Source organism: Sorex araneus, chromosome 5, assembly GCF_027595985.1.
Source record: "Sorex araneus isolate mSorAra2 chromosome 5, mSorAra2.pri, whole genome shotgun sequence".
Lineage (NCBI taxonomy): Eukaryota > Metazoa > Chordata > Mammalia > Eulipotyphla > Soricidae > Sorex > Sorex araneus.
The window spans coordinates 128,296,280-128,365,474 of record NC_073306.1 but is presented as its reverse complement, the minus strand read 5'-3'; the positions used below and the strand labels follow the sequence as shown (position 1 = coordinate 128,365,474).

The window sequence follows — 69,195 nt, the reverse complement described above, 5'->3', positions numbered from 1 at the left end:
TCACCACCTTGGTTTTCATTTTTTATTTATTTTTTATTTATTTTTTTTTTGTATTTTGGGCTACTACTTGCTCCGTGTGCAAGGGCCCCTCCCAGCAGTGTTTGGGGAACCAGGTGATGCCGGGGACTGAACCCAGTTCTCCAGCGTGCCCAGTCAGCGCTCTGCCCACTGAGCCACCTCTCTGGCTTCTCACCTTTATTGTTTTAACTTTATTTTTCCGTTTTTTTGGTCCGGGGGAGGTACACATGATAGCCAGCAGTGCTCGGGGCCTGTTCTAGCTCTGGGCTCAGGGAGGAGGACTCCAGATGGTGTTCAGGAGTTTGAACCAGGGTCACGGTTGACCCGGCCACATGCCAGGCAGATGCCTTGCTTCCGGTACTTTCTCTCCAGCCTACACCTTTATGATTAATGAGCCCAGAAGGGGATGGAGAGCGATCTCGGGAGGATGGGGGAGCCAGAATGTCAGCCCCAAGTCCCGTCCCTTCCAGCACCTTCCTGCATGCTCCCTTTGCTCTTTGGGGACTCCGGGGGACCGCTGATGGATGGATGTGTGTCCGTTTCTCATCCTAGATCCGAGAGACCGAGGTCATCAACCCGAAAGACCTAGAAGAACAGTACTTTTCTGGAGATCTCCCGGATGATGAGGACGTGGGGCTGCCCGGGCAGGGATCGGACGACTTTGAACTGTCTGGCTCCGGAGATCTGGGTACGGGGAGGGTGGCGGGAAGGAATGCGGCCTCTCGGAGGAGGGCCATCTTGGCTGGAGCCCTGGGTTTTTGTGGGGATTTTCCTCCTCTCGCGAAGGCAAAGTAACCAGATCCCTTTCATCCCCCGTTGTTTGCTGCTCGAGTTTGTTTGTAGCACTGCTTTCCCAGCACCCGCCTGAACCTGCCCACCTTTGGCGCAGGGCCCCCGGGGGTGGGGAGGAATGAGGGAAGCACCAGCCTGGGGCCCTGCGTGGGCAGAGGCGTGGGTGGGAGAGCAAGAACCAACCCCTGTTTCCCAGGGGTGGGAGTAGGTGAAGGGGCCTTCTGGGGCTCGCCCGCACCTGGCTGGCCCAACAGGAGCCCCCCCCCCGACATATCCGTCCCGAGTACCCAGGGAGGAACTGTTTCAATTGGACCCCGGGAGTCATCTATCCTGTCCGAGTTCTGACAGCTGCCGCTGGAGCGCTGAGCCTCGGTTTCCTCATCTGTACGATGGGGCGCAGCTCTGGTGTTAGGGGGTGGGGCTGAGTCGCCTTGGTGGGCACCTCCCGAGATCTCAGCCCGTCCGCGCCCCATTCTAATGGAATGTTATAATCTGACGGCCGGTCTCAGAAAGAATCCTCCGGGGTGCTCCTAACAGCAGACTCGGATGGGGGTGGGGCTGACTGATATTCTGCTTTATCCTGGGTATTGCCCATCACCCCTGGGGCCATGCCCCATTCAGAGCGAGGGTTTTGCAGCTCCCAGCTTCACGTTCCTCTCTCTGAAGAGCCAGGAGGCGGGTGCTGGGAGGCCCCCTTCAGAGAGGAGGTGATGGAGGCGGGGCTGGGGACGGGCACTTGTGCCCGGGGAGCGTTTGCGGGCTGGCTTTGAACTGGCATTCACTCCAGGCTTGGCTAGAGAGGGCCTGGGACGCCGCCACGATCGGGCTTTCACTCAGCCTTTCTGATCTCACAGATGACTCAGAGGACCCCCAGTACGTCCCGGAAATACTCCAGCCCTTGGTGAGTAGCGCTGAGCTCTGGCCTCTCCCCTGAGCCGGGGCCAACAAAAGATGTGTCTCCTCCACGTGCAGGTGCACGCCACGCTCTGCACAGAGGAGCATTTCCCAGCACAATCGCCAAACGATACACAGTTGCAGAGACTGCTTCTCTGGTTTCATTTTGTTTCTGTGTGGGAGCCACACCTGGCAGTGAGTGCTCAAGGCGTCCTCCGGGCTCTGTGCTCAGGGATCACGCCTGTCGAGGTGCCAGGGACAGAACCTCATGCAGGGCAACGCAAGCTCTGCCCGCTGCTCTCTCTCTATCTCGAGATAATCCAAGAGACTGTGTTGTTCTTGTCAAATGATTGTCTTTCCCCACCTGGTGAAATGCTTCCTCTTATATTTTTCGGTTTGTTGGTTTCTCAGGCTGCTCCTGGCTCTGCCTGGGGTGGGATCACCCTGGAACGCAGGTTCCTTTCATGTTCATCTGATGGCCCATATTGATGGAGACTCCCCTTTCTGAGTGCTTGCTTCAGAGCCGAGTCTCTTAACTCCACTTCCTCTCTCCGCTCACCTGAGAAGCACAGCTGGGGCCAGCCATGCAGAAACACCCTGATTCTTTTTTTTTTGGGGGGGGGGTTGCTTTTTAAGTCACACCTGGTGATGCACAGGGGTTACTCCTGGCTCTGCACTCAGGAATTACTCCTGGTGGTGCTCGGGGGACCATATGGGATGCTGGGAATCGAACCCGGATCGGTCACGTGCAGGGCAAATGCCCTACCCACTGTGCTATTGCTCCAGCCCCAACACCCTGATTCTTGACTCCATTGATTTAGAATGAGTTTTGGGTCATTAGTCTTGGGTCACTCAAAAACCTTTACCCTTGATAAATTTTTTTGTGACACCTTCCCCCCCACTCCCTCCCCCCAATGTGGCTATAACCCAGCAGTTTAGGAAACTTGGTCCAGGGGCCAGAATGGTAGTTACAGCCGGTAGGATGCTTGCTTCGCACACCCAGGTTCGATCCCCGGCCCTCCCCCCCAGTGACGCTCCCCCACAACCAAGCCCATCAGGAGTGAGCCCTGAGCATAGCACAAGAGACCGGGAGACCGAGGTCATCAGTCCCTGAGCACTGTTGGGTATGGCCCCCCCAAAGTTAAAAATTAGAAGGAAACTCGGCTGTGAAGGGCCCGTCCGCTTTCCTGGACCCTGGCCGTGGGCCTCCGTCCTGTCTGGGACAGATCGCTGGGTGGGAGGACTTGACGGGCTGGTTGTGGAGCGGCTGTGGGTGGCTGTGGGGCCCTCGGGGCTCAGCCTGGAGGATGCCCCTTCCCCGCTGAGGCCCGGCTCTTCTCCCTCACGCCCACCCAGATCCCGCTGGATAACCACATTCCCGAGAGGACGGACCCCGGGAGCCGGGCCCCCACCGAGCATGACCTGCTGAAGGAGAACGAGGTCGTCCCCAAGAGGATGGCCCCCTTCGACAACAACGACGACCTGAGCAACAGGGTGTCCATGGTCCAGGGCAGCAGCATCTTTGAGAGGACAGAGGTCCTGGCAGGTAGGACGCGGTCTGGAGTGGGGCAGGGCTGGGGAGGGGCACGCTGCGGACAGGAGCCGCCTAGACTGTTTCCCCAAAGCAAGCAGGGGTACGGGGGCAGGGGTACCCTCAGGGGCCATGGGGGGCACTTCCTGTGCGTGGGCCCAAAGAAGGTAGGTTCCTGGGGGCCGGGAAGCTTGGTGGTTTGGGTTGTTGTTGTTGTTTGTTTTCTTTCTGAAAAGGGGGGCTGTAGGCCAAAGGAGTTTGGAGGCTACTGGGGAGCCCAGTAAGCTTCTCTGGGGCTCCTGGGCAGTGAAGGGCTGGCCCCCCTGGGAGCAGGGCCACATGTGTGTGTATGTGAGTGAGCAAGTGTGTGTACAAGTGTTTGAGTGTGCTTATGTGTATGTATGAATGTGTGAGCGTGCGTATGAGTGAGTGTGCTTGTGTATGAGTGTGTGTATGTGAAAGTATGTGTGCATATGTGTGAATGTGTATATGTGTGCATGTGTGTATGTATGTGTGAGTGATGTGTATGAATGTGTGAGTGTGTGTATGGATGTGGATGTATGAGTGAGTGTGTATGAGTGTGTTTGTGCGTATGGTGCATGTAATGAATGTGTGAGTATGTGTATATGAGTCAGTTGTGTTTGTGTATATGAGTGAGGGGGTATGAATATGTGTGTGAGTCAGTGTGTTTGTGTATGTGTTGAATGAGTGTGTATGTGAGTATGTATGAATGTGTGAGTGTGTCTTGTGAGTTAGTGTGTGTCTACATGAGTCTGCGTGTATGTAATGAATGTGTGTGAGTCTGTACGTATGAGTGTGTGAGTGTATATTTGTGTGTATGAATGTGTGTATGTGACTGTGTGAGTGAGTGTGTGAATGTGTGTATAAATATGAGTGTGTGTGCTATGAGTCAGTGTGTGTATGTGAGTGTGTATGTATGAATGAGTGTGTGTATAAGTCACTGTGTGTATGTATGAGTGTATAAGTATGTGTATGTGAGTGTGTGTATGAGTGTGTATGAATGTGTATGTGAATGTGTGTATGAGTGTGTATGAATGTGTATGTGAGTGTGTTTATATGAATGTATGAGTGTGTGTATGTGAGTGTATGTATGAGTGTGTTTGTGTGCATGAATGAGTGTGTGTATATGTGTGTGTGTATGTGTGTGTGTGTGTGTGTGTGTGTGTGTGTGTGTGTGTGTACCAGGGTCAGGGCAGTCCTTCTCTTCTGTTTTCCTGCGTTGGGGTCACACCTGGTGGTGCTGGGGTGGGGGTGGGCTGCTCCCAGGCTCTGGGGGGATTCATAGTGCCAGGGTAGAACTAGGCCCCCTGCACGGCCCGGCCCTTTGGTTCTTCTCAAAACCCATTTCCAGCCCGTTTTGGCCCCAGGAGTTATTTGTGAGAGTTTTGCCAGACCCAAAGGCTCCCGGGGGTTGGCAGCTTCCCCTGCCCCAACTCCCATGCCCGCATGACCGTGGCTAAGAAGTTTCCAGCGTTAGCTGAGCCTCAGTTTCCTCCTGCCCGTGGATATGGCGCTGCGCCACGTGATGTGGTAGCTGTGACCGGGCAGGGCTGTTCTGGCTGCTCCTGCCACCTCCCCTTGACTCTCCAGGACAGCCACGCGGGGAACCGACCTGTGGCCGAAGGGGCGCTGAGCTGAGAGTCACACAGGGTGAGACGGCAGCTGTCGTGGGACAGTCCTGTCCCCCTGGGGGCTTTCTGGTGGCTCTGTGGAGCCAGACTCCGCTGCCGGGGTGATGCCTGGTCCTCTGTCCCATGCCCTGGCAGCTGTGGGCTGTGGGTGGGCTCCAGAGCGGGGCCTTGTCGGGCTGAGTCCCCGCCGGCAGGAATGTCAGGCTGTGGCTCGTCCAGGATCTCTGTCCAGCAGCCAGCCCGGGGCGGGTGGGGAGGGGGTTGGGGGGGGACCCTGGGCACAGCCAGGGTCAGTTCTGTCTGCAGGGTGCAGCAGGGCCAACAGCTCCTACAGGTGCAAGGAGAAAGCTCAGGTGTCCCCCCTGCACCCCTGTGGGTGAAGGGCTGGCCTCACCTGCACGAAACGTGGGGTCCAGTCCAGCGACTTGGGGTCCTCCTGAGCCCAGACCCAGAGCTTCCTGACTCCGAGTCAGGAGACTTGGTGCTTCTTTGGTTTCCAGGTGGTGTGGGATTTAGAGGGCCCTTAGAGACCCCTGAGCCTTTATTTTATTTATTTATTTATTTTTGCTTTTGGGGTCACACCCAGCAATGCACAGGGGTCACTCCTGGCCCTGCACTCAGGAATTACCCCTGGCGGTGCTCAGGGGACCCTATAGGATGCTGGGAATCGAACCCGGGTTGGCCGCATGCAAGGCAAACGCCCTCCCCGCTGTGCTCTCGCTCCAGCCCCTTTAATTTTTGATTTTTTTTTTAACATAGGAGTACCGCTATTTATTCAGCCATTGATTGGGACCCCCGAGTCTTTAGGCTTAGCCTTCCCACCATCTTTCTCCAACCACAGAGTTGCACGACTAGCTTTTACCAGTGAAGGGTTCCACTGCTCTCCAAGAAAAGCTGAAAGCTTCCGGCGCCAGCAGCTGTCTCTGGAGCAGTGTCTGCCCCAGACCGCCCTGTGCGGGGGCGTTTATGAAGCACTCTTATGCCAGGCCCGACTCAGGGTGCCTCGAATGCAGACTGCAGTGACAAAGGCTTCCATTAATGAGTGTGGAGCTCCCGCTCTCAGCGGGTCTAAGGGGATGCATTTACTCAGTCCTTGGGCCGAGCAGAGCAGAACGATGCTGTTCTTTTCATTCTGCAAGGAGAGAGAGAAAGGAGCTCGCTAAGGACCATACAGCCTTTCAGTGTGTCTCGAGAGAGGGCCAGAGAGAGCAGGGCTTGTCCTCGGAGCTCTGTAGCGTTGTGCCCAAGTTTCAGATCCCCAGTTGCGGAGAGACCCAGTCCACACAGGATAATGCAAAAGCAAAGGAACTTTATTACTAGCCCGAGCTAAGGGTCCAAGTCTCATCCAACACAGTGAGTGGAGTCTTTTTTTTTTTTTTTTTTGCTTTTTGGGTCACACCCAGCAATGAATAAGGGTTACTCCTGGCTCTACACTCAGGAACTACCCCTGGCGGTGCTCAGGGGACCATATGGGATGCTGGGAATCGAACCCGGTTCAGCAGCATGCAAGGCAAACGCCCTACCTGCTGTGCTATCGCTCCAGCCCCCCAACACAGTGGAGTCTTGACAAGGACCCCGACTCCAAGTCACAAGCAGTTTATGTAGGGTTCAGAGTTAAGAAGCAATTTATAGACTCATCTATTTTTAGCATCAGCCCTGTTACAGTGGTGGTCAGCAATTAGGCAACGGTTAGCAACAGTTTCTTTTCTTTTTTTTTTTTTTTTGCTTTTTTTGGGTCACACCTGGCGATGCACAGGAGTCACTCCTGGCTCTGCACTCAAGAATCACTACTGGCGGTGCTCAGGGGACCACATGGGATGCTGGGAATCGAACCCGGGTCTGCCTCGTGCAAAGCAAACGTCCCACCCGCTGTGCTATTGCTCCAGCCCCTGGTTAGCAACCGTTTCTAAGGAGGGTGCAGTGACCCCTGATGACCTGCCAGACCCAACTGCTCCATTCCTTATCTTGGCAAGTTACTCAACTGGGAGTCTACCAGAAACTGCAAGTTCTGCTCCGGGGAAAGAGAAACTAAGGCCTAGTTGAGACTTGATCTTAGCTACAGCTTGTCACGGCTGCCGAGGAGCCTGCTTTTGGGCCTCACGTCCCTCCCCTTTTCTTTTAACTACAAGAGTAATCGTACTCTTGCATACTTACCTGTTCTATGGACTGTGGATTCCTGGCCAACCCAGTGCATGGTTGCCTTAAAACCATAGGGTGTACTGTATTTAGTAGGAGCAGAACATGTGGCCTGTCCCCCCAGGTGTGGCTCTGTTTAGCCTGTGCTCACCTGCTGTGTATGCACCTGTCTCGAGGTGCCGGCATGGGGGCCAGTGAGATGGCTCAGTGGTTAGAGACCATGCGTGGGCAGGGACCCGAGTTGGATCTCCAGTACCACGTGGCCCTCTGCGCGCTACCCAGCACGGCCCTGGTGGTTATGTATTGGAGGGTGTGGCTCAACCACGTCCTTTCGGAGCTGGAGAAAGCCAGCTGGGGGCTTCACTGGGCTTAAAGCCGAGGCCAGGGAGAAGGCGATTCCCAGCACCACTGGGCCCCCGGAGCCTCGTGCTGTCAGGCCCTTTGGTCGAGGGTCTGCAGGAGCGACCCCAGGACCCGGAGCTCTGGGAAGCGTCACGGGAGATGCTTTCTATTCCAGGCAGGCCTGAGCACTTGGCATGGTGGGGCTTAGCTGCGACGCCGCCTGGGGTTTGCAGAGAGCCCAGCTCTGGTGGCAGACAAAGGCGGGTGGGCACGTGGCCTGGCCTTTGCAGGCACGTGACCACCAGGCCCCTTTCTCGTGCATGGGGGTGTGAGTGTGACCTCGGGAGTGCCCTCACACCCGCAGCCGCCCTCACACCCGGCCCTTCCCCCCGCAGCTCTTATCGTGGGTGGTGTGGTGGGCACGCTCTTCGCCGTGTTCCTGGTGCTGCTGCTGGTCTACCGCATGAAGAAGAAGGACGAAGGCAGCTACGACCTGGGCAAGAAGCCCATCTACAAGAAAGCCCCCACCCACGAGTTCTACGCCTGAAGCTTCCAGGACCAGCAGCTCGGACTTCCGGGGGGAGGGAAGTAGAGGATTTTGCAGGGTGGAATGGGGGTGGGAGAGGGCAGCCCAGGACTGACCTGTGGGCACCTCCAGCCCCGGCCCTGGTGCCTCGGTCAGAAGAGAGAACTTCTGTCTTGCCTGCCTCTGTCTTCCTTCTCTGGGCCTCGATTTTCCTGGCAGAAAAATGGGGGGAACCTGGGCCTCGCTGGAGCTGAGGGAGCATTTCTTAACCTTCCAGCCAAGACAGCAGGCTCAGTGGGAACCAGCCTCACCCAGGACCCCCTTCCTTGGGCTGTTGTGTGCCTGCCGCTGGAGGGGAGGGGGACCCACCCCACCCTCCATCCCCTGACCTTTCTCAGACCCTCTAGAAACAGGCGGGAAAGGAAGTGATCATCTGTGACTGAACAGGTGTCTGCAAACAGGGAGAGTCTCTGAGGCCTTCTGGGGCCTTCTGGATCTTTCCAGATCAACCTTTTTTTATGGGGGTGGGGGTGGCCAGTGGGGCAGGCAGAAAGGCGGTGGGGAGAGAGCTGCAAGTTCATGCTAGAATGAATTCATGGCCTCTCTGTAAATCTCTTTTTAGCGGGGTATTTTTTGTAATGGAATCAATTCTTCTCAGGGGGAGAGCACCAGCCCACCCCGGTCTCTTGCCCCCTTCCATGGAACTTGCTCTATTTGTATTTAATGGTGTTTTCTGGTTTTGTTTCTTGAGAAATGAGAAGAGAGCCGGAGAGATGATTTTTATTAATTTTTTTAAAAAAACTATTTATAGCTGCAGACAGGGTCTCTCATTCCCTCTTTTTTCTTTTTATTTCTTTTCATTCCTTCCCCCCTCTTTTTTTTTTTTTTTGGTTTATTTGTTTTTTTTTACACTTCACGTTCTCCTGCCCTTGACCTTGGTCCTTCCAGAAGCTGCTTCCTCTGAAAAATAGCTTTGGCTGAAACATAGTTTTCTAGCAGATTCCCCAAATGTCATGTAGAGGATGGTGAGCTAGTGGGATATCCATGTCTATTTTAATATATTATTATTATTCTTCCTTGGTTCTAGGCAAATAGATCAATATATATATATATATATATATTATTTTTTTTTCTTCGAGAAATAGTGTGGTATATCCCCAGCTGGAAGGTGGCTGGAGTGTTGAGCGAGTGAAATTTTGCATGGTTGAGTGGACGCCGACCTTTTTGTCTTGCCCTGTTCTTGGTGTCTGGTCCCCGCGGGGCCGTGAGCCCCTGGGGAAGTCCCAGCTGCCTTCTTCACTTGGCTTTGAGCCCAGTGAAGCACCCCCCCCCCACCCCCGATGGCTTTCTCCAGGTTTCGGGAGGAAGTGGCTGAGCCACGCCATCCAACACATAACCACTAGGCTTGTGACTCTCCAGACCCATTAAAAGGGCATCCCTTAAAGCGATGCATTTCTCTGCTCACTAACCCCTGCCTGCCCAGTGCCTGCGAGGGCCAGTGACCTTTGCCATCTAGTGGCCTGCACTGTTTGGAACTAAACTGGTTTGTTAAGTCCCACCCCCAGCCTGGCTGGGTGACCTTAGTCTTCTAGGGCAAAGGTGGAGGGTGGGGATGGGGAACACGGGCCAGGGGGCGGCCCATCAGGTCCCAGCACTGAGCCTGTTATCTGTCACCTCCCTCTCCAGAGGGGAGAGGCCCAACACGCCTCCTTCCCACTGGCTGGGTGGGGGTGCGGGATCACCCTTCACCGCCTCCCCCCGGGGGCCCAGCAGGCTGGGTCCTCTGCCTGCGACCTTAACTCCGGCTGTGTCGGCAGTGAGCGCCTTTTCTGTAGTAGCCACCTCACACTCTTGTCTGTTACTGATTTTTGATAAAAAGATAATAAACGGTACTTTCTAGATCACTGCCTCTGTTATGCTCTTTTTTTTTTTTTCGCTTCTTCTCTTTTGGGGAAACCCACAGCAGAGGAGGAGGAGGAAGGAAGGAGGAGAAAGGAGGAGGAGGAAGAAGAAGAGATCATGGGTCCTGGGTAGGGTTAGGAGGAGGAGGAGGAAGGAAGGAGGAGAAAGGAGGAGGAGGAGGGAGGAGGAAGAAGAAGAAGAGATCATGGGTCCTGGGTAGGGTTAGGAGGAGGAGGAGGAGGAAGGAGGAAGAGGAGGAAGGAGGAAGAAGAAGAGATCATGGGTCCTGGGTAGGGTTAGGAGGAGGAGGAGGAGGAGGAAGGAGGAAGAGGAGGAAGGAGGAAGAAGAAGAGATCATGGGTCCTGGGTAGGGTTAGGAGGAGGAGGAGGAGGAGGAGGAAGAAGAGATCATGGGTCCTGGGTAGGGTTAGGAGGAGGAGGAGGAGGAGGAAGGAGGAGGAGAAGGAGGAGGAAGGAGGAGGAGAAGGAGGAGGAAGGAGGAGGAGAAGGAGGAAGGAGGAAGAAGAAGAGATCATGGGTCCTGGGTAGGGTTCTGCATCTCCAGCGCGCCAGGGGATACCGCCATCTCCGGGGCAGAGTTGGCAGAAGCCAGGAAAGGGGCCCAGCGAGGCCCATGGCTGGCGTTGCACCTGCCTTGGTGTTTGAAAACACACAGGGAGCCGTGCCCTTGGGGACGGGCTCAGAGGTCAAGCGTGCGCGTGAGGCCCTGGTTTCTGCCAACAGGAAACAGCATCAGAAAACCCCCGAAGCCTCCAAGTTGTTGCTTGCTGTGGAAATTGCCGTTTCCCAGGAAACCCCAGATTCCCACGTCCCTGGGGGCTCGTCGCCAATGGGTTGAGGTCACCTAGGCGATGTGGCTCTTTTTTTGGAAAAAACCATTTTAGTGGCCTGGGGATCAAGCCCAGGGCCTTCCACACGAGAGGGGCAGGCCCTTCCCGGGCTTCGTCACCCTTGGCCCTGACTGGGGCGCAGACTCCGGTTGGCGCCCTGGTGCCGACCCAGCACCTAGGAAACGTGATGATTCTTCTCAGCCAGGGGCAACCTGCCCTGTGTCGGGTCCTTTCCTGGGGGTCTTCCCTGGGGCTGCATTGCCTATGCCCGGCTGGGTGTGGGGATGATGCAAAGGGGGCTTGGCCCGCGTGTGCCAGGGGCTCCTTGTACACCTGTCTCCCTGACGGGGAAGCTGCAGCCCAGACGGGCAGTTACTTGCCCAAAGCCCAACAGTTCACCACGGCAGGTTCATAACCAGCCCCCTCTGCGACAGGAGGCTGCTGCCCCCCTCCCTGCCCCCACCGCCGTGGGCACCGCTGGGGGCCAGGGATCCCTCCCAAGGCCCCGTCACTGGTTTTCCTGAGTTTCCCAAGGCTTCTGTTCATCTCTGCTCCTTGTAACGTGCAGAAGTCACAGCTGTCTGCAGTGCCCAAGATGGGTGTCACCAGGCCCTGTAGCCCATAGAATTCAGATGCATCCCAATGGATAAGACCCAGATTTGCCTCTTTAGTGGCACCAGGAAACTTTCAAGGGCTTAGTGGCCACATGGCTGGGGACCACCAGAGGGTGTGACAGGGAACGTATCCACAGCCAGAGAAATTTTCTGGTTTTGGGGCCACACCTGTCAATGCTCAGGGTTTACTCCTGGCTCGGCACTCAGGAATTACTACTGATGGGGTTTGGGGAACCATATGCGATGCTGGGGATGGAACCCAGGTTTGGCCTCATGCAAGACAAGTGCCCTATTTGCTGTGCTCTCGCTCTGGCCCCTGGAGAAATTTTGGAAGAGCTATACAGGATAGTCAGGCAGCCGGAGCCCCAGGGTGTGGGATTTGCCTTTTGTTAGCTTTGACCTGGTGCTCCAGCAGCCTCCAAGGACGGGGGACAGAGGCCAGTGTGCAGCAAGTATCCATCGGTGGCCCCTTTTCTAAGGGCCTGCCCTCTATGCTTTGGAATTCCTGCCTTGCAAGCATCAGGTCTCAAGTTCAATCCCCAGTGCCACCACATGTGGAGAGATGCTGACAGCTCTGCTCTGTGATGAGGCTCAGCACACTCAGGTGTGTGTGAACTCACAACTGGAAGGTATGAGCTGCTGAGCACCACAGCTGGAAGGCTCACCGGCCGCCCCCCAACCCCCGGCAGGAAGTGAGTTCTCTGGTGGGCAGGTGTGTGAGGGTCCTAGAACCAGAGGCACAAGAGCAGCACGATGGACGAGCACAACTCCAGGGGGCCGGGGCAGTGGCTCAGAGTGTAGGTGTATCCTGTTGGAGCCCCGGGTCCCATCCCCAGTCCCATGTGGGTTTTTTTTGTTTGTTTGTTTGTTTTTTTGCTTTTTGGGTCACACCCGACGATGCACAGGGGCTATTCCTGGCTTATGCACTCAGGAATCACTCCTGGCAGTGCTCAGGGGACCATATGGGATGCTGGGAATCGAACTGGGTCGGCTGCATGCAAGACAAACACCCTACCTACCTGCTGTGCTATCACTCCAGCCCCCTATTTTTTTTTTTTTTTTGCTTTTTTGGGGTCATAATCAGCAATACGCAAGGGTTACTCCTGGCTCCGAACTCAGGAATTACTCCTGGTGGTGCTCGGGGGACCACATGGGATGCTGGGAATCGAACCCGGGTCGGCAGCGTGCAAGGCAAACACTCTACCTGCATCGCTCCGTCCCCACTCCCATGTGGTTTGCCCAGCACCATCAGGTGCGACTCTGGGGGCACTGGACACCACAGAACCTGAGCCCGGAACTGAGCCCCCAAGTCTCACTGTCAGTGGCGATCCTTAATCTCCCAAGCCTTGAGGGGGAGACCCCCCAAAAAAAATAAAACCTCACCTGTGGATGTTTGGCTGCGTGTGGGAGGTTGGCAACCCTAACTTCCATATGGGGGTCTCCGAGGCAGTGCTCAGGAGGGCCCAGGGCTACTCCTGGCCGTCCTCAGCCTGGCTTGGGGCTGGCTTTGTACCCTGCTTGGGCCCATGGGGGTATTTATTTTGGGGGCCAACAGGCCCACCCCCGGCAATGGGCCATGCCAGGATCACAGCCGGGCCTCTCCCCTGCCCAGAAGTTGGTTCTCAGATTGGCAAAAAGAGCCAGACTCCATCAGTTCTGCCAAAGAGCCCCTGGGACCTTGATGATAAGAAAGAACCGTTCTCGGGGCTGGAGAAATAGCACAGCGGGGAGGGCGTTTGCCTTGTACGCGGCCGACCCGGGTTCGATTCCCAGCATCCCATATGGTCCCCTGAGCACCGCCAGGGGTAATTCCTGAGTGCAGAGCCAGGAGGAACCTCTGTGCATTGCCAGGTGTGACCCAAAAAGCAAAAAAAAAAAAAAAAAAAAAGAAAGAAAGAAAGAAAGAAAGAAAGAAAGAAAGAAAGAAAGAAAGAAAGAAAGAAAGAAAGAAAGAAAGAAAGAACCGTTCTCCTGCGGATGCTGAAGACACAGAGCAATTCAGCTCCTCGGGGCCGGGTCTCCTCAGGGCTGCAGCCCAGGCACCAGGGGACTTGGCCTGGAGAGCCGTGACTGACCCGGCGGGCACCCCATCCTTGCTACCACGCGACCCCGGGTGGGGCAGCGCCAACGGCTGGCAGCGCCCAGCAGAAAGTGGTGCCTGGGGGCCAGGCCCTGGGAAGGAGCTTTACATAGGTAACACCGTGGAAACATACATGGTTATTACCCCCGTGTGCAGGAGAGGAAACTGAGGCTCCAGAGGGTAAGGGCCCTCCCTCAGCCTGTCCAGTGTAACCGGCAGCACCGGCTGCTTGCTAACTTTGTTTCAGTTCAGTTCCTTTTCCCCGAGTGGAGCGGCTGGAGCCACACTCAGCGACTGCTCAGGCCTACGGGTCTAGTTGCTCTGGAGTCACTGGGGTCTCACTGGCGGTGCCTAGTGGGGCCACGTGGTGCCAGGGCCAAAACCCGGGGCCTTGCCATCCCTGGGCGCCATGCACGGCTTCCTATAAGGCGCCGTCTGCACGCACGGACGTTCCTTGAACTATGAGAAGGACGGGAGTGAAGAAGGGCGGGAGTGACGGGGCCTAATCCTCCCTGGAAGTCAGTTCGTGAGCACGGCTTAGAAGCCCCCGGGGGCTGCGGTCTCCTGGTGCGCATGCGCGGGACCGGTCCCCGCGGGGATGGTGCTGGAGGACCAGCCAGGATCCCGACTCGGCGAGGCGCTGCCCCATGCAACGCCTGGGAGCAGGATGCTCTGGAGGTGGGCACGGCAGAGGGGCCCCCACTGAATCTCCTCAAGCCAGGGTGAGTTCCATAAGGAACTTGGCCATAGCCAGGCTCAGGGGAGCCCTGAGTTTTTTTCTGCCTCTCCTGCACCCCCTCACCACCCCCACTCCCCACCTCCAGTGGCCGGCGGCCAGCAAGAGCAGGTGTTTATCGCTTCACCCATGAAAGCGTGACTCTACCCCACTACCCCACCCGCCCTTGTCTCTTGGAATCTGGAGCGGAGCCAGCCTGGACTGCGGGTTGGGGGAGGGGCGGGTGAGCAGGGTCAGGGCTGACCCTCGCGGAACTCAGAGGATATTGTTTGGTCAGTTTCTTTCCCGTGAAAAGACGTCTCTTCCTCTTTACCTTGCATCTTTGTGGTCTGTCCCCAACCTCAGGTCAAAACCTCCCCAGCATATCAGAGAACTGTACCCACACTGCGGTCGTGAGTTTCAGTTCCCTTCTGGCGAACCCACTTCAAAAGAAACCCAGTTTGGGGGCTGGAGGGATGATTCAGGTAGAGCGCCTTGCCTTGCCTGCAGCCAACCCCGAGTCCATCCCTGGCTTTATATAGGGTCCCCCAGGCCCAGCCAGGAGTAAGCCCTGAACATCGCTGTAGTGTGACCCCAAAACAAAAACAAAAAGAAAGAAACCCAGTTTGAGAGAATGAGACCCGGAGGTCAGTGCTGAGACCTGGAGCCAGCTCAGTCAAGTGGATATTCTGCAGCATGGGAACTGGTGCGTGGAGCGACTTTGGAAGGAGACTTTGACCTTGTTCTTTTGGGGGCATAGAACTCAGCATTTACTCCTGGTCCCTGCACCCGGGGACCACTCCTGAGGGGGCTTAGAGGACTGTATGGGATTCTGGGGATTGAACGGGTCAGGCGTGTGCAAGGGTGTAAGTGATACGTAGTATCACTCCGGCCTAAATATGCAATGCTTGCTTTGCTGCACCCAATAGAGCAGGGCAGGGCTACTGCTAGCTCTGCTTGGGAGAGATGGGTCACTCTGGACACTCAGGGACCATGCTAACAGCCCCCCACCTTGGAGCCCTTCCCCAATCCCCCCCAACACACACACACACACACACACACACACACACACACACACACACACACACACACACACACACACTCTCTCTCTCTCTCTCGCTCTCTCTTAACACACACTTAGGAGGGAAACACTGCCACCTGCTGGTTTCATTCTGTAACTGCACATTCCAAAACACCAATTCTATTTATTGAGCCCCAGTTTGCATGTTGGAGGCCCTGCAGCGTGCCCTCCAGGACATACAGCCTGAGCTCCTTCCCACGTGAAGTTTGTCTCCGAGAGGAGCAACTGACATTACATAAAGCTTCTTGGTTCAAAGTGGGTGGGGTGGGGATGTGGAGTACCATGAGTCTATGACAAGGGGAGGGGGTGCTAAACGGGCAGGACACCTACGAGACACGCACAGCCAGGCAGGGCCCTGGCTCTTGCCACTGCTTGGAACTCTCTCTCTCTCTCTCTCTCTCTCTCTCTCTCTCTCTCTCTCTCTCTCTCTCTCTCTCTCTCTCGTCCTCTTTCTTTCTCCCCACAAATGAGGTGAGAGGAAGTTCTCTGTGTGAAGGGGAGTTCCCCCACCCCCCACAGTCCTCTTGGGAGGTCTCTGGAGAGGGCTGGAGAGGAGCAGAGCAGAGGGTCCCTGAGCCCCTCCACTTGCAGGAGCGGAGACGTGTCTGTGGGGGGGTGTCACTCACAGGACCTCACCCCCCCAGCTCCTGCAGCTGCGGGTCAGACAGTGAGACTCGCTCCACTGAGGGCCCTCAGGGTAGATCCCAGACTCCAGGGGGGTCCCCAGGCTCTAAGAGTGGGATCCAGTGTCCAGGGGGCCCCCAGGGGGCCCAGTGGCACCCAGGGCTCCAGGATCCGTCTTGATCACCCAAAGGGCCGGGCACACACGTACAGGCTGGAGCCTAGGGCCGAACCCCGGCGCTGTATCACCACCAGGTGAGGCCCACAGACAGAAACAAAACCCAAACCAAAGCCAACAGACAGAACCAGCGAGTCCTAGCTCTGGGGACAGGACCCCGGGCCCAGGGCCTGCGGGCGGACGTGCCAGCCTGGGCTCCGAGCGCGGGGTGTGAATCTGTGTGTTTTCTCTTCAAGGGCCGATTTCTCTGTCTAGAGCTACAGGAAGGATCAAGGCAAACTCCAGCCCCCACCTCCAGGCTGGCTCTGCAGGGTGTGGGAGACAAGGGAACACCGTGTGTGTGTGTGTGTGTGTGTGTGTGTGTGTGTGTGTGTGTGTGTGTGGTGGGGAGACAGATAAAGGGGAGGCAGAGGCCTTGCCTGGGCTCAACCTGGATTCTTCTTCTTCTTCTATTTTTTTTTTTTTTTAGGTCACACTCAGTGATGCTCAGGGCTTACCCTTCCTTACTGCACTCAGGAAATCACTCCTGGCAGTGCTCAGGGAACCCTATTGGATACCAGGGATGGAACCCGGGTCCACAGCTTTCAGGGCAAACACCCTCCACACCGTACTATTGCGCGGGCCCATTGACCTGGCTTCTAACCGTGGCCCGGAATAGGGTCCCCTGAGCAACACGAGTGACCCTGGGCACTGCCAGGGGTGCCCCCAACCCCCACAGAAATGTGGAGGAAGAGCGCTCTAGGGGTGGGGGAGAGAGCCGAGACCCCAGCCACAGAGCACCGCTGGGCCTGGGGGTGACGCGCGCGCGCGGGGGGCCGCGGGGCGGGGCGCGCGCACTACGTCTGGATGAAGAGGTGGAAGTTGGTGCGCGTGAACTCATGGTGGATGGTCTCCAGCAGCGCGTCGGCGTCGGCGGCCGGCTCGGGGGCGCCCGCGGGGCGCGCGCTGTACTCGGGGGTGTAGGTGAAGGAGAAGGCGCTGGGGTAGAAGAGCCCGTCGCTGCGCACCAGGCTCACGGGCACGGTGATGGGGACGCGCTGCCAGCGCCAGTCGCTGCCAAAGGCCGCCACGTCGGGCACCACGCACACCAGCGAGCGCGGGCTCCTGCGGTGGGGCCCGGGTTAGGGCTGCGGAGACCCCCCGCACCAGCCCTCCTAGGTCCTGCTCCCCGCGCCCCGTACCTGTACATGGTTTCTGCCTCCACGTCCCCGAACCACACTTTGAGTCCCGCGTGGAAGTTTTCCCCGTGGAGCTCCAGCGTGGCCACGTCGCCCCCGCCACTCAGCTAGGTGGGCACAGCGGGTGTGAGAGAGGGAGGGCAGGGCATCCCCCCATCCTGCAGAGTACCCCGGTGGCCGGGTTCATTCACCTCCAGGGTGCTGATGAGAGGCACCGGAGTGACGGGCTCGCGGGTGCAGGCCAGGCTGGTACTGAAGGCGAACTCCACCGACTCGGTGCCGATGATGGTCCAGCATGAGCTGTCGTTGAGCAGCACCCGGTTTGCCTCCTTGGGGCAGGGGGAGGCCTGTGAGGACCCCCGAGGGGAGGGGACAGAATGGTCACGGGGGCTCGCGCCCATCTGGGGGACACTGACTCCCCCATTCCGGGTCCTAGGCTCTGCCTGCCCTGAGAACTAAGGTCAGACCCCCAAGGCTCTCCCAGAGTTAAATGGGCTCCTGGAAAATGCTTCCTCCCTCCCTCCCTCCCTCCCTCCCTCCCTCCTCCTTGCCTCTCCTTCCCTCCCTTCATCCTTCCTCCTTGCCTTCCTTTCTCCCCCTTCTTTGCTTCCTTCCTTCCTCCCCCTCCTTTTTCCTCCCTCCCTTCCTTCCTTCCTTCTTTCCTTCCTTCCTTCCTTCCTTCCTTCCTTCCTTCCTTCCTTCCTTCCTTCCTTCCTTCCTTCCTTTCTTCCTTCCTCTCTCCTTCCTCTCTCCCTCCTTCCCTCCTTTTTCCTTCCATTCTTTCTTACTCTCTCTCTCTTTTTCTTTCTTCCTCCACCAAGTGATGCTCAGGGCTTATTCCCAGCTCTTCCTCCCTCTTTCCTCTTTCTCTTTCCCTCTATCCCTCTTTTTCTCCTTCCTTCCTTCCTCCCTCCCTCCCTTCTTTTCTTCCTTCCCTCCTTCCTTCCTTCCTTCCTTCCTTCCTTCCTTCCTTCCTTCCTTCCTTCCTTCCTTCCTTCCTTCCTTCCTTCCTCCCTCTTTCTCTCTCTTTTTCTTTCTTACTTCCACCAAGCAATGCTCAGGGCTTATTCCCAGCTCTGACCTTGGATCACTCCTCCAAAGGAATTGGGTGACTCTGTGGGATGCTGGAGATGGAGCCAGGCCAGCCACATGAAAGGCAGATGCCTTCCCCACTGTCCTCTCTCTCTCTCTAGCCTGGAATAACCAGTTTTCCAACATCTATTTTTTCAAGATTCCAGAGTTTGATTTCTGAGCATTGTGCAATTCTGTGCCCCCAAATTCCACAATTGAAAATTCTTTGGGAGCATTGCTCAATAGTGTTATTTTCTACATTTTCTGATTCTTATCTCAACATTCTTTGATAATATTCTTGTAATTACTTAATAAGTTCCCCCATTCTACAATTATGACTTAGCATTCCAAGATCCCGGTAGTCTTAGCATGACTCCGTGAGAACACGCATTGATACAGTAAAGTAGAAACAGAATGCTGATTTCACTCACACTGTCCCGTGCTCTACCTCAACATCCTCTGAGTCTAATATTCCTTGGGACGAAGAGTCTTTTGCTCAGTATGGGCGGGAGAGATAGAGTTGCAGGCTGAGCACCCGCTTTGCACACAGGAGATCTGGGTGTGATCTTAGCGCTGCCAGGACCCCTGAACACTGGCAGGAGCAACACCCAAGCACAGAGCCAGGAGGAGCCCCTGGAGCACTGCTGTGTGTGGCCCCAAAGAAACAAACAAAAACACAACCAAGGGGCTGGAGCAATAGCAGAGCAGGTAGGGCATTTGCCTTGCACACGGCCGACCCGGGTTCGATTCCCAGCATCCCATATGGTCCCCTGAGCACTGCCAGGAGTAATTCCTGAGTGCAGAGCCAGGAGTAACCCCTGTGCACCGCCAGGTGTGACCCAAAAAGCAAAAAAAAACAACAAAACCACAACCAAAAGTGTCACCCAGGAATAGTCGGTACATACACTATTCTCAGATGCCATCCTGCATCTGTCCAGGGCTTGATACTGCCTTGGGAAGGAGCAGTTGTTTATTAGATATTTTTTGGCTTTAGGGCTACACCCTGTGATGCTCAGGGGTTATCCTGGCTCTGGGCTCAGGCATCACTCCTGGCAGTGCTCCAGAGACCGTCTGAGAGGCCAGGGATTGAACCTGGGTTGGTTGCGTGCAAGCCCTCCCTGCTGTCCTACCACTCTGGCCCTAGAAGCACGTGTTGAGTGGCCGATGCTTCCATCCTGGGCGCGCTGCAGCTCACCTGGAATTGCACCACCTTCTCTGTGGCCAGACACAAGTAAGTGCCACCTCCTCCCGGAGGCCCTCCAGGAAACTGGAAAGCGCACTTGTGCAGCTGGGAGATGGGCTCGTCCACGTCCAGGAGCGCGCACTGCTTGGCCACTTTCCGAATGATCTACAGGGGAAGATGATGGGGGGGGGGCGGTGGGAATGTGCACCCCAGCCACGGGGCCACCAGCCCCCACTCGGGCCGTGACTCCACCGGGCACCTCTCCTCCCCCGCGCCATCCTACCATCGGGGGCAGCGTGATGCCCGTGACCGTGCACACCAGCTGGACCAGGGAGCCATAGCGGACGTAACCCTCTCGAGGGGGGAAGTCCCCCTGGGAAGAGCGTTCATCAGCTGCGGGGGGTGGGGAGAGGAAGGAAGATGTGGGGGGAGCGCTCAGGAGGCTGCCCAGCTTCTGCCCCCGCCCTTCACGCCCCCGCCCAGGTTCTTGGGGGCTGGAGTCTGCGCAGGCAGCTGGGTGGGGTGGAGTCGGGACAGGCGCAGAACGGACAGTCTGGAGAAGAGCTCGGTTCTTCCATAGGCGAGGGGGCCTCCGACACGCCCTTCTGTACCTCTGGGCCTCCGTTTCCCCCGGCCCAGGGGCTTTCCTGGAAGGAGGGGGGCTGCTTACCCAGGTGCAGCGTGAACGCCGCCCACTGGCGCGCGCTGGCCACAAAGGCGCCGTCCTCCACCGACAGGTACCGCGTGGATACGGTCTGGGAGCGCAGCCGGTTGAAGAGCGACACCTTGGAACCGGAGGAGATGCACACTGCAAGAAAGGGGTGGGGTGGGGTGGGGTGGCAGGGGCGGTGTGGGCCTTTCCTGGCTTGGCCCTTCCACTTGCCCGACTATTTCCAGTTTCTTTTAGTTTTTGCGATTTGGGTCGCACTCGGTGATGTTCAGGGGATTACTCCTGTCTTGACACTCAGGAATTACTCCTGGCGGTGCTCTGGGGATCAGATGGGATGCCGAGGATTGAATCCAGGTCGGTTTCTTTCAAGGCAAACGCCCTACCTGCTGTATTATTGCTCTGGCCCCTGTTCTTTCTTTCTTTTCTTTCTTTCTTTTCTTTCTTTCTTTCTTTCTTTCTTTCTTTCTTTCTTTCTTTCTTTCTTTCTTTCTTTCTTTCTTTCTTTCTTTCTTTCCTTCTTTCTCCTTCCTTCCTTCCTTCCTTCCTTCCTTCCTTCCTTCCTTCCTTCCTTCCTTCCTTCCTTCCTTCCTTCCTTCCTTCCTTCCTTCCTTCATCTTTTGGGTCATACCCGGCAATGCACAGGGGTTACTCCTGGCTTTGCATTCAGGAATTACTCCTGGCAGTGCGCGAGGGACCATTATGGGATGCTGGGAATCGAACCTGGGTCAGCCATGTGCAAGGCAAACACCCTACCTGCTGTACTATCGCTTCAGCTATTTTCTTTTCTTATTAAATAAAAAATTTTTTTTTGGAACCACACCCAGGGGTCCTCAGGGCTTACTCCTGGCTCAGAGATCACTCCTGGTGGGGCTGAGGGCACCATTGGGGTGCCAGGGATCAAACCCCAGCATCTGTGTGCAAGTCTTCCCAATCCTAGTCTGACAATTTCTTCTTTTTTGGGGGGGCGGGGCCCCAGACCCAGAGATACTCAGGGATTATTACACTCGCTCTGGACTCTGGAGTCACACCTGGCAGTCATGGGGTCAGGGAGCCATCTGGGATTGGGGGATCAAACAGGCCTGCCGTGTGCAAGGCAAGTGCCCTCCCCGCTGGGCTATCTCTTCAGCCTCTTGTCTGACCATTTCTTGCCCTTGCTTCTCTATGCCCAGCTGGGCCCAATGCCCACTGTCTTAGATACCCCCCCACAGCTCTTCCTGTCCACTTGCTGTCCTTCTGCTTCTGTCCCTCTACCCGCCCCTTGGACGCTGGGTACCCCTCAGGCTTCTCAGCCACCAGTGCTGACTTGGGGTGCCAATGGCCGGTGCAGGCATGATGCGGGTTCCTGAGCACCAAAAAAGCAAGGGACCAGAGCCTTAATACAGGGGGAGGGAATTTTCCTTGCATGTGGCCGACAGGGGTTCAATCCTCGGCATCCCATATGGTTTCCGGGGCACCGCCAGGCATGATTCCTGAGTGCAGAGCCGGGAGTCAGTCCTGAGCACTGCCAGGTGTGACCCCAAAACTAAAAACAAAAACAAAATTACCCCCCACCCCATCATCACCCAAAACAAATACAAAACAAAGGTGAGTGAGAGGCAGTTTTGCACCAGACTGAAGCCCACCCTGTGTCTGAACCCTGCCCCTCGCGACCAGGCCCTGGACGGCTCACGGTCAGTGTTTTTCAGCGACTGCTTCTTCTGCGATGGCTTGGAGATGACCTTGATGAGGCGACTGTGGAAAGTGCCCAGCTCCCGGCCCCCTCGGAGCACCAGCCTGAGCACCAGGCGGAAGTGTTTCCTCTTATCTGCGTCGGAGATGTACAGAGTCTTTGCGCAGCCGAATTCCTGGGGGGTTGTGGAAGGCGGGGTTGTTGGTGGTGGGGGGTGCATCTCATCCTCCCGTGCTGTGAGGCCCACCCCATCGGACTAGCTCTTTTTTTTTTGCTTTTCGGGTCACACCCAGCGATGCACAGGGGTTATTCTTGGCTCTGCACTCAGGAATTACTCCTGGCGGTGCTGGGATGCTGGGAATCGAACCCCTACTCCAGCCCCCGGACTAGCTCTTGAAGCGTCACGATTCCAACGCTCGGGTTCCCCCTGGAGGCCGAGCCCTGGCGTCCGGGCCACCTGCCCCGGTCCCTGGGCTCCTGGGACGGGCGGGGGGTGTCGTCACGGGGCGCGCGAGGGAGACCGGGATGGGATGAGGCGTCGGAGCCCCTCCCGAGCGCTCTCACCCGGGAGTCCCGCTGCTCTTCGAAGCTCAGCTTCTGCGTCTCGGCGGCGCTGCCCGAGGCGCCGTCCAGTCCCATGAAGCCGCAGACGATGGGCCCTGTCTCCCCCGCCGGGTGCGCTGCAGAGGCACCAGCGGAGCGCGCGCGCTCAGGGCGGGCTCGGGGAGGACCAGGCACTCCCGGTTCTCGCCGCCAGGGGGCGCCGCCTGACCGCGCGGCGAAGTGGACCCGCGCGCGCTCCCAGGACCCAGGGAGGGGCCCGCGGCAGATTAACGGGAAGGCCTCCCCCCACTCCTCCCGGGCAGTTCCCGTCCATCCTCACCTTGGCCCTGCCCTGGCTTCACCCTCCAGCCGGGACCTGCGAGGTAGACACAGGGCGGGGGGCAGAAGAACCTGCGGAGACGTGGAAGCGCTGGAGCTGTTTCAGCATCTCTCCCTCTGAGCATCACCAAGGTAGCACAAAGCCAACGGGACCCTATTCCCACCTGCCCCAACGCCCTCCGGCGGCTCCGTGCCCGCCAGCCCCGGAGTTAACAGCTAGACCTTCTTCATCCACTCTCCTCCTCCAACCCGTGGGTAAGTCCTACCCCACAAAGGTGGTCCCTTCACGTTCGTTTTGGCCCCTAGCTGCCACCACTGTTTGCCAGGACGCCGCCTCCACCCCGCCCCGCGTCCACTTTCCACCCCCTTTCACTTCCACGTGCTTTTTCCCACAGCAGTCACTGAGCGCCTTACTTTATTTTTTTTTCAAGCCGTTACTCATCACGAAATTCTCTAATGGTTGAAATCCAAAGTCCTCATATGCCCCGGCCTCTGCTCACCTCTCCAGCTTTCATTCCCACAACTTCCCTCCTTCTCTCATTCCACCCACTCACGCAGGGCTCTGAGCCCCACCAGGCCTCACTGGGCAGGACTCAAGGTCACGGCATTTTCTGTTCTTTCTCTCCAGAACCTGTTTTCCCCCACACCCTTCGGTCCTCTCAGTTGTAGCTCAGTTTTTTTCAGCATCCAACTTTCGGTTGAGCTGTCTCCTCTTTCAAGGGCCTTTTCCTCCACCTTGGCCTTTTCTTTCACTCTTTTTATTTCTTTTGAGGTCACACCTGGCGATGCTCAGGGGTTACTCCTGACTCTGCACTCAGGAATTATTCCTGGCATGGCTCTGGGGATGATGCGGCTATGAGATGCGGGGGATTGAACCCAGGTCAGCCTCATGCAAGGCAAATGCCCTCTCTGCTGTCCTGTCGCTCCCCGCTCCTCACCTTGTTCTTTTCAAGCCCCGTTTTAAATTACATTATCTTATTCACCCCCACCTGACCGGTCACTTCCTAGCACTTCCTAGCACGGGTGTTTTCTCATGCACAATGTGGTGAAGATGCTACAAAGAAAGGTTGTTTGTGTCTTTTTGGGTCACACCCAGAGATGCACAGGGGTTACTCCTGGCTTTGCACTCAGGAATTACTCCTGGCAGTATTCGGGGGACCCTATGGGATGCTGGGAATCGAACTCGGGTTGGCCGTGTGAACGGCAAAGGCCCTACCCGCTGTACTATGGCTCCAGCCCCAGTTTGTATCTTGTGCAGGCTGAGCACCTCATGTCCAGCAGTGCCTAGAGAGAGAGAGAGCTTGGCGCCGAAGTACTGAGCAAGTAGTAGCTGAGTGAAAGAATGACCGAATGGGTCACAGCGGACGTGGACGGGGGACTCTCATAGCCAAGTGCGGGTGCTGCATGTGGTTTCCAGTGGGGCTGAGGGAACAGGCCCCACGGCCCAGCCTCCCCGCCTGGGTCCTCCCGGTCCTTCCCACACACCTACCGCTTCTCGTTCCCATACGATTTCTGGGCCACTTTGGCGTGCAGGATCCACACGGTCTGCTCACACTGCTGCAGGCATCTGCGCACGCCTTCCCGGGCGCCCTCGGAGGAGGCCCTGGGGGGTGGGAGTGTCAGGTTGGTGCCCCCCCACCAGGTGCAGGAAATAAATGGAAGGGGGCTGCTCTGTCTGTCCTAGCCCCACCCCACCCCCAAACTATCCGGGAGACAAGGGTCAAGCCGGGGAGCCAGCTGGGGTGAAAGTCATGAGCTACATCTTTGGGCTGTGGGGCCAGGCCTGGGAGTCCAGCCTGGACCCCAGTCGGTCACCCAGGCATCCCCTCGCCTGCTGGGCTTCAGGCCCCGGCAGCCAGGAGCCTTGCGGAGTAGCTGGCAGAAGGAAAATATAAGGGCCAGGTTTGTGAGGAGAGGGTGGAGGGTCCAGGGCTTCCCTGCATTTAAGGGGACCCCTCCCGACCCTAAAGAAGTCTCAGTTCCAGGGGAAGTGGCCTTTACTTGCCCCCTGCTCTGCTGTCTGTCTACAAGTGCCTGGAAACATGGACAGAGCACAAACACCCTCCCTTCCTCCCCGCCCCCACCAACAAACCCAAACCGTGTCCTCAGGATCTTGCGGAAAATATTTGAGTCCTGTAGAAGGTCAACACAACTTCCCTCCCCAGGAGAGAGGCCTGGTGCTGTGTCCAGCACGGGCAGGTCCTAGGAGGCCTACGGAAGCTGGTGGTCCCCCCGAACGTGGTGGGTGACGGCGGGTGGGCGCTGGGACAAACTGCAGAGCCCGCCCTGGCGTCCGCGGCTGCGGCTACTGGCAGGAGCGCTCGGCCCCGAGGCTGCCCCTAGGAACCTGGAGGGGGCGGAGGCGGGGGCCGCCCCCTCGGAGCCCGCCAGGCCGCCGGCGCGGGAGCCAAGGCCGCCCCGCCCCTCGGGGCGCTCCCCTGGGAAGCGCTCCGAGGTGTCCAGCGCGTTCCGCCCAGCTGCGCTCGCGGGGGGCGCAGGTCCGGTCGCGCTGCTCTCGCCCTGAGCTCCCCCGGTGGCTGCCTCTGGGTTGGGGGGTGGTGGGTGGGTGGGGGGGGATGTCCCGCTCGCTCCGCCCTCCGAGCAGTGGGAGGGGTCGCGGGCCGCGCCCCCCACACCGCCCCCCCTCCCAGCGCTCGCCCGGGTTAAATGCGGCCGCCGCGCTGGCTGCGCGCTCCAGCTGCCTGGCAGACGCCGCCCCGGGCTCGCTGCCCGCGCCCGTACCTGGAACAGCTGCCCGGGAGGCTCCGCCCGTCGGCTCCGCTCCGCGGCCGCGCCTCCGAACCGTCCCGTAGGCTCAGGTGAGTCAAGGGGCCTGGGGGCGCCGGGGGCCCTGCGGGGGACAAGCCACACCAGTGCGTGTGTGTGTGTGTGTGTGTGTGTGTGTGTGTGTGTGTGTGTATACCCTCTTGCACCGCTGCGCCCTTCCACACGTCGGGGCGCTCCTTTCCAAATTGAACCCCCTCCGCACCGAAACAGGGACAGGGATTTTCCCTTAGCTCCCTCCCAGAACCGCAGGAACCCCCGCGCCCCCCCCCCCCCCCCCGCCCCAGGTACATGTTCTTTAGCCAAGGCTGGAGAAATGTTCTCGGACCCCACTACGCCCTCGTGAGGTCTTCCCTGCGCTTTCTTTTCCCTCTCCAGAGGAGCTGGGGTGGAGTTGAGGTGGGGGGGGGGGTCGAATGTCAGCTCTGTCCTCTATTGCCGGGCGGCCCTGGGGCACACACTGGCCTCTCTGGACGGGAATCCGTCCCTGCGTCGGAGCGAGAAGAAGGTGAGTGGCTGCTCCAGGGGGTGGCAGTCTGGGTCCCTGGCATGAAGGTGGGGTGCCAGGCGAGGTGCTGGCAGCGGCCAAGGGCAGGGCTAGGAGGGCCTGGTGCAAAGTTCTGGGTCCCTGAAGCTTTTGCAGGTAGCAAAGAGTGGGGGCGGGAGCCCCCGGGACTGTCCCCTCCTCCCCGCGCCGGCCCCTGGCGGAAAGGCAGCGCCTGCTCCAGCTCCACCAGCTGCAGGACCACTTTGCTGCCGTTGCAGGGCCTGAGGGGCAGGGCCGGGAGGATGCGGAAGGGAAGGCCGCCCGCAGAGAGGGGCAGGCACCAGCTGTGTGCAGAATGGGCCCATTCAGGGGAACTGGGGGGCGGGGGCGGGGCTGCGGTTGGGGTAGGGGCAGCCTGTCTCCCCTGTGGCCAAGGGAGCAGCCCCAGGAAAATGCTAACACGCGGCCTCCGTGTGGCGTGGGGCCGAGGGCAGCAGCAGAGGGACAGCGTGGGGTAAAGGAGGGGCCAGCAGCCCCGCTGAGAGGGGGAGAAAGGGGAGCCAGCCGCGCCCCCCTCGGGCCTCTGTTTTCCCATCTGTACAACGGGAAGTCCTCTGTGATCCTAAGGGGTGTCGCCCAGGGCCTCTCGGGGTGAGCGCTCACCTGCTGCCCCGACAGCGTCCATGGCGGCCTTCGGAGCCCCCCCGCTGCTCACTCACCGCACTGCGGTAGCGTCCAGGACCTCTGTCCCCAGAACCCCGCGGCCACACCCTGGTCTTTAGCCCTCAAGAGCTGGATATATCCTGCCTTATCTGCAAGGCCCCCGGCGCTCCAGGCCCCTGTTTGCTCAGGGCTGGGGCAGCTGCTCTGCAGCTGTGCACTTCCCACCACCACCTAGCCGGCGCGGGAGGCGCCCCCTGGCGGCCCCTCCGTGCACGGCCCAGGCCGAGAGGGGTCAAGTACAAGGTGGGTTTTGCTCTCGGTGCTGCCTGCGCCCTCCACCCCCACCCCGCGGAAGGGCAGTGCATGTGCGCGCGCGCGCATCCTCTCTCTCTCTCTCTCCTCTCTCTCCTCTTCTCCTCTCTCTCTCTCTCTCTCTCTCTCTCTCTCTCTCTCTCTCTCTCTCTCTCTCTCTCTCTCTCCTCTCTCTCTCTCTTCTCTCTCTCTCTCTCTCTCTCTCTCTCTCTCTCTCTCTCTCTCTCTCTCTCCTCCCCCACCCCCGTGTGTCCCAGGGGGAGAGCCTCACAGAGGCGCCTTGTATGCTGAGGGAAGGCGGGTAAGGAGGGGGGCGGTGCAAGCCTTCTGTCTCAGAGGACCTCCAGAAGAAGAGCACACAGAACACGCCAGGCTGAGCCTCAGAACCTCAGGGACCTGGAACAGGGTCCCGGAACACCCACTTTCTTGCCTCATGACTTTGGGTACCGGCTTTTGCCTTTTCTTAGCCTGACTCCTCATCTCTGCAACAGGAATGACGACCGATTTAGTTTTTTCTTTTTTTCTTTCTTTTTTCATAATTTAAGATTCAAGACATGAGAAGATTTTTTAAAAAATTATTTATTTAGGCTTTTTTGTTCACACCTAGACCATATGGGGTGCTGGGAACTGAACCTGGGTCAGCCGCGTGCAAGGCAAACGCCCTACTCGCTGTGCTATTGCTACAGGCCCCCAATTTAATTTTATAACTGTACACGGGAAGCATTTAATTGTGCCTGGAACATAGGGATGGCTTTCTCTTTTCCGAGGATCTACTTTTGATTTATTATTATTTATTTTTTACCCTGCTGGAGTTTTACAAGCAGAATCCTCATGTTTCCAGCACTACCTGCTGGTGACATTTCTTCTTATGAAAATGTTCAAACAGAGGCTAGTAAAATGAAGGCTGCCTTCCCCCTATAGCCGCTGCTACCCCAGTGCTCAGAGTAACGGCTCTGATGCACGATGGCTTCCCTGGGTTTGCTCCATTCCTTCCTTCCCCCAGGCTCCGACGTCTCCGCTCCCTGTGCCCACGGAACCATGAGGGGTGTTTTATGCTCACCTCTGCCCACCTTGCTGCTCCTTCTCCAGCCCTGGGAAACTCAGCTCCAGGTCACAGGTGAGTAAAATGGAAGGGAGATGGGAGGAGGGGAACAAATGCAGGGTTAGGTCTCCTGGGGAGAGAATCTCAGGGCTTTTCACCAAAGGCCAAAGACCTAAGAGTAGAACAGGGGTTAAGATGCTTGTCTTAAATGCAGCCGACCGGGTTTGCACCCCTGAGCACCACCAGGGGTTAGCACTGATGGATGTACCTCCCTTCCCGCCCCTAAAACACCCCCAAACACAAGAGGACTGAATTCAAGTTCTCTGTGACCATTCCTGGCCTCATCTATAGGATGTCTCAGAGGTAATCAGGCTAGATTCATGCAGAACTACCTGTTTGGTACTTAATTTAAAAATGTTAATGGGAGAAAATATCAGGAGCTTTCACATAAAAAAGTCCCTATTTGGCAGTTCTCTAGAAACTTCCGAGGATCTGCACCTGTGGGATGGCACGGAAGCACAATGGGCTAGAGGTTCCCCCTTCTAGGACGGATTTTGGCCCTCTCTAACAGCCAGTCCCTTCACTGATGCTGCTTGCTTGTGTCCTGACTGCATTTGAATTTGTGACGCCCAGGAAGCACTCTTGGAAAGGATAATACCTCCTCAGAAGAAGAGCTCCCTGGAGAACTCTGAAATCCAGCCCAGGTGTTAGGAAAGGCTGATGCAGAGCATCTCTCTAGCGGGCATTTGCTAAGGCAAATCCTGCTGCTGGGGCGAGATTAGACCTTTCCACACTGGGTTTGCCCCAGGGGTCTCCGTGGAGCAGGGGGGAAATGCAGAGTTAGCCCAGCCCTCTCTCATCTTGCAGGTCCCCCCAGATGCCGCACGGGGCCCCTAGATTTGGTGTTCGTGATTGACAGTTCCCGCAGCGTGCGCCCCTTCGAGTTTGAGACCATGCGGCAGTTCCTGGTGGGCCTCCTCCGCGGCCTGGACGTGGGCCCCAATGCCACGCGCGTCGGCGTGATCCAGTACTCGAGTCAGGTGCAGAGCGTCTTCCCGCTGGGCGCCTTCTCGCGCGTCGAGGATATGGAGCGCGCCATCCGCGCCCTGGTGCCGCTGGCCCAGGGGACCATGACCGGGCTGGCCATCCAGTACGCCATGAACGTGGCCTTCAGCGTGGCCGAGGGCGCACGGCCGCCCGAGGCTCGCGTGCCTCGCGTCGCTGTCATCGTGACGGACGGGCGGCCCCAGGACCGCGTGGCCGAGGTGGCGGCGCAGGCGCGCGCGCGCGGCATAGAGATCTACGCCGTAGGGGTGCAGCGCGCCGACGTGGGCTCCCTGCGGGCCATGGCATCGCCCCCGCTCGACGAGCACGTCTTCCTCGTGGAGTCCTTCGACCTCATCCAGCAGTTTGGTTTGCAGTTCCAGAACCGGCTGTGTGGTGAGTTCGGAAACCGCAGGAGGAAGAGGATGAATCTTGGAGGGCTGAGATTTAGTCCCCTTCTATCCCCGGACCTTCCCTTCTTCCGGGCTGTCCCAGCTGTAGCCTGGTCCCCCGGAAGGACAAGGCTTGTGCTATCGTAATTCCAGCTTCACAGCTGGAATTGTTGGGTACTGGTTCGGCTAGGCATCGCCTCTGAGCAACAGTTGTGGTTGACTAGGGTTTATTTATCACTTCTGGAACTTTCCCTCGACACAGGAAGCAGGGACCCTGAAGCTGAGAGCAAAACCCCAATTCCCCTGTCCATAAGATGTGCCCTTGCTCACTCTTTAGCCCCGTCTCAGTGTGCAGGCTCTGACTGGACGCCTCTCCCCCGCCTCCGCCTTCCTCCTGCATGGCCCTGTCCTATCTCATTGAAGCATCTAGCTGTGGCTCTACTTCTGCTTCCCCAGCCTCCCTCCCGGGATGGGCTCCTGTCCCTTCTAAGGCCGCTCTAGCGTCCGTCCAGTTTGCCCTTGTTGCACGGCCCTGCCTGTCTTTCCCCTCCTGACTGTTATCTGTCCTCAGGAAAGAACCTGTGTGCCGAGGGGACACATGGCTGCGAGCACCAGTGTCTCAGCACCCCGGGCACCTTCCGCTGTGCCTGCAACCCTGGCTTCCAGCTGGCCGCAGACAACAAGAGCTGTTTGGGTGAGCGTGGCGGTGCCCTGCGTGTCTCCCTGCTTCTGCAACAGGCCGATGAGGCAGGGAGGGGTTTCGGAAGTAGGAATCGAGCTCCAGGTCTGAGAAAAGGAAGGACAGCCCTCCCCATGCCCCCGGTGGGAGCAGCTTAGAATGGGTTATCCTGCCGTTCAACGTGCCTTCCATGTTCTTCCCTCTTTGACCCCCACCTTGCCTCCAGTTTGCCTCTCAGACATGCCTCTGGCATCCCTTCAGCATGTCTTGACTGTTCCCGTAAGACATGACTGGGGGCTTCGCTGAGGGTCTCTGCACCCCTGGCTCCTTGCACATACATTCTGCTCATTCCTGCTTCTGCACTGGAGATCTTTTCCGAGGCTCACCCGGGCTGCCTCTGCCGCTGCTCTCTGCATCTGCAGAGATGTGTGCAGCTCCTGCTTCGTGTTGCTCTCTGAAAGTCACGAAACACACATCCTTGCTTAGAGCATCAGGAGCTTCCTGTGGGCCCACCTGTCACAGTCCTTTGATGAAAACTGCAGCTTCCAAAAACTCAGTGTCCCGATACCAGGGAAGGAGCCGTACATGCATTGTCCCTTAACGTCACCACAGCCTGGGCAAAGAAGGAATACCATTCCAGCACCCTGGATGTCAGCTTCCTGTTTGTGGAAAGTTAGAAAAATGGGGTTGAAGCCCTATTTGATGAACTGTGAACATTTCAACGCCGCCCCTGCCCCCCCGCCCCACCACCTGAAATTCCACCCACTCCCTGGATTTTAGCCACCTCTCCGCTGAGCTCCTGCTGCCTGTGGTTCCTGTGCCTTTCCCTATGGCACGTTGCACGCACTGTTCTTGTCCCATGCCTGGAAGTCAGCCTTCCTTGCCCTCCACATCTGTGCACACAGGGCAGGTGAGCATTTGCAGGTGTAACAACTGCCCGAGCCTGTTTCCTAAGATGCTGGTGGACGGAGGTGTGAGCTATAGCTAAGAAAAGCCAGGTGCACACACACACAATTATGAATATGCACAGAAATATTCATAGTTGAAACTTTGATTGCCTTGGGCTGGAGAAGTAGGACAGTGGGTAAGGTGTTTGCCTTGCATGCGGCCCACCGGGTTGGATCCCTGGCACTGCATATGGTTCCCAAAGCCCTGTCAGGAGTGATGTCTGGGCACAGAGCTAGCAATAAGCCCTGAGCACGGCTTGGTGTGCCCCCCCCCCCCCAGTGCCTAGACTCCTAGTTTCTGAACGTTCTCAGTCACCCTAGTTCTGGGGCTGTGACTTCTGCCTTCCCAATCTCAACACACACACACACACACACACACACACTCATCTACACAGTGCTTCTCCTGCTCATTCCTCCCCTCTCTCCTCTTTCATCTCTTTTCTAAGAACCCCAGTTCCCACTTATTTTTTTTTAAATTCTTATTTACTTTTGGCTTTTTCATATCTGTTTTTGGCTTTTTTCCCCCCCCACCCCCTGTTTTTGGCTTTTTGGGTCACATTAAGCAATGCTCAGGAATTACTCCTGGTGGTGCTCAGGGTACCATATCGGATGCTGGGGATTGAACCTAGGCTGGCAGCATGCAAGTCAAACGCCCTCCCCACTGTTAATGCTCTGACCCCAGGTTTCCACTTTTTATTGGGGGATACTCACCTCTTTCCAGTCCCCACTCCCCAGCTCCACTCCTGAAAGCCACAGGCCTTCAAAGGCTCTCATCTCTCCACTCTCCTGGAGCAATTGGTCTTTTTCACGATGGTCCCATTTTGCAAATGGGAAAATAGAGGCTCCACAGGTGAAGCAGCAGAACTGCCTTTGTCATGGAGCAGAAGCCCTGGGTCACTAAAATGATGCATTTACATTCTTTTTTTTTCTTGTTTTTTTGGGAGGTCACACCTGGCAATGCTCAGGGGTTACTGCTGGCTGCGCACTTAGGGATTACTCCTGGCATTGCTCGGGGGACCCTATGGGATGCTGGGAATCGAACCCGGGTCAGCCACGTGCAAGGCAAACGCCCTACCCGCTGTGTTATTGCTCCAGCCCCTGCATTTACATTCTTGTGCCAGGAGGCATCAGGAGGCATCTCAGACTTGAGTTGGGCAGATTCGAGGCTTCTAGAAGTTACCGATGACGGGGCCGGCTTAGTGGCTGTGTAGCGGCGTGCAGGCCTTGTCTGTAGGGTGCTGGGCTCGAGCTCAGTACTGTAAAAATAAAAAAACCAAAAGTGCAGGGCCAGGCGTCATTCTCTTCGGGGTCTTGGGGCTGAATCCGGGCCTGGGCGTCCCTGGGCGGGAGGCTGTGTGGTCAGTAGCCGCTTAGTTCCTCTCCCTCAGCCGCTGACCTGTGCGCCGGAGGGGCCCACGGCTGCGAGCACCACTGCGTCAGCTTCCCGGGCTCCTACTTCTGCCGCTGCCGAGCCGGCTTTGTGCTCCAGCAGGACCAGAGGAGCTGCAGACGTGAGTGAGCCCCTCCTGCGTCCCTCTCCCGGAGGGTCTGACGCCTCCCATCAGAAGCCGCATCGTCCCATTCTCTTCCTTCCCACCAGCCATTGACCACTGCCGCTCCGGAACCCACGGCTGCCAGCACGAGTGCGTGAGCACTGTCACGGGCCCGCAGTGCCACTGCCGCGAGGGCCACGAGCTGCTCGCGGACGGGAAGAGCTGCCGCGGTGAGGAGGGCTCTGGGTGAAGGGGGAGGGGCTCCTAGCAGGTGAGTGTGCCCCCCTCACTCCCCCGCCCGCCCCGCTCAGGCTGACCTGTCTCTCCCTTCAGTCCGGGACCTCTGCAATGGTGTAGACCACGGATGCGAGTTCCAGTGTGTGAGCGAGGGGGACTCGTACCGCTGCCTGTGCCCCGAGGGTCTGCAACTCCAGGCCGATGGCAAGAGCTGCAGCCGTGAGTGCTGGGTGTGGGGGGGTGCCCCGGTGCCCAGCCCCACTGCGCGTATCCTAAGCATCTCCTACTTTGCCTTTGCTAGGTGGTGCCTGAGGTGTAAATGTGTAGGGCTGTTCGGAGGCACGCTGGCAGAGGACCTATCCTGCCCTGCCGCTCTTTCTCCTCCATCACTACCCTCTGGCTAAGGGTTTTTTTTTTTCTTTTTGGGTCGCACCCGTCGATGCACAGGGGTTACTCCTGGCTTTGCACTCAGGAATTACTCCTGGCAGTACTCGAGGGACCATATGGGATGCTGGGAATCGAACCTGGGTTGGCCGTGTGCAAGGCAAATGCTCTCCCCGCTGTGCTATTGCTCCAGCCCTAGGTTTTTTTTTTTTTTTTTTTTTTTTGTTGTTGTTGTTTGGGGGCCACACCTGGTGTTACTTCTGGCTCTGCACTCAGGAACTACTCCTGGCGGTGCTCAGGGAATCATAATGGGATCCAACCCAGGTTGGCTGCCTCGAAGGCAAGCGCCCGCCCCGCTGTACTATCACTCCAGCCCCTAAGGTTTATTTTTAAAAATACAGATCTGATCATATTCTTTTCTTGCTCCAGAGCCCTTTGTGACCCCACCCCCACCCCCACGGGGCCCACCGACTTAGTGTCAAATGCCTTATCCCCGAGTTGTTTGAAAGGCGGGTGCAAACACATTCATGGGTGATAGAATCAACTCCGTAGGTGAGAGCCAACATCTTAAAAAGAGGAGACAGAGCTTCCTACATGAGATCGAGACTCGTTTCATGAATATTTCATGCGAGCCTATGAAGTGCATTACTATGTAGTCCTCTTGTTCATTTCACCGTGGGCTGTTGTCACTGTTTAGACGCATCGAGCTCATTAGCCTGTCTTCTGTCACACTTGAACATCTTAGCTGTGCTTTCCATTCAGTGTTGAGAGCTCCTGGCTTCTGAACACGCTTGTACCCACCATCTAGAATGTCCCTTAATGCCTTAGTAAACTCCTCCAGGAGGGGCTGGAGCGATAGCACAGCGGTTAGGGTGTTTGCCTTGCACGCAGCTAACCCAGGTTCAAATCCCAGCATCCCATATGGTCCCCTGAGCACCGCCAGGAGTAATTTCTGAGTGCAGAGCCAGAAGTAACCCCTGTGCATTGCCAGGTGTGACCCAAAAAAGGAAAAAAAAAAAAAAAGAAAACTCCTCCAGGAAGAAATCAAATGTCACCACATCCAGGCAGCCTTCTTCAACAGGAAGGATAAATTTTTCCTACCTTGGGCTCCCCCCTCCTTTTTTTTTTTTTTTTTTTTTTTTTGTGGGCAGCGGAGGGTGAATACACTCAACTCAGCTGCACTCAGGGCTCACTCCTGGCTCAACATTCAGGGATCAGGGCTGGAGCAATAGAACAGCGGGTCGGGCATTTGCCTTGCTATGCGACTGACCCGATTTCAATTCCTATGGTCACCTGAGCACCGCCAGGAGTAATTCCTGAGTGCAGAGCCAGGAATAACCCCTGAGCATCGCCAGGTGTGGCCCAAAAAGCAAAAAACAAACAAAAAAACATTCAGGGATCACTCTGGGGCCCAGGGGACCATCTGAGGTGCAAGGGATTGAACCTGGGTCAGCTGCGTGCAGGGCAAGTGCCCTGCCTGCTGTGCTTTCCCGCCAGGCTCAGTTCTCCTTGACAGTAGGAAACGGCTGCTTTGCTCTGTCCTGATTTCCTTGTGTGTCAGAAATATGTTTCATTTGTTGCTGAATCCCCACTTCAAGCCCTAAGAGCACTTGGATCACAAGAGGGGAGGCAGCATCGCAGTGACTAGAAACTAGGATCTGGATGTCAAATCCTGGCTCAGCTACTGGGCACTATGAAATCTGGGGCAAGTCTCATGAACCTTCAGAAAAGAGAATTGTAAAGGATGAGGCTCCCATCTCTATACAAGGCTATGGGAAGGATTGAAAAGGCGTAGAATCAGTGTATCAGTGAGCTTCCCTTACTAATGGCTTTGCTTTCTGTAGTCCCACTTATCTGTGGTCAGCTACAGTGCTCCCTAATTTTGTGTCGTTTATCTTATGTATTTATGTAAAATATACTACATGAAATGATGGATATATACAAACATAAACACATTAATAAATGGTAATCATTATAGCCCTTCCTCTAGTTTCTTTTCTGTCTTTCTCTTTTTCCTTTGCTTTTCACAGATCGCCTGGCTTGGGCTAAGCATTTAGTGAGTGGCAAGGGTTAGGATATGGATGCTAATAATAATAGTAATAATAATAATAATAATAATAGCATCAGTAATAATTTTGGCACAGAGCTGGATACAGGAAGGACACAAGGAAGGTCCCCGTTACGTAAACGGTGTCCGTAGCTGAGAAATGGCAGCTGCAGACAAGATTCCGGCTGCTCCCACCAGTTCTTCTCCGGTGCAGGGTGCCGCGAAGGTCACGTGGACCTGGTTCTGCTGATCGACGGCTCCAAGAGTGTCCGCCCGCAGAACTTCGAGCTGGTGAAGCGCTTCGTGAACCAGATCGTGGACTTCCTGGACGTGTCCCCCGAGGGCACGCGCGTGGGGCTGGTGCAGTTCTCCAGCCGCGTGCGCACCGAGTTCCCGCTGGGCCGCTATGGCACGGCGGCCGAGGTGAAGCAGGCGGTGCTGGCGGTGGAGTACATGGAGCGCGGGACCATGACCGGGCTGGCGCTGCGCCACATGGTGGAGCACAGCTTCTCCGAGGCTCAGGGCGCGCGGCCCCGCGCGCTCAACGTGCCCCGAGTCGGCCTGGTCTTCACCGACGGCCGCTCCCAGGACGACATCTCCAAGTGGGCAGCGCGCGCCAAGGAGGAAGGTGGGCTGGGCGCGAGGCCGGGGGGCGCGGGCCAGGCGGGGAGGCTGTTTTGCTGAGGTCTAGGGTGCCTGCCCCCCTTCCCCGCCCTAGGCATCGTCATGTACGCCGTGGGCGTGGGCAGGGCCGTGGAGGAGGAACTGCGCCAGATAGCTTCGGAGCCCCCAGAGCTGCACGTGTCCTACGCTCCTGATTTCGACACCATGACGCACTTGCTGGAGAACCTCAAAGGCAGCATCTGCCCGGGTGAGCCGGCCTAGGGCCCTTCCAGACCACGCCCCGCCCCACCACATCCCTCTCAGGGCCACGCCCCTATAAGACTCCGCCCCCTCCCTGGCCCAGTTTCTTCTCAGGGCCACGCCCCTTATAAGACTCCGCCCCCTCTCTGGCCCAGTTTCTTCTCAAGGCCACGCCCCTATAAGGCTCCGCCCCCTCTCTGGCCCAGTTTCTACTCAGGGCCACGCCCCCTACATGATTCCGCTCCTTTTCTGGCCCAGTTTCTTCTCAGGGTCACGCCCCCTATAAGACTTCGCCCCTTCTCTGGCCCAGTTTCTACTCAGGGCCCCGCCCCTTCTCAGGGCCCCGCCCTTTGTGAGACTCTGCCCATTCTCTGGCCCAATTTATCCTCAAGGCCCGCCCCTTCTCGGAGCCACGCCCACCATACCACGCCCCTTCTCTGGCCCCGCCCCTTCTCAGGAACTCGCTTCTTGTTTACTTTCTGTGCTGGGGGGACCCCACCCCGTCCCCATCCTACCATTTAGCCCCAAGTTTCATATTATAGGAAGTTTCCCCACCCTTATTGACGCTGTTTTCTCCCGTGACCCCCTTGGAATAACCTGGGAGCCCACAGGACACCGTAGGGCTCCCTTGGTTGAGAAGCGCTGGAGTTACACTGTTCACTCTGTCCACTAAAGTGACCGCCTGTGTCCGTTTAATGGAGCTCAAATGAAATCTAAAAAGCTTTGCTTTTTTGGTCACCCCGACCCAGCTGCCACATGTTAAGTAGGCAAGCCGAGGAAACGGACCGGCCGAGGAGGGCTCGAGTGCGTTTTCTTAGCATCGCAGCCCAGGTCTCTCTGAGTCCGCAAGGAGACACTGGTCTCGGGGGAGGGGCGTCGGCGGGCGTGGGTCAGGGCGCCCCCCCCTCCCCGCGGACTCTCACTTGCCCGCCTTTCTGCTTGCCCGCAGAGGAGGGCATTGGCGCGGGGACCGAACTCCGGAGCCCGTGCGAATGCGACAGCCTCGTGGAGTTCCAGGGGCGCACGCTGGGGGCGCTCGAGAGTCTGACGCAGAGGGATATCCTTTTGGGGGGCCTGGGGCCGCGGGCTGGAGGGGGCGGGGGTCGGAGGGCCCATGAGCACGCCCGTGGCTCCCTTGACTGCGCACTGGCCCAGCTGACGGCGCGCCTGGAGGATCTGGAGAACCAGCTGGCCACCCAGAAGTGAGGGCCTGGCAGCCTGGAGGCTGGGCGTGTTTGTGTGGACGGTGCCCCCCGGTGCGCCGCCGCTGGGGTGGGCACCACCTGGGTCCCCTGGGACCGCGGCCGTCGGGGCGGAGGCGCTGGCGGGCTCCCAGCGCTGTGCTCGAGCTGGCCCCGCCGCACCAGGAGGCGGTCCGCGGGGGCCGGCGGCGTGGATGCTGGGGGCTGCACGCCCTCGCCGCGTGCTGCGCTCAGTTCTTTGTTGGATTCGTCTGTGTTTTCTTTTTCTTAAAAAAAAAAAAACACCTAAAAAATCTAGTTTCCACGGGTTTGGTTTGTGGGTCTTGCAGTGCGGCCAGGGGAAGGGGAGGCCAGACGGAGCGCTCCGGCGGCGCCCAGGCGGCGTCTCGGTGCAGAAAGGCGCTTTGTGCGGGGTCGGGCTGGGGGCTTGGGGGTGGGGGGCTGGGGGCCTCGGGGGGTGGGCAGGGGGGCAGGGCACCGGGCGCTGCTCGCCCCTCCTTGTTTATTCAGCGGAGAACAGATGGTGCCTTATGCAGGCTTTGGGGGGGCAGGAGGGGGCTCAGCGTGAATCCTGGGGGTCCGAGCGAGTCTGTGCCCCTCCATCCCCCCATAGAGAGGAGCCCTCTGGCTCTCCGGTCCTGCCCATCCCCATCGGATACCCGAAGCTGCGGCAACTGGGTAGGGGCTTTGATAAGGACCTAGGAAGCACTGATTGAGCCCCTAACCGGAGAGTTTGGGGACTTGGTAGCGAGTTTCCAGGGAGTTTTGTCTCCCTGGGAAGAAGCTAGGCGCCCTGGTGCTCGTCTGCCTGCCTAGACTGTGCCCGGTCTCAGTTCCCTCTCCAGAGCAAACAAATCAACAACAACAGAGCATACCCCCGCCCGCAGCAGGAACCCACTATTGAGGACCACAGAGGGGGTGGCTTCCTTTCCAGAGCACAGGAAAGAAACGCCAAGACATCAAGTTTCACCCGCTCCCAGACCCAGCTCGGGGTGGGAGCATTGCTCTGGGTTTGATACCTCCCGGGGGCTGGCTTCCATGGGGCATGCGTACTCCTGGGAGTGAAGGCAAGAAGCCGAAACTGAAAGCATCTCGAAACCTATTCAGTTCTCTCAGCCTGCAGTAGATACTGGGAATAACAACAGCCAGTGTCTTCCATCTGGGGAGTTACTCTCAGTGATTTGCAGACACTCTGATCTGTCCCACGTCCTTCTTTCACCCTCCTCCCCCCCTGCCTTTTACAGCCCAGGAAACCAAAGCAGTGAGGCCTAAGTGGGGATGGCCCTGTGGATCAGTGTTCTGAGGACGTGTGGCGTGTTAGCACACATCTAGTGGTGCAGAGAACACACTTTTACTCCTGTCTCTTTTTGGAGCGTTGAAGTCTAAAGTGGACCCACAGGGCTGATTCCTTTGGAGGCCTCTGTTCCATGCATCCCTCAGCTTCTAGAAGCTTCCTGAATCCCTTGCCCATGGCCTGCCGTGGACCTCTTCTCCAGGAATCTCGGCGTCTCTAGCTCTGCCTTCCAGTCTCTGTTTCCTAAGCCCATGATTCCGTTCCACATAGCCTCAGTGATCTGTCTCCAACTCGGGAACTCTGACGGCCGACTTCCCTTCGACTGAAGGTTACCCTCCTGGTAACCCGCTCTGGTTTTGGAGTTAGGAAATGTGGGCATCTTTGGAGGGGGCATCATTCTGCTTGCCACTCAGGGCTTGGTGCCAGGGGGTGAGCTCAGAGCGAGCAGACACTCAGGCACTCCCGTGCCTGGCTCCGGGCTCAGTCCAGTGAGGGAGAAACAGAATGGGGATGCTCAGAGCTGGCGAGGTGAGGTACAGGGGACCGTCCCTGTAGTCAGGAGAACAGGGGAGGGAGTGAAGGTCAGGCAGAGGGAGGGACCCCCGGGGGATCTCACAGGTGAATGGGGGCAGGAGTGTGGTGTGGCAGAACATTCGAGGTCTACCCTCGTCACATAAACTCAAGTGCTAAGGTGACACCTGGCGAGTCACCGGCAGCCCCTAGAAAGCAGAGTTGTCCACGACTGCACAAGAGGAAAACCCCGCTGGAGAAGTGAGGCCCACTTAGTTCTCATCTGATGAGCGGGCACCCAGGGCAAAGGTGAAGACTGCAAAGGAAATCCCCCTTTTTCTTCTTTTTTCCCCCCCTTCCTTCTCTGGCCTGCTCTTTTCGCCTGCAATCTCCCTAGTGGCCACTAGATGGCACTGGGTGCCTTGATTTGGAATTGATCCCGCAAGCCCTGCCAGCTCCTGTTTCCTTAAGAATAGCCAGGATAACTTTTTTTTTTTTTACACCAAGTATAACCCTTAAGGTTAACCTCTAACTCTGGCGGACCCCACAGCCCCAGCCTAGAGGCTGCTTCTGGTTTTTTTTTGGTCTTTTTTTTTTTTGCTTTTTGGGTCACACCCGATGATGCCCAGGGGTCACTCCTGGCTCTGCACTCAGGAATTACCCCTGGCGGTGCTCAGGGGATCATATGGGATGCTGGGAATCAAACACGGGTCATCCGCGTGCAAGGCAAACGCCCTACCCGCTGTGCTATTGCTCCAGCCCCGCTTCTGTTTCTTTAGTTTCTGGCCCACGTCCCATTGGCGTTGCTCCCAAGCTGTAGGGAGGGTCAGATGAGACCAGGTGAGGTGGAATTGTTTCCTGGTGGGCAGAGCAGGGGGCCAGCCCCACCAGCTTTACCCGGGGATTCCCAGGAATGTGTGTTCTGGGCCAGTCCTAGACCTGTTGCCTCATAGCCTGTGGGAGGGGGAAGTGACCTGTGATTCCACACCCCCACCCCACACTTCCCACTACCCCCTCCAAGATCAAATTCAAGAGCTACTGTGGTGGCAAATAACAGGCTCCTTCTCTTCTTTGTCCTTATTCCCAACCTCCCCTAGCCCCTTCCACCACCCCACTCTCAGTTCCTGTTACTGGCCCCAGGACTGGCTGTACATATTCAAATGAAATAAGAATACACTGAAATACACTGTCATCCCGTTGCTCATCAATTTGTTCAAGCGGGCACCAGTAACGTCTCTCATTGAGGGACTGATTGTTTCTGTTTTTGGCATATCCAATACGCACGAGTAGCTTGCCAGGCTCTGCCGCTTGGGCTCGATACTCTCTGTAGCTTGCCGGGCTCTCCGAGAGGGGCAGAGGAATCGAACTCGGGGCGGCCGCATGAAAGGAGAATGCCCAACCGCTGTGCTATCGCTCCAACCCCAAATAAGAATACAACCAGTAAATAAAAACCTTTGTTTTCATGTTTATTATAAAACCAGTCAAGACTCATTGTTGAATCTTAAACCTCACAGAGGCTATTGAGTGGAAAAAAAATTCCCCTGGCTTTCCTAATCCGCTTCCCCAGAGGTAACCCTAGCACAGTGGTTTTCTTGTGAGCTTTCCCAGATTCTTCCTGCACTTGAAGAGACAGCTGGTCTGGTGCTGCTAGGGTTGGAATCCCATGTTTGTTTCTTGCTGAATAAATCGGGCAAGTGTCTCCCACTTTCTCATCAGTTAAGAACATCAGTTAAAAACCAAGTTAAGAACAGCTCCCAAAGCACACAGAGTTGTGTAAAGCAGCCAGTGCGTAGTGAATGGGAGCACAGTTAGTGATCTCAGTATGTGTTTTTACTTCTTTCGAAGAAACAGAATCACGGTTGGAGAGTCAGCATCGGGGTTTCGGTGCTTGTCTGACTTGCATGATCAAACCAGACTCTTGGCTTGGTCCCTGACTCTGCATATGCTTCCTGGAGCACGGTGGGGAGTGATCCCTGAGCACAGAGCCAGACGTCAGCCCTGAACACTGCTGGGTGTGGCTGGAGTCCCCCCCGCCACACCCCTAATGGAATCAGGGGCCCTGGTGATGGCTCAGTGGCAAAACACCTGTATTGTAGGGAAGTCATAAAAGTAAAACACAATTTAAAGAAGTTGTCACTAGCCTTACGGGAGCCCAAAGCCCGGAGCCCCTTTGGAGAGGAAGAAACAGGCGTGATAAGACTAACGGGCACCACCCGCAGAAGGGTGAATAGCTTTGGCAAAGGAACTATGCCAAGAGGAACTAGAGTCTGTGATGAGGGGGGCGGAGGGCAGTGAGGAGAGGGAAGGGAACAGTATGACAATAATAGAAGTGATCGCTCCGGGCAAGAGCTGAGCACTGAAAATAGATAAAGGGATTTATATACATGATGACCTTTCACTATCTATATTGTAAACCATAACACCCAGAAGTAGAGAGAGAGGAGAGAAAGAGGGAGGGAGGGAAGGAGGGAGAGAGGGAGAGAGGGAGGGAGGAAGGGAGGGAGGGAGAGAGAGAGAGAGGAAGGGAGGGAGAGAGAGTGTTTGCCATAGAGACGGGTAGCAGGTAGGGAAACTGGGGACATTGCTGGAGGGAAATGGGGAAATGTACTTAGAACATTGTATGACTGAATCCCAATCATGAGCAACTTCATAACTGTGTAGCTCACCGTGATCAATTACTGAAAAAAGTCTGTGATGAGAATGAAAAGAAGCCAGCAGGAATCCAACTCTTCTCCTTAACAACACCCAGGAACAGATTCTGTCTGCACAGAGGGAGGTTTGTGGCCACACTAGGCAACTAGGGCTCATCATCTAGATGCCGGAGATTGGACCTGGTTGGCTGCATCCAAGGCAAGCGCCCTACCTGCTGTAGGGTGACTCTGGCCTCTTCTTCTCTGCACAGGAAGGCCTGGGAGTGCTATGGGGAAAAGCCCTAGAAAAGGGAAGTTGTAAAGGCAGCGGCATCGTCCCCTGGGAGCATGGGCGGCTGGCTCCCTCATCCTGGGCGTCGGCCACCTCCATGCCTGTGATGTGTAATTCCTTCCTTTCACTTTCACTTCATGCCCCCTAAACAAAGCAGTTTCATTTCACCGTTGGTCTCTTCCGGAACTCCTTTTCTGCGAGATGGTGAAACTGGAAATCCAGGTGCTGCTGGAATCCTTCCTGGCGCAGCTCCCTGAACACCCGGACTGTCGTGCTTGTGGGCAAGCTCGGAGACCGGCCTGGGGGTGGGGGTGAGCTATTGCCAGGGGAACCAGCATCCCCTGCAGATTAGCGTGGCTCCATGGCCTTAAAATTGCCTGTGGCCGGGGTCTGAGATTAGGGAGAGCCGACAGCTCTCTGTCGTGTCTGAAAAGCTCATAGAAACCCAGTGACACCTTGGGACACTCCGTTCCCTAGAATTCATCTTCCTCTTCCCATCACATGATCAGCACACAACACACCCCTTTCTGCCTCTCTTTGTAACCATTATCCTCCCCAATAAACGTTGTCAAATGACCATCAGTGTGTGACCTGCGTGGATGGTATCTCCCAGCTTATCCATGGCGGGCGTATCTTTGAGCCACCAGCCCTAGACCACGTGAGAGTCTTCGTGGTCCCAGCTCTCGTAGCTGTACCGACAGCTACAGGCGGGGCTTGGGGCTGATTTTTCTTTTCCTGCAAAAGGCAGGACCCCCTGCTGTGCCCTGAGGCCGTAGCTCCCCATGAACTTGGACTCAGGAGTCAGCTCCTGCACCGTGTCGATCAAATGGAACTCAGGTGAAGCTTGTCGGCTGTCCAGCGGAGCAGGTGAGATGGAGCGTCCACGCTGCCATACAGGTGCTCATGGCTGGCTTTGCCAGTCCTGACCCCCCAGGTACTTCTCCGGTAGACTGAGGTGGGTAGAGCGGGAAGGCTGCTCCTTTCTTCAGGCTGTCATTTCCCTCTCTCCCCCACGGATGGGACTCAGGGAACTGCAGAACACTGACACATGGTAGGGAACTGCCTAAATCACCTAAATCATTCTCAAGCTGCCCGGGGGAATGATATCACCTACCTTTCATGAAGATGTGAACATGCTTTTTGTCCTATTGTATGTTGGTTGTCCTATTGTCTATGGGGGGGGGTTCCACACAGGTCTTTGGGGGAGGACACAGATATTACTTTCTTTGGGGGTGGGGGAAGGTATTGTTGGTTTTATTTTCTTTGAGGTGTTGGGATAGAACCCAAGGCCTCACGTTTGTAAGGCAAGTGCTCTACCGTTGAGCTATATCCCAAAGTTGTTTTCTGCTTTTTGCTTATTTATTTATTTATTTATATTTTGAGGGGGTCTACATCAGGATCCTCCGTGAGCCGTATTGTGGATTCACCACCAGGATCTCACCATTCTACAAGGAAGTGATCATTGATGCAAAGAGAGGGGTTCGGCAGGGTGATACCATTTCACCAAAACTCTCAAGTGCCACCCTCAAGAATGTCATGAGACGACTGGAATGGGAAGGAATGGGAGTGAAGATAGACGGTCGGCAACTATACCACCTCCGCTTTGCTGATGACATCGTTCTTATAACACCAAAATTAGCCAAGCGGCACAAATGCTGGCTGACTTCGACCGCAGATGTTTGGAAAGGTCAGACTGCAGCTGAATCTCACCAAGACAATGTTCATGAAAAACGAACCAGTCCCTGACATTCCATTTGCTCTCAACGGAATGAACATCTCTGAACACAGCAGCTATGTGTACCTAGGTTGAGAATTCAACATGAGGAATGACTTGGCGCCAGAACTGCGGAGGAGGAAGAGAGCAGCGTGGAACACCTTCAAGAGCATCGAAGAAGTTCTTGAGAGGACAAAGAACCTCCAGCTCCCAGCACATTTTTTTGACTCCACTGTTCTTCCTGCACTAACATAAGCCTCAGAGACCTGGGCCCTACAAAAACAGGACGAGAATGCTATTTGGGTATCCCAAAGAAGAATTGAAAGAGCTATGCTTGGAATATCACATTTCACTCAAGTGAGAGAAGGAATCCAAAGTTCCGACCTCCATTGAAGATCAAGAATCAGGGACCCTCACGAATTTTGTAGTTAAGTGGATGGGCATGAAAAGTTTCATGCTGAGTGAAATGAGTCAGAAAGAGAGAGACAGACATAGAAAGACTGCACTCATCTAGGGTATATAGAATAACAGAGTGGGAGACTAAAACCCAAGAATTGTAGAAATAAGTACCAGGAGGTTGACTCCATGGCTTGGAGGCTGGCCTCACATTCTCGGGAAAGGGCAACTCAGAGAAGGGATCACCAACTATAATGTAGTCGAAGGCCATATGGGGGAAGGGAGTTGCGGGCTGAATGAGGGCTAGAGACTGAGCACAATGGCCACTCAACACCTTTATTGCAAACCACAACAGCTAATTAGAGAGAGAGAACAGAAGGGAATGCCCTGCCACAGTGGCAGGGTGGGGTGGGGGGAGATGGGATCGGGGAGGGTGGGAGGGATGCTGGGTTTACTGGTGGTGGAGAATGGGCACTGGTGAAGGGATGGGTTCCCGAACTTTGTATGAGGGAAGCATAAGCACAAAAGTGTATAAATCTGTAAATGTACCCTCAGGGTGATTCACGAATTAAAAATAAATAAATTAATTAAAAAAAATAGAAAAAAAAAAGAATCAGGGACCCTGTCTCGTTTGCCAAGGCGTCGAAAATCAGATGTGCTGGACATGTAATGCGATTTAGAGATGTCTGCTGGACTAGAGATGTTACCGACTGGATACCACGGGACATCAAAAGACTGCGTGGCTGCCCACCTACGAGATGATCAGACTTCTTCGTCAAAACCCTGAATGAACGGTTTGAGGCTCTTCGTATTCCTAGAGCGAGCAGATGCCATTGGGTTACATTAGCATGTGACAGAGATGAATGAAGACGTTACTGGAGCCCGCTCAAGCAAATTGAAGATCAGCAGGACGACAAGTGATACAAATGAGGAGGCCACATCTGGCAGTGCTTTGTGCTTGGGATTGCTCTTGGTGGGGCTTGGGGGACAATTTGTGGTGGGGAAGGCTCAAGCAGGGGTTGGCCCTGTGGAAGGCAAGTGCCCTACCTGCTCTACTATCTGTCACACCCCTTTCTATTTTTTTTTTTTGCTTTTTGGGTCACATCCGGCAGTGCTCAGGGGTTGCTCCTGGCTCTCACTCAGGAATTACTCCTGGCAGTGCTCGGGGGACCATATGGGATGCCGGAGATCGAATCCAGGTCGGCCGTGTGCAAGGCAAACGCTCTTCCCGCTGTAGTATCCCTCCAGCCCCTCCTTCATTTTAAAGGAAAGTTCTAGACCCCCTCTCCTTCCCCTGTATTTCCCTTTATGGTTGTTGCAATGCCTGTGGGGGTCACATACACACTTGGTTTTGGTGCTTGCCAGGGTCACACACTAGGTGGAGTGCTCCCTGTGGCACTTTTACACGGTCTGGAGGTGTTGCTTGCTGGGCCCTGCAATACTCCCACATACCCCCAGGGGGCGCTGCGGCACCCCACTTGCTCCCACGCCTGACCTTTGTGCTCTAACATCTTTGGTCCTGGGCTCTGTGCCACACGTTCTTGGCTCTGTGGTTTCCAGGGAGTCCCAGAGAGTGACCAGAGAGTGTTTAGACATGTGGGGGACACTGGGCTTTGAACTGACAGCCTCATCCTTGCAAACTTGGCTACTGAGCGACCCCAGGACCCCTCTATGTAATCGTTTTGTTTTATTTTTTGCCAGGTAGGGCTTGAGGAGATGACCACCTGCGGTACTTGGGGAACCATATGAAGTTACAGAAACCAAACCTGGGATTCCTTTCTTTTTTTTTTTTTTCTTTTGAGGTCACACCCAGCGACGCACAGGGGTTACTCCTGGCTCATGCACTCAGGAATTACTCCTGGTGGTGCTTGGGAGACCATATGGGATGCTGGGAATCGAACCTGGGTCGGCCGCATGCAAGGCAAACGCCCTACTCGCTGTGCTATCGCTCCAGCCCCTGGAACTCCTTTCTTTTTTTTTTTTTTTTTATTGAACCAATGTGAGATACAGTTACAAAACTTTCAGTTTCAGTCATCCAATGATTGAACACCCATCCCCCACCAGTGCACATTCTGCACCACCAATGTCCCCAGTATTCCCTGTCCCCATTCCAACCCTCCCCCTGCTTCTATGGCAGACAATTTCTCCCATACTCTCTCTCTTCTTTTGGGTATTATGGTTTGCAATACAGATACTGAGAGGCCATCACGTTTGGTCCTTTATCTACTTTCAGCACACATCTCCCATCCCGAACGATCCCTCCAACCATCATAGACTTAGTGACCCCTTCTCTGTTCCAGCTGTCTTCTCATCCAGCTCATGAGGCAGGCTTCCGACCGTGGAGCAATCTTCCTGACCCTTGTGTTACTGTCCTTGGGTGTCAGTCTCATTTTATGTTATTTTATATTCCACAAATGAGTGCAGTCATTCTATGTCCCTCTATTTTTTTTCTTTTTGGGTCACACCCGGTGATGCACAGGGGTTATTCTTGGATCATATACTCAGGAATTATTCCTGGCGATGCTTGGGGGACCATACGGGATGCTGGGAATCGAACCCGAGTCGGCCGCATGCAAGGCAAATGCCCTACCCGCTGTGCTGTCACTCAAGCCCCTGTCCCTCTATTTTTGACTCATTGCATTTAGCATGATACTCTCCATGACCATCCACTTATGAGCAAATTTCATGACTTCATTTTTTCTAACAGCTGTATAGTATTCCATTGTGTAGATGTACCAAAGTTTCTTTAACCAGTCAGAACCCAGGACTCCTGGTGAAACATGCTCCTAGTCTGGAGCCATTGTCCTGCCCCCCCAATCCGCCCCCCCCCATTGATTTTATTTGAGCTGCACCTCACCCTTCCCGGTGGGTTCTTTACAATGCCCCCCATTAGAAAAATCAGTGGCTAGGCTGGGCAGACAAGCGGCTAGAGTGCATGCTTTGCCTGGGGAACCCTGGGTTCAATCCCTGGCATCATACGATCCCTTGAGCACCACTGAATGACCCCATCTCCCCGCCCCCACCACCTCCTGCCACACCCCCCCTGCAAAATTAAATAAAAAATCAATTGTTTTTTGACATTGAAATTACTTTATGATTTCTTTTCTTTTCCTTTTTTTTTTGGTTTTGGGGCCACATCCGGGGATGTTTGGGAGTCATTCCTGTTTCAGTACTCAGGGTCACTCCATGCAGTGCTTGGGGGACCATGAGCCTCCCCACAGGCCCTGCATCAATTCAGCCCATTGAGCTGCCCCTCCAGCCCTGCTTTCTAGTTTCACGGAAGATGGACTTTTGAGGGCTTCAGAGGATATGGCGCTCTATGTTCTTTTAATTACTTATCTATTATTTATTTTTATTTTGCATCTTTTTTCTTTTTTGCTTTTTGGGTGGTCACACCCAGTGATGCTTAAGGGTTACTCCTGGCTCTGTACTCAGGACTTACTCCTGGTGGTGCTCGGGACCCAGGTTATGGGTTGGTTGTGTGCAAGACAAACGCCCTACCCGCTGTACTATCACTCCAGTCCTGTTTTGCATTTTTAATTGGTAATGCTCATAGCTTTTTCCAACAGTCACTGGCTAACATGTGTTTGGGTTGCTCTTGGTGGGAAAGTCGGTGGGGCCCCTGGGCACAAGGGTGACTCAGATGAAAATGAGGATTCATCCCAGCCCTCTTGCCCAGGTCTCCGTTTAAACACGTGGATCCAATGTAACAAGAGGGGTGAGGTGGCAAAAAGGGAAAACCAGAAAATAAGCAGCGTGTGCACTGTGGCTTTTGTCCACAGCAGAAGCTGTTCTTGACCCTCTCTTGGAAGAGAGCTGATGTCACCTCAACCCCAGAAGAGGTAGAGACATGGGGGCTCTTCATTGCTCAGGGCTGGGGCCCTGTGGTCACTTTCTAGGCGGTGCAGGTCCGAGAAGAGGAGTGTTGTGGCGTGAGCAACCACAAAACCAGCAATCGGACAGAAAACCATCACCTGCATTTCCCAACTCCAAAGATAGAGATGACCTTGGTACCCAACCACTCTAGTTGGGTATTTTAGAAGAGGAAAACTTCCGGTGCCTGGATGTGGCTCAGCGGCTCACACTTACTTGTCCGCCTTGTGTGAGGCCCTGAGTTTGATACCTGGATTGTTTTGTTTTTTTGGGCCACACCTGACCCAAAATATTCAGGGGCTGCTCCTACTTCGAATCTCAGGGATCACTCCTGGTAGACTCAGGGGACTAGAGGGGATGGTGGGGATTGAACCCTGTGTTCAAGGCAACCTCCTTATCTGCTGTATTATCTCTTTGGCCCTAAAGCAGATATTTATTAGAAGGCAAGAACATCTGTAAGAATTCTCTTAAAAATTTTTTTTTTTTTTCCAGAGGAGGCATACCCAGCAGTACTCAGCGCTTACTCCTGGCTCGGCACTCAGGAATTGTTCCTGGCAGTGCTCAGGGGACCATATGGGGTTCTGGGGGTCCAACTTGGGAGGGCCAGATGCAAGGCAAACACTCTACCTGTTGTACTATTTCTCTGGCCCCATCTTTAACATTTGTTCGGGGCCTCCAGGGGTACCCCCCGAGGCTGTGCAGTGCCCCAATCAAACCCAAGGGCCTGTTTATGCAAGTCTTGTGCTCTGCCTCTTCGAGTCCCTGCCCTAGGAGGCTTCTGGCACATTATCTTCACATTCCCTCTTTCTAGAAGGAGTGTGGCCTTATGTACGCGCATTGGCTTACTGTTCCCCACAGGAGGACATTTCCAGGGTTCTGTGTGCCACAGAAAAGAGCAAAGCTTACGAGCTCAGCTGCTTGGTCACCCTCTGGTGGTGTGGAGATGGTAAACTTGTCCTGCCTCCCACGCCTCGCTTTCGATAAGTGGAAGTCTCTGGGGGCACATCACTGTTAGTGCATCTTAACCCCAAAGGCAGGCAGGACTGGGTGGAACTGAGATGTGAAGCTGCTGCACCTGGAAGGAGCATCTCGTCCGTCACTGTCCTCAGGCTGAGGTACCATGCCTGGAGGCTGCCCTTCCTGCTATTAAGTTGCATGGAAAATCCGATGAGTCGAGCAGTGTTACCCAGTCTCATTCGAACTCAGATCGGAGAACAAATTGCTACCCATTTTCTTGGAATGCAGTCTTGCAACAAGTACCAAGAACCTTATACAATGCTAGTATTTGCTGACCCAGTGACTCATCTTTGAGCTTGTGTCCCAGGCCAAATGGACTGACAGAAATGGGTAAAGCAGAACCAGGCTGATGGCTCTCCTGAGCACATGCTTTGCACAGACTTGGGCTCCATCCCCAGCTCTGCAGGGTACCCTGAGCATCATTAGAAATGAGCCCCAAGCACTGAGTGGGGAGTAGTCCCCGAACCCTGCTTTCTTGTGGACCAGAAAAATCAAACAAAAATATATAACATGTGAAGAAAAGTTTTGTATGGGATGAAATAACATCAAGTTGGAATTGTTTATAAAGACATAACATGAACACTCACTCATTGGTCAAGCCTACCATGGGATATATTTTGGATATATTTTCATGGGTATGTAAAAGATGTTGGGAAGAGTAGTAGAGATAAGAACCACAGCTGGGAAACTGGCCTCAAATACTGGGGGAAAAGGCAGCTGAGATAGAGAAGGGAACACCTAGGAGAGAATGTTGGGAGGACCCACTTGGGTTGAAAGCTGCGTGCCGAAAGTAGACTATAGACCAAACATGATGGCCACTCAATACCTCTATTGCAAACTACAGCACCCAACAGGAGAGAGAACAAAAGGGAATGCCCTGCCGCAGAGGCAGGGTGGGGTGTTGGGGGTTGGGGTGGTGGTGGTGGGAGGGATACTGGGAATGTTGGTGGAGGGGAATGGGCACTGGTGGAGGGATGTAAATAAAATGCAAACATGAAAGTTCATAAGTTTGTAACTGTACCTCATGGTGATTCACTAATAAAAATTAAAAAAAAGATATTGGGATAGTTTATAATGACAATGGAAAAAGTCTATAAGGAAAGGTATGGGTTTTATTTTTTTGTTTACTTGTTTTTGCTTTTTGGGTTACTCCTGGCAATGCTCAGGGGTTACTCCTGGCTCTGCACTCAGGAATTACTCCCGGTTGTGCTCAGAGGACCATATGGGATGTTGGGAATCAAACCCAGGTTGACCATGTGCAAGGAAAATGCTTTACCCACTATAATATCACTCCAGCCCCATGTGTGGGGTTTATTTTATTGAGGAAACATTTGTTATCAACACTATATTTGTTTCAGGTGCACAACCCACACTTCCACAAATGTATATTCCATCCCCATCACACACACACACTGATCAAGTTACCAGGGCTTAATTCACTTAGCATAATCCCAATAAGGTCATGTGCATGTTTGTGAATGGCAAGATTTTATCCTTTTTTCTTTTTGGTTATTGTTGTTGTTGTTTTCTTTTTTTTTTTGGGTCACACCTGGCGATGCACAGGGGTTACTCCTGGCTCTGCACTCAGGAATTACCCCTGGCCGTGCTCAGGGGACCATATGGGATGCTGGGATTTGAACCCGGGTCGGCCGCGTGCAAGGCAAACGCCCTACCCGCTGTGCTATCTCTCCAGCCCCGGTTATTGTTGTTTTAATTGCTAAATTGTATTTCATTGTATGCAGAGACCCCATTTTCTTTATCCAATCATCCTTTGATGGACAGGAAAGGTATAGATTTTTTCTGTACTAAATGGGGAAAAGAAACATTTTGATTTCCCCTTAGATTAGTTTTTATTTCCCACCTTGTCTGCTGGTGAGGTAGGTAAGATTGTTTACATTATTGAGATAGTCTCTAATTTTCATTGGCCTTTTAAAGACTGTTACTGTCACTGTCACTGTCATCCCATTGCTCCTTGATTTGCTCGAGCGGGCACCAGTAACATCTCCTCTGTAGACTTGTTACTGTTTTTTTTTTTTTTTACTTTTTGGGTCACACCTGGCGATGCACAGGAGTTACTCCTGGCTCTGAACTCAGGAATCACCCCTGGTAGTGCTCAGGGGACCATATGGGATGCTGGGAATCGAACCCAGGTTGCCCGCATGCAAGGCAAACGCCCTACCCACTGTGCTATTGTTCCAGCTCCTTGTTACTGTTTTTGGCACATCGAATACACCACGGGGAGCTTGCCAGGCTCCAGCATATTAGAAAGAGAAGCAGAGAAGTTGCCTCGCCTTAGTCTATATTGGGCACCATTGCTTCATTGTCCTTTTTTGGTGTTCAGTGTTCTCTCCCGTGTTGACTGCAGGAATACTAAAGATGGTGTTCATTCCAGTGGTTCTCTCCTTTGACAGCAGGTAAAGCCTTATAAACCTTGATGGTAACCACTAGCACCATAGAAAGGCCGTCACAATATCAGAAGATGGTTGTGAAGTGGCTTGTGTGGTAAGTAGCTTGTAGAATTGGATCCCAGTTGGGTCTAATCCCAGAGTTTCTCCCCTGTGTTCAAGAGAGCCAATGAGATGAGAGGACATGGGCAGATGCATTATTGTTGAATCAAAGAAACCAGAAACCACAAACTCCATGAGATATATTTCCATATACCTGGAGTTCAAGTACACAAAATCAATCTGAACCTAAAGAAAGCAAATGAGTGGTAGTGTAGAATTGAGAACATGAGGGACTTTTCTAGGGTGGTGTGAATCTTCTATATTTTACTGGGACAGTAGATGCATGTATCTTTATCAAAACTCATCGAAAGGTAATTTAAGTCAATTAAAACTATAAAATGATTGATAATGATTCATCCTCTACTAAATAGTTCAGAGAATCCTCCCTTGACCCAGATCTTGTGTGAATAGTGAAGCTAAATGTGGGCCAACTTCTTGGTGCACCAGAAAATGCAGCACTGTCACACTGGATTTTGCAAGAAGGGAAAAGGCTTTATTGCAGTAAGGACAGTAAGAATGATAAGAACAACGCTCAGGTTTATCTCCCTGTCCCTTTGCTTTAGCGGATACTTATACTGGCACAACTGTAAATGCAGGGTATCAGATACACTGGTTCAAGGGTGGGCTGGAGACTTTCATCTTGTCCATTTCTTTTAAAACAGCAGATGAGTTTCAGGACAAACAGTATGGATTCCTTGAGGGAAAATAGGAAGTGGGTCTTGGGATAAATGGGTTGTAGACTTCAGATGATTAGATCATCCTGATTTCTGGACGATGTTTTTTTTTTTTTTTTATTTACCCAGGAAAACAAACAATTTGTAGCACCAGAGATTTAGTACAGGGGTTAATATTCATGTGACAGACCCTTATTGGATCCTCAGCACTACATATGTTTCCTTAGAGCACTGCCAATGGTCATTTATTTTTAAAATTTTCTTCTTTCTTTCTTTCTTTCTTTCTTTCTTTCTTTCTTTCTTTCTTTCTTTCTTTCTTTCTTTCTTTCTTTCTTTCTTTCTTTCTTTCTTTCTTTCTTTCTTTCTTTCTTTCTTTCTTTCTTTCTTTCTTTCTTTCCTTCCTTCCTTCCTTCCTTCCTTCCTTCCTTCCTTCCTTCCTTCCTTCCTTCCTTCCTTCCTTCCTTCTTTCTTTCTTTCTTTCTTTCTTTCTTTCTTTCTTTCTTTCTTTCTTTCTTTCTTTCTTTCTTTCTTTCTTTCTTTCTTTCTTTCTTTCTTTCTTTCTTTCTTTCCTTCCTTTCTCTTCTTGATTCACACCCAGCAGCACTCAGAAATCACTCATGGAGGTGCTCAGGGGACCATACGGGATGTTGGACTTTGATCATGGGCCTTGCTGTGTGCAAGGCAAGTGCTGTACCCTCTGTCTTACCACTCTGACCCTGGCATTCCTGAGCACTGTCAAGTTTAGCACCAAATAAAAAAGCAAACAAAAACAAAAACTTCTGTTCTCCTGAGTATTTTGACGATAAGAGGCAAATAGGGATGGGGGGGGGAAGGCAAGAAGACAGGATCAAATGATAGAACACACACCTAGTACATGCAAGGTTCAAGTTTGATCCCCAGCATGGTCTCTTGAGCACCCCTGGGTGTGATTCTGGTGGCTCCTGAGCACTGCTGCGTCTAGATACCACCCTGTCCCAGCGGTATTGCCAGGCCAAGCATCATCAGGAGAGGCTCTGGGCCCTGTGAGCACCGCTGTGGGAGCCCCTCTATGTATATAAAAAGGAAATGCAAGTAGGAATAGGAGAAGTTGTCTCAGTGAGTTTCTCCTTATTGTTCGTTTCTGCACTCCAGCTGTAATAAGTCACTGGCCCTGTGAAGTGGTTTCTGCAAAATAGAGAGAGACTTAATACTTTTTTAATCTAAACCAATTTATCAATGTCAGGGAGCCCTGTCCTTTTGGGGCCACAATTTCAATATTGCTCAATTCTGGGTGACAGGAGACTCATTGTCAGTGACCTTTTCTGAGTCTTCTTGGGGCTCCACATCCTTGCTCCATGACGTTTCTCTCGTTAGTGAGTTAATAAATGGGTTTCCTTCTCCCAAGCCTTTGAAGGATTTCCAGCAACACCCTGGTCTATCTCTGACACTGTCACAAATCACTCCTGGGGTGTGTGAGGCCGGAAGGTATTCAGGCTTTCCCACAATGACTCAAGTTTCCCATCATCTACCATTGAGGTGGACTTACTGCCTTGGTTCCAGCCTCTGGGTCTCATCTTCCTGGAAATCTCCAATACCCATCTGAGGAGAAACACACCCTGACCAGACTACTCAGAATTATATCCTGGAAAAATGTAATTATTATTTTAAAAAAAGTAGTATAGCAGATAGGATATTTGTCTTGCATGTGGCCAACCCGGGTTCAATCCCCAGGTTGGTCCCCCAAGCCCACCAGGGGTGATCCCTGAGTGCAGGATCCAGGAGTAATCCTGAGCACATCCAGGTATATCCACCCCCCAAAAAAAAAGTCAAAATTCAAATGAGAAAGGGATCAGGCGTCACCTAGGTGTCCCCTGTCTGGCATGAGTGGCCACAGTCACATGTGTCATCAGTGATCATCAAGGGGTCTTTGAATGGTCTCTCCTTCCTTCATTGTCACTCCCGATCTTCTGCTTTCTTGTCCAGCTTTTCTTAGTGGTCATCACCACCCTGAAGGAAATGGATCACTGTAGGTCAACATTTTTCAAAGACCTTTTCTAATGAATAACAAAGACATCCATAAGTTCCTAGACATGGTTCAATCCAAGACAAGCAGACATGGAAAGCATCAGAGTCCCTTCCTGATGAATGTGTTCCCTTCAAATCGCTCTCTGCGCCTACTGTTGACTGAGCACTGATCATGTGTCAGCTCCAATACCTCACACCTGGATCAAGAGATGAGCCAAATATCCTCGGTATTGATGGAGCTGACATTGGTAACTACTGAGTATTAATAGAGTCCTGGGCATTGGTGTCTTTTTTTCTTTTTGGGTCACACCCGGCAATGCACAGGGGTTACTCCTGGCTCTGCACTCAAGAATTACCCATGGTGGTGCTCAGGGGACCATATGGGATGCTGGGAATCGAACCTGGGTAGGCTGCATTCAAGGCAAAGGCTCTACCCGCTGTACTATCGCTCCAGCCCCGAGTCCTGGGCATTGTGCTAGGAATACAGAGATCAACATGGTCCCTACTCTGAAGCTAGCTGCAGGGAGCTACAGGCTCGCAGAGCCAAAAAGAAGGGAGATGGTGGGGGAACACCAGAGGAACATCGAATACAGACAAGGGGATCAGGAGTTCAGAGACCAAATAGCAAACACCACCACCACCAAACATGTATGAGATGCAAAGGTATGAGCTAGACACCCTCCTTTTTTGACTTTGTTTTGGGTCACACCCAGGGCAATGGTCAGGTGTTACTCCTGGCTCTGCACTCAGGAATTATCACTGGCCGTGTTCTGGGGACCATATGGGATGCCGAGGATTGAACCCGGATCAGTCGCATACATGGAAAATGCCCTGTCTGCTATCCTATCGCTCTGGCCCTGAGCTAGACCCTTAGAAGTGAGTCTTTTCAGTTTTAGAGTCCAAACTGGTTTGAGGTTCTAATGAAAGAGAGGTCTGAGCTTACTGCCTTGTAAATGCTCGTGATATTTGTGTGGAATTTACTGGGGTTTGTAGATCTCTGTAGGGATCCTTGAACTTCAGTCTTCGTTGGAGGCTTGGAGCCTCAGAGTCAAGGAGGATAAGAGATTCGCAAGAATGGCCCCTCCTAAGAAGGACTTCCTCTCTCCCCTCACCCCCCAGGAGCCTCCATCCTGCGGGCCAATACTGGCCCTGAGCAGGAGGTCAGCAACTCTGGGTTGAGTCTGAGAGGATGTGGAGAGAGCAAGGTACTTCCTGGAGACCCAGGAGGATCAGCCTAGGAGGGGTTTCTGGTTCGGGGGCCACATTTGACAGTGCTCAGGGCTCACTCTTGTCTGTGTGCTTAGGGATCACTCCTGGAAGTGTTCAGGGGACCCCATGTGGTGCTGAGGACCGGACCCATGTTAGGCACATGCAAGGCAAGTGCCCTTCCCACTGTACTATCTCTCTGGCCCCTAGGAGAGACTTTTACCAAAATCAACTCACTCTTTGTATGGGTTGGAAGGTTGGGGGTCAAAGAGGGCGGTGGTCAGGGTTACAGGTTACATGAGTGCTGATGAGATCTCAAGCTCTCATTTCTCTCAGGGTCCAGAGGGGACAGACAGGGTGCAGTGGGACACTCAGGCAGAAGGGGGCATCTGTTAGGCTGGGTGGAGTTGGGGGTGAGAGCTAGGAGACTTGGGGGAGGAAGGCTCAGAAGGGGCTGAAGCTAGCTGTCCCCACAGGGTGGAGCTGTGGTGACAGAGGACCTGCCATCCCCTCTCCAGACCAGGTACCTAATCTCCCTGACGTACATGATCGGCTGCAATGAGAATTGTTCTAATCCCTTTGCTATCCATCGGGCAGAGTTCCTGGGCTCGTCCTGTTCTGCTTCTGCAACACTGAACAAAGGAGCCAGCTGGCACAGTATTTGCAGAGAGAGAAATTTCCCATGGGTACTTTGTCATCATTTTATGTCTTCTCTCTTGCAACACGTAAAATTTATGTTTATGAGAAATGCTCATTGATCTTGGTTCAGTTGCTTCATCTTATACTCTTTGGTTTACCTTTAATAAACCAGTTAGTAACTTTTCAGCAATTTAATGATTCATTAGAGGGGAAATAGTCCTGGTGTGAGTGTTGGAGGATTGTAGGCTTATAGCAGATATTTTGAAGAAGAATCTTTTGCAAAAGCAGGCCATGAAGTTAGCAATAGAAGACTTGGTGTTTTCCATGTTTGGGGGTAGAGAGTTTGTTGAGCCACACCCAGTGGTACTCAGGAATTACTCTTGGCTCTGTGCTCAGGGATATCTCCTATTGGTTTCTAGGGGACCATATGTGGTGCCAGGGATTGAACATGCATGTATGATGCATGCCAGGCAAGCACTTGAACACAGTACTATATCTTTTCTGCGTGTTTTGGGGCCACACCCAGCTGTGCTCAGGGCTTCTCCTAGTTCTGTGCTCAGGAATCACCCCTGGCGGTGCTCAGGGGACCATATGGGATGCTGGGAATAGAACCCGGGTCCGCCGCGTGCAAGGCAAACGCCCTACCTGCTGTGTTATCGCTCCAGCCCCCTGCTTTTCTCTTTGGAAGACCATCTGCCTGGTCTTTCTCAATATTCTCTTCCATCCTGTTAACGATTTTGCACAAGGAGCCACAGCGCAAGACAGTACTGAACATCAACATTATGTGCTACCTTTGAGATCTGGCTGAGACCTTGAGGTTGGGGGAGACCTGGATATTCTAACCCCAGGCATTCCTCGCTCTGCTTCTACTGATCAGGTCCCCTCAGTTAGACAACCCCATTGTCAAGGAACCAGACACGGATTAGTTTCTGCTTATCCCTGAGTTGGGATTTCCCATTTCCTGCCAATTGGTGGAGTTATTGAAACAAACCAAGCATATCCCACAGTGGGATCTGGGTGAGACCTCCCTTCATTGCCCCCTTACTAAAACTACAAACTCTGCCTATCAGAACTCCTCTGTGTCAGTGTGTGGTGTAAGATGTCCTTTGGGTTGTGAATGACCTTCTTGATAAGATATTTGATCTCATCAGTCCAGGATGGGGGACCATTGTTTGGCCATCCTCATACTCTGGGGGAGGGATTCAGAAGAGGAGTCCCCAGGATTTCCTCAGGTACTTTTACCCCATCAGGGTCTTGGATATGAGGGAGTGGAGGGAGAATCAGGAGGCCATGTCTTCAGTTTGACCACTAGCTCTACCATTACATGGTTGATTGATCACAGGGAAGCCTCTTTATCTCTTGTATTATTAATATTACCTTAGGGTTGATTACAAAACCATGGACCACTCCAGCTAGTTTAAATCACTTGTATCACTTGTCATCCTGTTGATCTTTGATTTGCTTGAGCGGGCGCCAGTAACATTGCCATTTGTCCCTGTTGCGTGCTAGTATTCCTGGAGTTTAAATAGTAAAGTGATTTATTATCAGAAATCAGTACTCTACAAAATCTTTTGCACTGCTGGAGGAAGAGGCTATAAACTCCTCCATATAGTGCATCCACACTATAGTGAAACCCACATAAAAGACAGAACCCATTCTGAGAGGTCTCAGAATTGTAACTCAACTTTCCAGCCTCTGTCCTACAGAGAAGCACAGGTTTGGAAAGGATGGAGTAAGAATGTATAGACTCTGCTTTCCCCCCCTTCCATCTCTAAAAGAGTTCGCTTAGATCCCCCCACCCTGCTGGAGTCTCTGGATGGATGGGGAATGGGTTGGCGTACCAACCACCAAATGTCCTATGAGTGGGGAGCTGAAGTGTAGAGAAGGTTGTTTCCACAGGGAGTCAGTGTAGACCCAGGATTAGAACTTGCCTCTCCCCAATCCAAGCTAATTCTCTTTCCTTACTTTGTCTTTATTCACTGTATAGAATCTTGCATGTAGTAAGAAAACATGGAAGGTTTCCTGTGTTGAAACATGGACCTGAATTCTTCCCCACAACCTGATTTCTACCACCAAGAGGAGTGAATGTCAAGAATCACTAGCACATAAGATACTTAGTAGAACATCATCTTTCAATTTTAGATAAGATTCATATGGACTTTGAGAGACTGGAGTGATATCACAGCGGGTAGGGTGTTTGCCTTGCATGAGGCCGACCCGGGTTCGATTCCCAGCATCCCATATGGTCCCCTGAGCTCCGCCAGGGATAATTCCTGAGTGCAGAGCCAGAAGTGACCCCTGTGCATCACTGAGTGTGACCCAGAAAGCAAAACAAAAACAAAACCAAAACCAAAAAAACAAGATTCATATGGACTTTGAGTATTGAGTGTGCTTGAGAAAAATGCCCGGCACACAATAGGTTCTAACCTACATATATTTGTTGGGTGGATAAAGAAATAGTATGTTGTTCTACATCCTAAAAATTTTTGTTCTCTTTCCTATTTGGGATGGAGTAGTGGAAAAGTTATCCTAGTGTGAGCACATTACTTAAATATAACTCTGGGTTTCTGTCATCTGGGTTCCCTGAGAACTTAACTCAGGAAGTATGCACACAGTGGGGAATGCCCACAGTGTATCAATCCATGCTTACAACACAATCAGCTTCTGAGGATTATGAGTCTCGTCTGGGCCAACGGAAACGATGAGAAGAAATGGGTGAGATCCTGGGCCATAAGGCCTTCCTCTTTAGGTATGTGCAATAGAATAATAGAGGACTTTAAGTCAGCAAATGAAACCTTGAATCACAGGAGCGTGTTATTATTGTTCAATTACTGGACAGGTGACTTCATCTCTCTGAGATGCCATTTCTGAGTATGAATATAGGGTTAATAATAATTCCTTTCTCTGCTGGTGGTGAGGATTAAAGATCTTTATGTTGATGAGTTAAGTACAGAGTGACTATGTCAATGACAGTAAATATTTGTTTTTGTTTAGGGTGTGTTCCAGGTTCTTCCTTGTACCTATTATCATTTCATCTCTGGTCAAGCATGTTACTATTGTTGGCTGGGTTTAGCACTTTCTATTGGGAACTATTGAGAAATTGAGGCATATGCACATGGGTTTTAACCTTACTTATTTTATTCTTTAGGAGTTATAACAAGGGTTTGAACTAAATGGCTCTATTTAGAACCACGTACAACCCTTTTTGTGCTTTCTGGACTCAAGAAAAAAATTAAAAGCCTGCATAAAGCTCCACTCATTAAAGAGCTTTACGTGGTGATTAAAGTTTCCTGTCAAAAGCAGAAGCAGTATATGATTTATTAATTTTAACTCAACTAATAAGAGATAACTAATTTTTTTTGCTTTTTGGGTCACACCCGGTGATGCACAGGGGTTACTCCTGGCTTTGCACTCAGGAATCACTCCTGGCAGTGCTCAGGGGACCATATAGGATGCTGGGAATCGAACCCGGGTCAGCCGCGTGCAAGGCAAATGCCCTACCCGCTGTGCTATTGCTCCAGCCCCAATAAGACACAGATTAAAACCTTTTTTTTGGTATTTATTTTTGATTGTGGGTATTAGCATGATTTATTTATTTATTTATTTGTTTGTTTATATTAGTAAATCACCGTGGGGGTACTGTTAGAGACTTAGAAACTTTCATGCTTGCGTTTCAATCATACAATGATCGAGTGCCCATCCCTCCACCAGTGCCCATTTTCCAACACCAATGATCCCTGCATCCCTTCCTCCACTCTCACCCCGCTTCCCCTCCCTCCTCTGTGGCAGGGCATTCCCTTTTGCTCTCTCTCTCTCTCCTCTGTTGGGAGTTGTGGTTTGCAGTAGAGGTATTAAGTGGCCATCATGTTCTGTCTATAGTCTACTTTCAGCCCGCCTCTCCAATCCCCAGCGGGCCCTCCTAGCACCCTTTACTTGGTGATCCCTTCTCTATCTGAGTTGCCTTTTCCCTCAGCATTCGAGGCCAGCTTCTAATCTGTGGAGTAATCCTCTTGGTTCTTATCTCTGCTTTTCTTGGGTGTTAGTCTCCCATTCTGTTACTTTACATTCCACAAATGAGTGCAATCTTTGTGTCTGTCCCTCTCTTTCTGACTCATTTCACTTAACATGATACTTTCCATGTTGCTCCACCTATATGCAAATTTCATGACTTCATCTTTTCTTTTCTTTTTTTTTTAAAACTTTTTATTAAACCACCATGTGGAAAGTTACAGAGTTCGCAGGTTTATATGTCAGTTATACAATATTCAAACACCCATCCCTTCACCAGTGCCCATATTCCACCACCAGAAACCCCAGTATACCCCCCGCCCCCACCCCCTACCCCCTACTGTATAACTAATGAATTTCACTTCATTTTTTCTTTACCTTGATTACATTCCATAATTCAACACAAAACTCACTATAGTTGTTAGAGTTTCCAACCAAGAGAGACAGACCTACTACATTTGATAATTAGTTTTTCATTGCTGGAAATGAAGAGATATGTAGCCCCACTGCTACAAGTACATAACTCTCTCTCTCTCTCTCTTTTTTTTTTCCCTTTTTCCTTTTCCCTTTTTTTTTTTTCCTTTTTCCCCCTCATCCTCCTTCCAGCGCCTCATAGTATGGTGTACGCCACGCCGCGTCGGCCAGCATGAGGCTTTTGCTTAGTTCACAGTCCAGAGAGGTGGCTGCTACATTAAAAACCTTCAATATTTCAACAGAAACTTACTGTTATTATTTGGAGTTTCCCCCCCAAGTCAGACCTGTTCAAAAGGAACCATTTCACATTGCTGACAATTATAAATGTTAAGTCGCGTGGATGCTGCTGCGTCCGCGCGGTTTTGGATTTCTGTATAAAGTCCAGGGAAAATTGTGCCAGATGCTGGAACCCCAATTCCTAAAGCTGTCTCTGGTTCCCGCTCGTTCCACATCCACCGGTCTGCAGAGACATGGGCACCCGGGCCGAAAACCCGGCCGACCGGAGCAGAGCCCCGGCCCTGGCGGGGGCTGGCCCTGTATCCCGTGGCTGTTTCAAGTTCAAAGCACACATTTTTTTTTTTTCCTCGCGCCAAAAGTTCATACCTTCTCAACGGACCCACAAAATGTCGGACACCACGCCGTCTCCCGGAGGGGAGAGAGACCAAGAAGGAAGGTTATTTCCTCCGTTAGCTGGCGCAGGATTTTCTTAATGCAAAGAATGACGATGTCTTTCAACGGTTTCTGGCTTGGGAGTCAGAGCCAGCAGTGCTGGGGACCACGTGGAGCTGAGGCGCAAACCCAGGCCTCGCACACAGACATGCACTCGGCCCACGGAGACACCTTGCAGCCTCACCTTGTGTTTTACACACATTTCTGTAGTTTACTGGGGTTGTAGAACGTGACTTTTGTCATCTTCAGCAGGTTTTTTCTTATTCACTCTTAACAGCACCTGGCTGCAGCTCGCCGCGCTCCCGCCTTGCCGCGCCAACGCCTCCGCCGCCGCGCAGCGCCCGCTCCGCTCGGCCAGCGCCCATGACTTCATCTTTTCTAACAGCTGCATAGTATTCCATTGTGTAGATGTACCAAACTTTCTTTAACTATTCATCTGTTCTCGGGCACTCGAGCTTTTTCCAGATTCTGGCTGTTGTAAACAGTGTTGCAATGAACATGTAAGTGCAGATGTCATTTCTACTATACTTTTTTTGCATCCCCGGGATATATTCCCAGAAGTGGTATTGCTGGGTCAAATGGGAGCTCGATTTCTAATTTTTTGAGAAGCGTCCACACTGTTTTCCAAAAGGGCTGAGCCATTCGGCATTACCGCCAGCAGTCTGTGCATGGTTGATTTCTATCTTCAGTGCATCGTGGTCTGCAAAGGTAGTTGATACACTTTCTACCTTCCTGATGCTATTGAGGTTTGTTTTGTAACCCAGCACATGGTCTATTTTGGAAAATGTTTCATGTGCACTCTGAAAAAAAAGTGTATTCTTTCTTTTTGGGATGCAAAGCCCAGTATAGATCTATTAGCCCTCTCTCTTCTATCTCTTCCTTAAAAGCCAGTGTTTCCTTGATGAGTTTTAATCTTGTAGATCTATCTAGAGGCGATAGGGCAGTGTTAAAGTCTCTAACTACTATTGTGTTGTTAGCAATGTCCTTGTTAAAATCTGTTAGCAGTTGTTTTAAGTATTTAAATGGTCCCTCATTAGGTACATACACGTTTAGGAGTGTGATTTCTTCCTGCTGTACATATTTATTGACTAGTAAAAATTGGCCTTCTCTGTCTCTTCTAATCTTTTTTTCAACCTGAAATCTATGTTGTCGGATATTAGTATGGCCACCCTAGCTTTTTTGAGGGAGTTGTTTGCTTGCAGGATTGTTCTCCATCCTTTGACTTTGAGTCTGTGTTTGCTCTGACTGTTCAGATGTGTTTCTTGTAGGCAGAAGAATGTTGGGTGGGTTTAGTTTCCGAATCCATTTTGCCACTCTGTGTCTCTTAATTAGTGCATTTAGGCCATTGACATTGAGGGAGACTATTGTCATGGGTTTTGTGCCATCTTTCTGTAGGGGTTTGTTGTGTTTGTAAGGTTTTTTCTTGTCTTACAGTAGCCCCTATTAGTCCTTCTTTTAAGTTTAGTTTTGAGTCTATGAAGTTCCTGAGCTGTTGTTTATCCATAAAATAGTGTATTGTTCCTTCAAGTTTGAGTGAGAGTTTAGCTGGATAAAGTATTCTTGGTGAGGTGTTCATTTCATTGAATTTTTTCACTATATCTCTCCATTGTCTTTGGGCTTGGAGGGTTTCCTCTGATAGGTCTGCTGTAAATCTAAGGGGTGCTTCTTTGTATGTGATTTTCTTCTTTGACCTTGCTGCTTGCAGTGTTGTGTCTCTATCCATATCATCCACCATTCTGACTATGATATATCTTGGAGTCTTTTTACTAGGATCTCTTTTAGCTGGCACTCCTTGGGCTCCTTGGATCTGGATGCCTGCATTCTCCAGCTCTGGGAACTTTTCAGCAATGACATTTTTAACCATAGCTTTTTCATTGGGGTTTAGTCTCCCTGTCCTTCTGGTACTCCGATGATTCTAATGTTGTTCGTCTTGAAATCATCCCCTAAGTCTCTGATTCACCATCTATTTTGAGGTCTTTTCCCATTGCTTGTTATTGCCTGTAAGCTTTCTGCAGGTTATCTTTAAGCTCATTGATTCTGTCTTTGGCTGTAGCCATTCTACTATTGGAGAGAACCCACTGAGTTTTTTATTTCATCAAGCGAAACTTTCATTTTTTTTATTAGTGACACTTTTTTTTCACATGTGGGAAGACTTAAGAGGAGTAAATATTTTGGTTGCTTAGTAACAGACTTGAAGCAATTGCTATAAAAATATCAACAGGTGTTCTTTTTAAAGGAATTCTTTCAAGGGAACTTTTAAATTAATGACTTAATTTATTTATTTTGCTCTTTGGGTCACACCTGGTGATGCTTAGACGTTACTCTTGGCTCTGCACTAAGGAATTACTCCTGGCAGTGCTCGGGAGACTTTATGGGATGCCAGGGATTGAACCTGGGTGGGTTGTGTGCAAGGCCAATACCCTCCCTGCTGGACTATCGCTCCATCCCCGATTAGGTTTTTTTTTTTGAGAGCTGACTTTGGGTTTGGGTTCTCTTTTTTTGGAGGAGGCTCCCAACCTGTGCCGAGGTCATCATTCCCGTTTCTACTCACACAACCAGTCAGATGGTTGAGGGCTCTGACCATATGGTGCTGCCTGGGGCCTGTTGGCTATAATCCAGAGGTGTTTGGGGACCTTCAGGATCACATCACCAGTACTGAGGGAGAATGGGATTCTGGGGACTGAACTTGTAACTTTTCCAAGCAAGGCATGTGCCCTGACCTCCCAAGGGACCCATCTCTCAGCCCCCTTTAATTATTCTTGTTATTATATGTTGTCCTCTTTGGAAAGGGGATTTCTTTAACCTCAAAGGGCAGTGTAATACTCTGCAACCATTCCTGTTTTCTTTTAAAGTAAAAGATGAGCTGGGATCTGAGGAATCAAAACGGTAAATAGACAAACAAGGAGCATCTCCAAATTATTAAAAAAAATAGAGTAACAAAATGCCAAGCTAAATTTTCCCATCAAGAAATTCACCTAGGGCTGGAGCAATAGCATAGCAGGTAGGGCGTTTGCCTTGCACGTGGCCAACCCGGGTTTGATTCCCAGCATCCTGCATAGTCCCCTGAGCACCACCAGGAGTGAATCCTGAGTGCAAAGCTAGGAGTAACCCCTGAGCATTGCTGGATGTGACCCATAAAGCAAAAAAAAAAAATTCACCTAGGACTGGAGCGATAGCACAGCAGGTAGGGCGTTTGCCTTGCGCTCAGCTGACCTGGGTTCGATTCTCAGCATCCCATATGGTCCCCTGAGCACTGCCAGGAGTAATTCCTGAGTGTAAATCCAGAAGTAATCCCTGTGCATCGCTGGGTGTGACCCAAAAAGAAAAAAAGAAATTCATCTAACAACTGCTTAATATAGTTAATAGGTTCTCTATTTTTGTACTGCTTACCTCTGTTTTTTTTCTTTTTGAGTCACACCTGGCAATGCACAGGGGCTATTCCTGGCTCTGCACTCAGGAATTACTCCTGGTAGTGCTCAGGGGACCATATGGGATGCTGGGATTTGAACCCGGGTTGGCCGCGTACAAGGTAAACGCCCTACCCGCTGTGCTATCGCTCCAGCCCCAGCCTCCCTTTTTTTTTCAGGAATGTACCACATTTATGAGGTTTCTGTTTTGGTCTCATGAATACTCCTTATTTCTCTCTAGTGGGAAAGTGAAATGTACAATGAAAACCAATTACTTTTGAACCACATCAAAGCTGAGGATGACATGAAGCAAATACCCACACACTCAATAATGAAGGCCCTAGAAAGTGAGCAAAGGTTTGTCTGAAAGTTCCTGGACTGGAAGGCTGACATTAGATGTCATTAGATGTCACCATGTATCCAAGAGCCAGTTTTCTCAACAGATTTTTAGCAAATTGATCCTAAGATATATCTGGCAGTGAAAATGCAAGGATAATCCAAACAATGTTGAACAGACGAACAATGCATGAAAGACAGACTACAAACCCCAGTTGTGGAAAATAAATATCTGTATGTTAAGAGTGCCAAAGAGTATTGGCTCAAGTATAGACAATATGAGTAAGAAAAGCCTAATGGAGTGCAGAAATGCAAACATCTAATAACTTGGTACAAAATCTACGTAGGTTTATAAATTGACAGGTGACCGATTGTGTAGGGGAACAATTGGCTTTCCATATGGAAAAAAATAAGAGTTGTACTTCAACCCCTTCTTCTGTTTGAAGTACAGATTTTATATATATATATACACACATATATGTATATTTGAAGTATAGATCTTGTTTCATATATTCGTATGTATATATTCCAGATGTATGTTGATTTATGTGAAAAATAAAACCTTTAAAGAAATTAGATCAGCATGATCTCTAATACGTGGGATATAAAGAAACTTCCTAGGGGAATATCATATACCAAATACCAAAGCAATAGAACAAAAGAGCAGGAGAATCGGGTCTTCAGTAGGAAACTTGCCACCGGGACAGAAGTGGGGGTAAGTTAGGGAAGGGAACACTAGGACAGTGGGGGAGGGAGAAGGTGCCTGCCACAGGGGCAGGCTGGGGGGTGGAGTGGGAGGGAAACTGGGGACATTGGTGGTGGCAAGTGGACACTGGTGAAGGAATTGATATTGGAACTTTGTATATCTGAAACTCTGCTGGAGTATAGTTCTAAACATTTTAGGATAACATTGGTTTGTCCTTCCTTCCTTGCCATAGGGAGTTTAGGTTTAAGCGCTCTGGAGATACTCCCATTCCTCTGTTTATCTGTAAACTCTTCTCTGTGCTCTCCTCCCCAACCAGTTTATCACCTTTTCCCCTAATTAGATTCTGTTAATTTGTAAGATCATATCCTTCTAGGACATTGAACTTGTATTGTAAGTTAAATATTGCTTTTCTCCGTCTTTTGCATAGTTTACCTTAAAGCAATGTCCTTTTTGTATGGACACAGGAAGACAGTTAATGTTATGCTCTTGTAACTTGGGAGTTGATAGACTCTGAATAATATTTACTCCTAGGCATCTGCTTTCTTGACTCAGTTGCCCTTAGTTCCTAGCACCCTAAAAGCAGGGTCCCGATGAGAGATTGAATGGGCCTCAGGCAAGCTGTGAGCTACTCTGGCATCGAAATGGGCCAGGTCAAAGTGCCACAATTCTCAACCTTAAGTTGAGGGCATGATAATGGACAAATGCTGTCATGATCCAAAAGTAACAATGAGATTAGGACCCTGCTGAGGTTAGGAAGATTATAGTGAGATGTCCTTTGGAAGAACCAAACTTTAAGTTTATATCTCTTACTGTGCTATTACAGAACAACATTGCTAAAAATATTTGAAATAGATTTACTACTGGGCTGGAGTGATAGCACAGCGGTAAGGCGTTTGCCTTGCACGAGACTGACCCGGGTTCGATTCCTCCGCCCGCCCCTCTCGGAGAGCCTGGCAAGCTACTGAGAGTATCTCGCCTTCATGGCAGAGCCTGGCAAGCTACCCGTGGCGTATTCAATATGCCAAAACAATAGCAACAAGTCTCACAATGGAGACACTACTGGTGCCTGCTGGAGCAAATTGATGAGCAACAGGATGACAGATTTATTACAGCTATTTAAGTGGATTACTAGCTGAGGAAAGGAGAAAGCAACACACCCTTGTTTGGATCCCACCCTTCATTAGATCTCCTAGTAATCTGGAGTAATTTCCTTAGATGATATTTTGTCCTGAGTTAATCTCCTGGAGGAGTGGCCTTACTTCTCTTTGTTGATTTGTTAATGTTCCAACCCACCTTTGTATCACCACCCTATGTGATTTCTATATAAACTAAGACTGTAAAATCTGAGGAGGCTGGGGAGAGAGAAGCAGAAGGGGAATGGAGATTGGAATAAACTGCAATTGATACCGACCAGCTTGGCCCTCCTTCCTTCCTACGCCTACCCATTGCCATTGACCTCCCTGGGGTGGGGGAAGCGGTGTGAGACTACAAGAGCAGTGGGAGAGGTAGAGCGCTGCTGCCCTTTTTGTGAATACACAAAACTCCTTCACAAACACTTTTGTAATTCACAGCAACTCAATAAAAAATAAAATTTTGAAAAGAAAATAGAGGGTATTTTTCTCAGGTAAAGAGTTAGCTTCAAAGGTCTAATCCATACAGGAAGAGGTAAGTAAAATTGACTCCATCAAATGAAAACAATATCCTTTTGAAAGATGACGCTCAAGCAAGCAAAGTCTAACTTTCTAAAGGATCCCTGTTGATATTTTTATGGCAAATTGCTTTAAGTCTGTTACAGGGGAACCAAAATATTTACTCCCCTTAAGTCTCTGCATGTGTTATACAAACAAAAAAAACCAAAGACATCACTACTCAAAGTCTCTGTCATTTAATAAAAATCTATTTTCCCCAGAAAATTCTTGCAAACTTGCTAGTTCAAAGTTTATTCTTCTCTTAGGCCTCATATTTCATGCTTCATTGTTTATGTATCAGGCACAGGTGTGCCTGAGCTAGCAGCGACTCCACACAGGCTTCTTCCTCTCCAATTTCAGACTCCAGCATTTCTGGAGGCATGAGGTGCTCAAGACCCAGCAAGTAGCCCCGATCCTTAGCCAGTCCCTGATGAACCTCATAGAAAATCCAATGTATTCATTTTTGCTTTTATTCCTTTTGTCATTGGAGTCACTATCTCAAAGATAGTGGGGAGGCTAGTATCAAGGAGAATATTACCTATGTACTTTATGGGTTGGGATTGGAGTCTTGCACGAGGCTGACCTGGGTTTGATTCCTCCGTCCCTCTCGGAGAGCTTGGCAAGCTACCAAGAGTATCCCGCCCGCATGGCAGAGCCTGGCAAGCTACCCATGGCATATTCAATATGCCAAAAACAGTAACAACAGGTCTCACAATGGAGACATTACTGGTGCCCGCTTGAGCAAATCGATGAACAATGGGGCGACAGTGCTACAGTGCTACTTTATGAGTTTGGGTCTTATCTAACTTTTTTTCTTTTTGGGTTACACCTGGCGATGCACAGGGGTTACTCCTGGCTTTGCACTCAGAAATTTCTCCTGGCAGTGCTCAGGGGACCATATGGGATGATGTGAATCGAACCCGGGTCAGCCGCATGCAAGGCAAACGCCCTACCCGCTGTGCTCTCACTCCAGCCCCTTATATAACTTTTTAATCCCACTTTGGATTCATTTTTGTATATGACATTTAAAAAAAATTTTAAATTGTATTGAGTCACCATGAGATAGTTACAAGCTTTCATGTTTGGGTTACAATCTCACAATGATCAAACACCCATCCCTCCACCAGGGCACATTCCCCACCACCAATATCCCGGGTATACGCCCCTTTCCCACCCTCCCCCTGCCTCTATGGCAGACAATATTCCCCATATTCTCTCTACTTTTGGGCATTATAGCTTGCAACACAGACACTGAGAGGTCATGATGTTTGGTCCATTATCTACTTTTGGCATGCATCTCCCATCCCAACTGGTTCCTCCAGTCACCATTTTCTTAGTGATCCCTTCTCTATTGTATATGGCATTATAATGATCTAATTTCATTCCTTTGTATATAGCAATGTGTTTTTCTGTACATTTTTGTTTGTTTGGTAGTTGTTTTTTGTTTTGTTTTGTTTTGGGGTTTGGGGGCCATATCCAGCAGTGCTCAAACTTATTCCTTTCTCTGTGTTCAGGGATCACTTCTGGATGGCTCAGGGAAACATAGACAGTGCTGGGGATTGAACCTGGGTTGGCCACTTACAAGGCAAATGCCTTACCTGCTGTACTATCATTCTCACCCTCTGTGCAACATTTGTTCGGGAGATTTCTTTTCACCTACTGTATCCTTTTGGATCCTTTGATGCAATTTAACTCTCCATGTATGTGTCGACTTGCTTCTGGGAACTGAATTCTATGACAGTGGTATATATGTCAGTTTATGTGCCAGTGTCATAGTGTTTTGATAATTATGTAGTACATTTTGAACTCAGGGACCATGATGCCTCCATTTTTGTTTATTTTTCTTTTTTTTTTTTTTTGCTTTTTGGGTCACACCCAGCGATGCTCAGGGGTTACTCCTGGCTTTGCACTCAGGAACTACTCCTGGCGGTGCTTGGGGGACCATATGGGATGCTGGGGATCGAACCCGGGTCGGCCGCGTGCAAGGC

At 52.5% G+C, this 69,195-nt stretch overlaps 3 protein-coding genes across 3 annotated transcripts in view; 2 read left to right on the top strand and 1 right to left on the bottom strand.

The window, feature by feature from the left end:
- Nucleotides 1–9,792, top strand: part of SDC4 (syndecan 4) — a 21,464-nt gene extending 11,672 nt beyond the window's left edge. Inside the window, exons 2-5 of the mRNA XM_004621829.2 lie at nt 571–706; nt 1,665–1,711; nt 3,061–3,250; nt 7,761–9,792. Of these exons, the coding sequence (XP_004621886.1) occupies nt 571–706; nt 1,665–1,711; nt 3,061–3,250; nt 7,761–7,912 (525 nt within the window). The 3' untranslated portion in view covers nt 7,913–9,792. The remainder of the gene's footprint in view (nt 1–570; nt 707–1,664; nt 1,712–3,060; nt 3,251–7,760) is intronic.
- A 6,977-nt stretch (nt 9,793–16,769) lies between these two features.
- RBPJL (recombination signal binding protein for immunoglobulin kappa J region like) lies at nt 16,770–26,647 on the bottom strand. The gene is made up of 12 exons (XM_055139439.1): nt 26,521–26,647; nt 25,329–25,437; nt 24,076–24,189; nt 22,588–22,658; nt 22,269–22,384; nt 21,705–21,879; nt 20,036–20,173; nt 19,649–19,758; nt 19,378–19,530; nt 17,303–17,458; nt 17,115–17,218; nt 16,770–17,037 (listed from the first exon to the last, which is right to left on the bottom strand). The coding sequence occupies exons 1-12, from the start codon at nt 26,540–26,542 to the stop codon at nt 16,770–16,772; spliced, it is 1,536 nt and encodes a 511-aa protein (XP_054995414.1). The 5' UTR covers nt 26,543–26,647.
- Nucleotides 25,263–37,407, top strand: MATN4 (matrilin 4). The gene is made up of 11 exons (XM_055139438.1): nt 25,263–25,405; nt 27,836–27,949; nt 28,742–29,314; nt 29,882–30,004; nt 32,325–32,447; nt 32,537–32,659; nt 32,763–32,885; nt 35,312–35,725; nt 35,816–35,968; nt 36,911–37,018; nt 37,109–37,407. Exons 2-11 carry the CDS (start codon nt 27,871–27,873, stop codon nt 37,165–37,167), a joined length of 1,878 nt encoding a protein of 625 aa, XP_054995413.1. The 5' UTR covers nt 25,263–25,405; nt 27,836–27,870; the 3' UTR covers nt 37,168–37,407.
- Nucleotides 37,408–69,195: the final 31,788 nt, after the last annotated feature.

Coding starts and splice junctions, on each gene's coding strand:
- RBPJL (XM_055139439.1), bottom strand. CDS start 26,542: ATGGACGCTGTCGGGGCAGCAG. Junction 20,174..21,704: donor GTCGCTGAAAAACACTGACC/GTGAGCCGTCCA, acceptor CCTTTCTTGCAG/TGTGCATCTCCTCCGGTTCC. Junction 17,459..19,377: donor AGAAGGTGGTGCAATTCCAG/GTGAGCTGCAGC, acceptor GGGTCCTCACAG/GCCTCCCCCTGCCCCAAGGA.
- MATN4 (XM_055139438.1), top strand. CDS start 27,871: ATGAGGGGTGTTTTATGCTCACCTCTGCCCACCTTGCTGCTCCTTCTC. Junction 35,726..35,815: donor AGCGCGCGCCAAGGAGGAAG/GTGGGCTGGGCG, acceptor TCCCCGCCCTAG/GCATCGTCATGTACGCCGTG. Junction 35,969..36,910: donor CAAAGGCAGCATCTGCCCGG/GTGAGCCGGCCT, acceptor GCTTGCCCGCAG/AGGAGGGCATTGGCGCGGGG.